This window comes from Coenobita brevimanus, unplaced genomic scaffold (assembly GCF_032717465.1).
Source record: "Coenobita brevimanus isolate Jiangsu-jjx unplaced genomic scaffold, ASM3271746v2 jjx.HiC_scaffold_2753, whole genome shotgun sequence".
Taxonomy (NCBI): Eukaryota; Metazoa; Arthropoda; class Malacostraca; order Decapoda; family Coenobitidae; genus Coenobita; species Coenobita brevimanus.
In genome coordinates, this window is record NW_027643712.1 from 20,293 (window position 1) to 92,381 (window position 72,089).

Genomic DNA, 72,089 nt, shown 5'->3' on the forward strand with positions numbered 1-72,089 from the left:
TTTGGGGATGGTTCCTCCTCCTCCTCCTTGTCCTTGGGGAGGGGTTCTGGGTTGGTTGGTCGTTTTCTTCATAGAGATAGGGAGAGAGAAAGGGAGTGCCCAAGCCTACCTATATCAGCGATCCTAGGCGCCGGGTTTTTACCTCCCCCGTCCGCTAAAGGACGTCGTGGGGAGGGACCCTTGCACCTACGCTGATTGCCCCCTGAGGGGAACCTAACCCTAACAGCGTTTTGCCTTCCTGCAACCCCCTGGCTCCCCAGCCAACCTAGTGGCCCCCCTTGTGGCGGCCCTAAACGGCCTTCCCGCGGGGTTCGGTTCGCCAGTGATGGGGTTGCAGGAAATCCTACGGCGATGTGGGCAAAGGATTGCAAAGGACGGGGAGATAGAGTGTGGTGTATTGGATGTGTGTGTGTGTATGTGTGTGGGGGAGACGGTGGGCGGAACGTTACAGAAAGGAGAGTGTTTGGAAGGCGGGAAAACCCGCCTGACTGTGATATACAGCTGTCAGTTGCCCAACAGTGTATAGTCACAGTCGTGTGGTGCTGCTGGTGGCAGGAAGTGAGGAATCGAGTTGACGAAAGTGAAACGTGGGATGTAAACTCCGTAGAGTTAAAGAGCTGGAGATGCTGCTCCTTCCAGCTGCTCAAACGAGAATGGGTGGTAAGAGTGGTTAGCCTGCCTATAGGGTTGGCTGGTCACACCTACGAGAGTGAATTAGTAGTGGTGAGGAACTTACCGTGTACTATTTCAGTGATTCTAGGTTCCGATTTTATTTTCGCTCGGAATATATGTATTACACCAGATCCGTTGTGCATAGAGATCGATGGGGAGAAGGTAGAATTACAGTCGGGAGAGGAGAATCTTCGCATAGATGGTGCTTCCTCCTTGCATGTAGTTGAAACCGGCTTATCAGATGACCAGGAGTATATCTCTGGGCGTTGTATGACGAGTGAGACAGTCGTGATTGATCCGTTCACAAGTGGAATGATCTCGTTAGAGACTGAAATTTCAGGATGGTCCTTTGGGTTATTCTCACCTAATCCTGGTAGTACTTTCGCTGCTATGCTGTGGCCAGGGATTGTACAGATGGTCCCGGGCGAGGCGGGAGGAAAGTCCAGGGTTTATGTTGCCTACACTAACGCCACCCCTGACCGGGTCAGTATATCTGGCAGGTACAGGGTGGGGACAATAGAACCGTTTGAGGAGATAATGTGGGACGAGAATCAGGAGGATGAGCAAGGGCAAATAACTGGTGTGACACAGGGAGAAGGGAGATTAACTAAGCTCTTTCTAAAAGTAGATGAGTTATGTCCACCGGAGACTAAGGAGAATGATGCTCTCAAACGTCTAGTGCGAAAGCATCCTCAAGTGTTTGCCTTGCCTGATGAACCACTGAATATTACACCTTATTTCCTCCATCACATCTGTGCAACAGGACCGGTTGTAAACCGTCGTCCTTATAAGGTACCGGTTAAGTATCACGAAACTCTTAGGCAACAGCTAAATGAACTAAGGGAGCAAAATATAATACGTCCTTCTAGATCACCATATTGTTCACCCTTGGTCCCGGTGGCCAAGAAGGATGGTGGACTAAGAATTTGTCTCGATTTTCGTCATTTGAATAAGCAGATAACATCAGACCCCTTCCCATTGCCAAACATTGCACAAATTCTTTCCCAGTTAGGAGAAAATACTGTATTCAGTAGCTTGGATTTGAGGCAAGGATACCATCAGATCCCTCTGGATGAGGCGTCACGACCGCTGACCGCATTTTCCTCACCAGACGGTCATTGGGAATATAATAGTCTACCGTTTGGCTTAAAAGATGCCCCTGCTGCGTTCCAAAGGATCGTTAACGAAGTCCTGATAGGACTGACAGGGCGTATCAGTCATACTTACCTGGATGACATAATTGTCTATGGTGAGGATTTTGATTCACATGTACAGAACCTAGATGAGGTCCTTGCCAGACTTAAGGAAGCTCAACTTACTCTTAAGTTAGAGAAGTGCAGTTTTTTCAAGGATGAAGTGTCTTACCTCGGACACATAATTTCTGCAGAAGGCTTGCGGCCCCAACCGGATAAAGTCCGAGCCATAAGGGAAATTGCTGTTCCTAAGACACTGAAGGAACTCCAATCTTTCTTAGGGTTAGTTAATTATTACCGTAGATTCATAAGTGACTATGCTAAGATTGCTCTGCCTCTCACAAAATTGACTCGTGGAAAGAAGGAAGTGAAAAACAGTAAACAAAAAATCGAGTGGAACGATGAGGCTGATCAAGCTTTTAGAAGTCTGAAAAGTAAGCTTACTGACGACATCGTACTCAAGTTTCCCTCCTTTGATAAACCATTCTATCTGACAACTGACGCGAGTGGTACTGCGATAGGTGGGGTATTACAACAGGAAGATGAGGATGGACACCTTAGACCGTTGACATATTTTAGTAGAGCATTAAATAAAGCTGAGCTTAATTATGCCACTATCGAGCAAGAAGCCTTAAGTATTGTGTACGGATTGCGGATAAATCGGCCTCTTGTCTTGGGATACAAAGTGATTGTGCAGACGGATCACCGACCCCTCACGTGGCTCTTTAATGTGAAGGAGCCTTCTGGCAGAATAGCTAGATGGCAGATACAGGTTGCCGAATACGACTTAGAGGTATCCTACCTGCCAGGACACCAGAACCGAGTGGCTGACGCCTTGTCACGTCTTCGCAGAGAGCAAGACGAAGATATAGAACTTATAGCTGTTACGAGGGGCGTGACCGATACAGACACTGTTAGCTGGAATCTTGACGAACTGCGGAAGCAGCAAGATGCGCATCCGGTTTGGGGATCATTGAAGCGGTATCTTCGCGGCATTGCGGAAATATTGAAATTGAAGCACGTCACTACGACTCCGTATCACCCTTCTGCGAATGGATTAGTAGAAAGAGTGAACGGAACTGTCATTCAAATCTTACGTACGATGATCGACAGTAATGCAAACCATTGGCACCGAATGATACATTTGGCATGCATGGCTTATAATTCAGGGTATAATAGGTCGATCAGGGACTCGCCCTATTTCCTGTTGTACCTGAGAGACCCACAAGTACCCTATGAAACGATACATGAGACTCAACCTCATTACAATGTAGATGATGCGAAACATATGCTAGCAGCCATGGCCACTAAAGTATTTCAAAGATGTCAATTGTACTTGGACCGGGCTAGTACCGAGAATGAGAATTACAGGGCTAAAAAGGCTGTAGTAAAACCGATCAAGGCAGGAGACAGAGTGTACGTACGCACGATTCCTAAACGGGGAGTTGCTAAGAAGTTACAGCCTCTCTATGCAGGACCATACAGAGTCACGGAGCGTGTTAGTGATGTTGTAATTAAAGTACGACGTGTGAAGGATGGAGCTGTCTCCACCCTTCATGTTGATCGTGTGCAAGTAATCCCCGAATCTTGCCTCACCACTAAGGATAATAAGAATGTACGTAGGGCATACCCAGTATATGAAACAGATGATGATGATGATGATGGTGATGGCGAGGACGGCTCAGATGATTTTACAGCCATTCTGGTATCTAGCCGCGGTACGACACAATCATCCAACACGCCAGTAAATCAAAGCTCTATGGGTGCTACCAACCCAGTTCAGCAGAGTGGGAATGAAAGTGATAATGAAAGTAGAAGCGAAAATGAGAGCGAGGATGGAGGCGAGATAGAAAACGGAGCGAGCAGTCACGAGGCGAGTGGAGAAGGGGAGTCCCCGAGTAAAGTGGTCGGCCCGGCGCCAGATCGTTTCTCCCTGGCTAGCAGCCTCAGCCCTGCGTCGGCCCCTAGATACAGCCTAAGATCACGCACAACAGTAGACGATTTACCTCTAGTTATGGATAGGCCAATAGAACACACTGACAGGAAGACAAGTAAAGAATAAGTTACTAGTCATGCTATTTTATTTTTGTTCCAGATTATGCTGCTTGCAGTCGTAGTATCAGGAAAGACTAGGCACATTGACCCCCACGTTGAGAAACCTGCTCCAACAGGCCTCATCTATTCTCCAGTCTCCAAACTTATATCAACTGGAAATCATTATGTTGTCCCTGTCTTGTTAATACAGGATGAGTTATACCGACCACTTACTGAGGCACAGGATCTGGTTGACTCTGTCCAGTGGAATATAGATCACATGGACAACTCATCCACCCTTGTGTCGTCATTAAGAGAGACTTTGAAATCATTTCAACATGAGTTTAGAATTAGATTTGATGACTTAAAGAACTCTGTTAATTATTTGTTGTCGGATAAACCACTGTCAGGTCGTAGAACTAGAGGCGCAATTGATCTTGTTGGCAATATTGCTAATGCTTTATTTGGCACTGCTACCCAGAATCAGGTGGACGAAATTCACACTAGATTGGGTCAAATTGAACAGATGTCCGAGAATGAGCGTCGAGTGTTAAATGTTCACTCCCAAATACTAAATACGACCATAAGAGACATGTCACATATGCATGCTGCAATTACTAAATTGCAGCGGGCAGCTAATATTTCACATGCTGTAATTCGGCTCTTCTCCATAAAAACTCTAGCGTTAGAAGGCGAAGCTCGCATATTTGAGGCTTTTCTTAATCTCCAGTTAGCTTTGTCGGATATCATTGCCGATCATGTGAGGATTAAGTTAGGCCTACAGAATATGATGCAAGCTCGTCTGAGTGTGGACATCGTGCCAAATACCTTATTGCTGGAACTTTTAAATAATATTTCTTTAATGAGACCAAGACTGCTTTTCCCTGCTCGACCCGAATACCTTGCGTTATATAGGGATCTCGTTAAGGTAGTGCCTCGCAAGACTCCCTCTTCAGTGTGCTTCTACTTACTATGGTCCGGTTCAGGGTGACCCGGCAGATACTTTTGATGTCTTCCGGATCACTTCCTTGCCTTATAAAGTCCCTGACACAGATGTCTATGTACAGACTGTCCCCTCTGCCAAATTCATTGCACTGAGTGAAAATCGCTTACATTATATGCTTATGGACGATTTCACTCAGTGCCGCACTCATCAGCAGTTGCTGGTGTGCGAGCCGCAGAGTCCAGTGCTGAGGTCAAGTACTAGCACATGTGAGAGTGCTACATTCCTCAACAAGGACTTTGCGCCTCAGCTTTGTAGGAAAAGAGTCATTAAAAACTTTGTTCCTGTATTTGTTAAGAATAACGATAAGTGGTGCTTTTCTACGAATAAGCCTATGCAATTTACTCTTAATTGTGCTGTTAATGAGATAAGTAAGACAATACAGATTGTTAAAGGTATAGGACATTTGGTCCTGGGTGACGGTTGCAGTGCTCATAGTGAAACACTCACACTTCCAGCTTATGCCACCCTCACCAAGGATACTAAACTGTCTCTACGTGTGAATCTGTATGGCTTTATGAAAGGTAAAGGGACAAAAGACGCCGTCATTAAGTGCCTTTCTAGCGATACTGACTACTGCAGGGTATTCATTGACCTCAAGGGTGATTTCGATAAGGCCAATGGAGAAGTAATTTTATATGAATTAGCTAGCTTGGGGGTAAGGGGAAGATTGCTGCACTGGGTGGGGGATTATCTCTTTGGGCGGCGGGCCCAGGTGTGGACCCAAGGGACACTCTCCCGGGAAAAGCATCTAGAGCTTGGATACAAAAACCCACACTGGCAGACGAAAAAAAGATGTATTCCAAACAGTTTCGGCGACAGCTGTCGCCCTCTTCAGTGGATCTACAGACCAAGAGTGGTACATACAAATGCTGAGAAGCTGCTTATATGCAGGGTGAGGACACGTTTTCCCAACCACACCTGATGTGACCTCACCTGACTCTCACTCTACTCTGTCCACGACCTGAGTGAGGGATTACGAGGGGCGGCAAGGACCTTGCCACTAATCATCTCATCACTGGATCTAGTTTATACATTCCTTCACCATGGTTAAAATTATTATATCTCTCTATACATACAGCTTCCACAATCCTACGTTTCTTATAGTTACTACATTTGTACAATATTTGGCTAGAATTCCAGTCGATTCTATGGTCGTTTTCCGAAGAGTGAACGTACACTGCGTTATTTATGTTGCCTATCTTACAAGCATACTTGTGTTCCTTAATGCGAGTGTCCAAATCCCTTCCCGTTTCACCAACATAAACCATATCACAGTCTCTACATGGAATTTTGTATACCCCTGCAGTTTTGTTACTAATTGGTTTATTCTTTACCAGCATTGATCTTAAGGTGGAAGTATATCTAAATGCAATGTTTACATCCAAATCATGACTCACAGGCTTCACCAAGCTAAGATTTGACACATACGGAACCGTGATGTATGGCTTATTATGCTGACTTTGTGATGTTGGTCTAGGTACAAAAAAGGCTTTTCTGGCTTTAAAATACGCTTGCCTTATAAACCAACTGGGATATTTTAGATCTAAAAATATTTTCCATATCTTGGCGTTTTCCGTATCCAGATGTTGGGGACTACTAATTCTGAGTGCTCTAAGGAACATAGAAGAAATAACTGACATTTTAGTGGAACTGTGGTGATATGAATAATAATGTATATACAAATTGCACTGGGTTGGTTTCCTGTATACAGAAAAGCTAAGTGTCCCAAGTTCATCCCTGTGCACAAATACATCTAAAAATGGAAGGGAACCATTATTTTCCCATTCAACTTTAAATTTAATTGAGGGAACCAGTGCATTTAATTTTGTAGGAAACTCGTCAAAGTTAGCGTATACGTCTGGCCAAAATGAAAACACATCATCAACATACCTATACCAAATTAAATTTTGAGGAGATATGGTGGTAAGAAGGTTGGATTCAAAATATTCCATGTACAGGTTACTAAGAATTGGAGACAGGGGCGAGCCCATACCCATACCAAACTTTTGCATGAAAAACTGATCACCAAAAGGAAATGCATTACACTGCACACAAAGGCTAATAAGTTGGAGAAAGACATCATGTGGCATGCCGAGATCAATGTTACAATTAGGTAATTTTTCTTCCAAGAAACTAATTACATCTTCAATAGGGACTTTAGTAAAAAGCGAGTCTACATCAAAACTGACCAACCTGCCACTGGAGAAACTGAGAGACTTAATCTTATCAATAAAATCAGTAGAGTTTTGGACGTGGGATTTAGAGAATGTGCCAACCAATGGTGCTAATTTGTTCGCTAGAAATTTTGAAAGTTTGTAAGTGAATGAGCCACACTGTGAGATGATAGGACGAAGGGGAATCTGTGGTTTATGGGTCTTTGGTAACCCATAAATGTAAGGTAATTTTGGATTAATTTGAGTGAACTTACTTGCATCAATGTTTGGCACATCCTTTAAAAGGCTTTTGACTTTCTTATTAAAGTCTGTGGCTAACCTCTTGAGAGGGGATGACACCAGTTTTTTCGTAAGTAGTGGCATCACTCAACAGGTGGTTCATCTTTTCCACATAATCAGGTTTGTCTAGAATGACCACACAATTACTTTTGTCCGCTTTTGTAATAAGAATAGAATCATTTTTCTTGAGACTTTCAAGGGCCAAACGAAAACGTCGTGGTATGGAGTCATTGGATTCAAAATTTCCTATGAAACTGCTAATTATTAAACCAGTAAGGCACGGGATATCCAGCTTGCTGTTAAAGGTAGAAGAAACAAAATCAAGTGCTACATCATTTCCTGGTTTCAAGGCAAAGGACAAACCTAAATTTAAAACTTGCTCCTCGACACGACTCAGTACATACGTAGAAAGATTTAAGATGGAATTCGGTAACATACACATACTCCACGGACTGTGGTTACACAAATCACTAAGTTTTTCTTGCAGTCGGATGCGTGTGAAATAAGTTTCTCTGTTACATTTATTATCAGCTGTTTCACATATTGCTTCAAATAAATCATTTGGCAGTTGTTGCTTGAGGAAACTCAACGTACGTCGTAGATGGTAGTATGTTTCGTCAATTTCTCTCTTCACGTTGCGTATACCGTCCTTCAGTAACATCCGTGCAGAATCAGGGAAGGGGTCGTGTTGCTGCCTGAAGAGAGAAGGTCGGAAAGATCTAGGCACCACTTGTTCATGGAGGCAATCGGTGAGGAAATGTTGCTGTAGTTTCTTGTGTTTGACGGAGATAAGCAGCTTCTCATAACGACGAAAGCAGGCCACAAGATGGGGGAAAGTGACCAAAAAGAAGTGGAAGAATGTGTGTCTTATCGTGGGATCTATGACGGCTGAAGAGTCACACTATCGTGACCATGAAATAGGATACAAAAACCCATACTGGCAGACGAAAATAGATGTATTCCAAACAGTTTCGGCGACAGCTGTCGCCCTCTTCAGTGGATCTACAGACCAAGAGTGGTACATACAAATGCTGAGAAGCTGCTTATATGCAGGGTGAGGACACGTTTTCCCAACCACACCTGATGTGACCTCACCTGACTCTCCTCTACTCTGTCCAGGTGAGGTCACATCAGGTGTGGTTGGGAAAAAGTGTCCTCACCCTGCATATAAGCAGCTTCTCAGCATTTGTATGTACCACTCTTGGTCTGTAGATCCACTGAAGAGGGCGACAGCTGTCGCCGAAACTGTTTGGAATACATCTTTTTTCGTCTGCCAGTGTGGGTTTTTGTATCCTATTTCATGGTCACGATAGTGTGACTCTTCAGCCATCTAGAGCTTGGTACACCACAGGGAGGAGTCCTAAGCCCATTACTTTTCAATCTTTTAATGAACAAAGTGGCGCGTGAAAACCTGGGTTTCGGGGTCAGTGCAGTAATCTATGCCGACGACATCATGATACAGTCCAAAACTTTTGATGTTATGCAAACTGCACTGAACAGGTTCGGCAACCTGATCAAAAGTCTGGGTCTTGTAATTAACGAGAGTAAGACAAAGTTCCAGTGCCGTGCGTTAGGGGAAAAACATTTAGTAATTAATGGCAAAACCATCGAGAGGGTGAGAATTTACAAGTACCTAGGTATGTATGTCGGCTACACAGCAGACTGTAAAGATGCCGAGATGACCCACGTAATAACGCAATGCAAGGCACGATTGCAGCCCTTGAGATCAATGGCCTATAGTGGTGCAGGGGTGGGTGTACCAGTACTAAAAATGATGTACCTCACTACTGTCAGATCGGTATTAGAGTACGCAAGCCCAGTCCTCTCTTGCCTTGGTGAAGGAAGGCTGGAAAAACTTGAAAAAATCCAGAATGCCGCAATGAGAATCATACTTAGCTGCCCAAGGAACACCATGATAGATGTCATGAGACTTGAGCTAAATTTGCAGTGTAAAAAATAGAATTCAGGAAGACAATGTGGCGGCTGCAATTAGACACATTCGGTCAGAAAGCGGACTGGGACTCCGTAACAACATCAAAGATGATGTTGTTAACGGAACCAGAACCTTCTGGAGGCAGGCAAGAATGGCTATGTGAAAGACCTTGCGAGGAACGTACTCAAATACGAGGTACAAAACTTCTGTGAGGAGATACCGCAGGCACCTAGGTCTCCACCCTGGGAAGAGGAAGAGGTAAAGGTGAGCATATCTCCACTACAGAAAAAGAAAGAATGTTATGCTGTAGGTGTGTTAAGGACACATGCACAAAACCAAATAAATAAACTCTACAATGAAAACACTGCTCACGTCTACTGCCATGGTTCGGTCAGAGAGGATGGCAGAGCAGGGTGTGGGATCGTAATATTAGATAAAGCAGACAGTGCATGTGTACAGAGCGAAATAAATTTTAGAATAAGCAACAACGTGTCTTCCACTCAGGCAGAGCTATATGCAATATTATACGGCCTCAGGGAGATCACAGGAGGTGAAGGAGACGTGTGCTTCTTCGTAGACAGCCGAGGAGCACTGGAGTCCCTTAAGAGCACAGCACCTGCACTGGCAGACGTAGTCTTCCAGTGTAGAGCTGTCCTGCATCAGCTCAAGCAATCGGGTAGATTCATATCATTCACATGGATACCATCCCATGTTGGAATACCAGGGAACGAAAGAGCTGATGAACTAGCCAAGAGTGCAGCAGAAAAAGAAGACATAGATGTAGTATGCCAACTAACCTTGAAACAGATTAAAACTATAATAAGAACACAACAAGGTCAAGAGGAAAATCAGAGAATGGAGCAACAACATTCTAGTAGTGAACCTATGCATCACTATACTAACGTTGCTCTGAGAACCCACTTCACATATGGAAAATATAGAAATAAGTGGAAAGATTCTGTATGCACTAGACTGAGGTTAGGCTATAAATATCTGTGGCAGCTTGGAGTGGATACGGATCGACGCCATGATTACGCATTACATCATTCTTCTCCCAGCACTTGCAGCGGTAACATCTCTCCCCCAGTAGTCAAACTTGGAATCACATCTCACAAGACTTTCGCGCTGCTATCTAGGCGAACTTGCAGTTAACTTCAGTGACTTTGTCTCCACGTTCCTTTTCTACTTTGTCAGCTGGCATTCCGGCCTGCCACTTAGAGTCCCTTGCCGTAGTACGAAGCCGAACCCTGAAGGGGTACCGTTAGGGTACTTCCACGAAGGGGGGCCTCAGAGGCCTGGTTATAGGAGGCGGCAAGGGTGGCATTCTGTTAGGGCTAGGTTAGGCAAGACCCTCACGGGGCAGTGACGGGGTCTCCCACGACGCCCTCTAGAGGGCGGGGAGTTAGGCCCCCCGTTACTGTAGGGAACTGCCGGACTGCTTGCTGACATTTGTTTGTCTACTTAGATTGTTTATTTATTCAGTCCCGTACATATATATGGACACATAGGCTTGCGGACATGTGTACATTTACTGGTGTACATGTGTATGTTTGTGTGTGTGTGTGTGTATATATGAGCTAAGGAAGGGATAAATAAATGTATAAATAGACAAAGTATGTATATATATATTGTATATTATTATACATATATATATATAGAGAGAGAGAGAGAGGGAGATTTTTTCCAAGCGTGAAGATGGCGAGAGTTAAAATTAAACACTCCCGCCCTAAACTCCGGAACACCCAGATTGGACTGCTACAGGTCCTGGCTAAATTTGAAGTAGCCACTTTGAAAGTGTTTCCCACCAATGATGCTTTAATCATACTGACGGCAGATGACTCGAATGCTGACAAGATCTTCTCAGAGGAATGCACTCGAGATCTCCTGGCCAATGACTATGAACCTGTCCTTCCCCCACAACTGCGCTCACGTAAATCCGTCATCCTAAGAAACGTAGACAACATCATCTACGACAACAATGAGGATGACATCATACAAGAAATAACCTGCAACAACACCTTCATTCGGGAGGGAGACGTGGAGAACATCTACAAGTTTCCACGCTCTCACAACATCAAAGTAACATTCAAACAGATTGCGCAGGCAAAGAAAGCAACTGAGGCAGGACTTAAACTGTTCTACCTCAGCATTCCTCACTACCAAATTGAACAAGAACAATTTATCCCGATCTTGACCTGCTACAAGTGCTATGCAGTCGATGGACACTCGGTAAAGGACTGCCCCAAACCTCGAGAGTACAAAGTATGCTCCCTCTGTGCCAGCACAGAGCACAAGTACACACAGTGCACCTCAAGCACAAAAAAATGTGTTAACTGTGATGGTGAACATGGAGCAACTGCCATGTCCTGCCCTATAAGGAAAAAAGCGGTGCAGGAGAAGAGAAAGTCTATTGCCCAGTTGCCTGAACAGCAAGCTGGACAATCAAGAACTTACAGTACAGCCGCTGCAACAACAATCAACAGCAACAGCACTACCACTAACTCACCCCTACCAAGCCTCACAGTCCCGCCCAGTACTATTCTGTACTGCATGTATGAAGCACATATGCTTAATGCAACATACCCTGGGACTTATGCTACTCACCTAAATAAACTGTTCCAAGACAATGGAATTCCACCTGTCAAGGCCCCAAGCAACCCACCCTCTAAAGCTATCCTAAACAAAACCAATGCAGTTACCACCACACCCCCTACTGCCTCCCCTCTACTCCCCGCCTTCCAGACTGAGTCTTCAACCCTCACCACGCCCTCAGAATCAGCAATCACCGACAATGAACTGATGGGGAATCCCCCCATCGCCACCCAATCGCACCCCCCACCCAGGTAACAGCTGAATCAATCAGTGATGAAAACCCGACCCCACCATCGCCCTCTAAGGCAGAAAACGCCACTTCTAACGCTACTCTACCGTCACAGAACACAGAGTATATAACCGATGCCTCCACTTCAGAGGAAGACGAAGAGACCGACGAAGAAGAAGTCAGTGCCAGTGAACTAGGAGGAGTAATAATCTACAGCCTCGAATCCCTCCAGGAAAATAAAACAAAACTAGATAGGCAACAAATAGCAGCGCTAACAATCGCATCACATGTAAAAATCGAATACGGCAATGACAACCTTTCAACAAAGTACGTGTACAGTCTGTTCATCCAGAAAAGGGTTGATATCAACTCGTGCCAGTTCAAGGTTGCGAAACCCGGCTTCTTCAACAAATGCCATAGTGTATTCCTCCGCACTGACAGACTTAGAAAAAACCCTACTCGTACTGTTAACAAATAAATGGAAACGATTAGAGTAATTCAACATAACGTCCTCCACTGGCCGACAAACAAACGAACTCTAACGACGATCTACCAAACTATAGCACCTGACGTCGTTCTCATCAACAGCCACGGAGTTGAAGACAGTGACAGTATAAAAATCTATGGCTACACTGTCCACAAACGTAACACCAGTGGTGAGAACGGCGATGGCTCAGCTATAGCCATCAGACACGGACTGACATACAGACTAGACGATGACTACATTACAGACATGCTCTCAATCACGCTGCAAACCACGACAGGACCACTTAAACTAGCAACGACGTACAGTCGCGAGCAGATGAAATGGAGACACCAGCACACACACCTCTGGGTCGCTTCTACCCGACGAGTTACGGGAGAGTGAGAGAGGGAGGGGGGGTGTATGGAGGGGCTGGTGGTGGGAAAAAGATCAAGAGAGGGAAGGGAAGGGAAGGGAGGAGAGGAGGGGCGGCAATAACCATGGCTGTCAAGGTCTTACTTTATCTTGATTATGGATTAATGTTTGATTTTGGGAGAGCTTAATTAATCATGATGTCAATCACATCACTGATAATGGGTTTTAATTTAAAACTGTTTTCACTTGAAGCGAGAGAGTAGTTTGTTGTGTCATAGATGAAGTTGGCACCTTTGCAGCTGAACTGTGGCTTCATAAGATTCTATACAACAGCCAAAGTGTTAACCTAATGGTTCATATTGGCTAAACCGAGATGAAGAGGAGTTCATCAGCACTATGGGTATCACACAAGGCTGCTGCTCACGATGGAGAGACGATTTGAGGTCATAGCAGACCGGGGTCGCATAATTGGACTCCGAGAGAGTGGAATGTCCATCCGTGATATAGCCAGGACCATGGGGTGCTCTACGGGGAAGGTTTCACGGTGGATCAGGAGGTGAGCCTAAAAGTTATACTCTCCATTTCAGTCCCTATGGCATATCGTTTTTTGCAAATATCTTCAACACAAACATTTGGATGAATGACATTTTGGCATCGCATTTTTGAGACCCTCCCCTAATTTGTGACACTACAGTGCATTCTCAAGTGTGTATAATAAAGGAGTGTACTTATGGTTATTAAGGCGAAGCTGGCAAGAGTCATGTAGACATTCGGACAGGGGAAGACCTCCCTCTCTCCTTGCCTTCCTCATCCGAACCCCAGCCATCACCATCACGTTCCGAATGTTTACACCTGGCAATGCACTCTAGTGTCATAAATTAGGGAAGGGTTGTTTGGAAGATATTATCGAAAAACGATATGTCATAGGGTCTGAAACGAATAGTAATCCACGGGTAATAATGGGATCAATTAAGGGGAAACTATCTTGTTAATACATTTAGGTCTACTGAATCCTCCAAACTATGTCACGAAACAGATCCCTTACTAGGAACAATGTGGTCGTCTGTTTCCTGGTGTAGATTGAACGAAACAATAGCCCAGCAATTTACCAGCAAGAGAGGCTCCTCTTAAATTGCTGTGGGAATCCAGTGCTAAGATATTTCTACAGCTCTTGATGCGAAAGTGCTAGAGTACAGAGCTCCATATCTTCTCGGAACTTGAACAGGATGTGTGGAATAACTGCAAATCAATATCTATTGTGATGTATATTTTTCATGTATTAATCTTCTTTCAATGCATTCATGCCGATATTTCCCGTATGATTTATAGTAAATGCTGGTAACACAGGTGGCACGAAAGTGGCAACTTGGCTAATTTGCCAAGGGGAAGACCACCACGCTGCACTACACCTGCCCAGGACCGTGATATTGCCGCTTCAGCAGAGGCACACCCGCACACTAACGCTGTGGCCATCCGTGACACCCAACACCTCGATGCCAGTGTGTGGACAGTGCGACGGCGACTTCACGAAGCAGGCCTGCATCACAGAGTTCCTGCACCGAAGGATCGTCTCACTCAGCAGCACCGAGATGGGAGGCTACAGTTTGCCAGAGAGCACATTAACAAAGACAATGATTTTTGGGAGCGTGTAATCTGGACTGATGAGAAAACATTCAGCTCTACAAATCATGGCCAGCTTCACTGTTGGAGGCGCAACAATACTCGGTGAGTATAGTTTTCGTCAAATTAAAGAATGCTTGAAGATTATTTAACCAAACATGCATTCTGTCATGATTGTTTAGCTGAGCAACTTGCATATATAAAAACTACCATAAAACTTTTCTTCCAGATACGACCGCCAGAATATCTATGAGGAACGCAGGAGTGGTCACCAAACTGTAAATGTTTGGGGTTGGATAAGCCACCATGGAATGGGTGATATGCATCATATACAGGGTAGATTTAATGCACAAAGGTATGTGGAAATCCTTACCCACGAATTCGTACCATCTTTTGCCAACAGGAATCACCCATTTCCAGAGGGCCGTGCACGACCGCTGCCCTATCCACCAAGCCAGGGTCGTACAGGAATGGTTCAATAATCATCTACAATTTCAACTGTTACCGTGGCCCAGTAAAGGGGCTGATTGCAACCCCATTGAAAACATCTGGGGCTCCATGGTGAAAACATGGATCCCTGGTGAGGAAAGGACGCCTGCTGAACTCCTAAATCACGCCAAGGAGGTGTGGGAGACATTCAGCGCACAGCCGGAGCTCGTGAAGCGCCACACAGGAAACATGCAGCGGAGACTTCAAGCTGTGATTGACAGAGAGGGTGGATGGACAGGATATTAATCACGTGAATATTTTACTTGCAGATTTTGTTGTTTGTATCTATCCGTCCATCTATAATAAGATCATGTTCCCTTACAAATACGCATTAATGCACACCAAAACGGTAATTGTTTTGGTTGGTGCAAGTCTATTAATTCTATTTCCCTACATCAGTCGTAACTATATAACTTTATTGTAACATGATGCATTTTTTTTCTCCACAGTCTGCTGTCAATGCATGTTTCCGTCTTGGCTCGTGGCAGAGTGCCGAGGCTCTGTCCTTTACCTCCCATGGTCGAGAGCGGCAAGTGGTTAGAGTCGTGGCTGCAGCGTGAGACCTGAGCTATGATGTCTATGATGTTTAGTGCTAGCTGGATTCATTACAGCATGGAATGTATTTACTAATTTAATAATCTTGTCGACAATTGTAAAAATATTGTATTTAACATAGCTGTGTAATGCTTTCCTTCATTTTCCATATAAGTAGTAGTTATAGTGTTACATTATTTTGGAACATATAAAATACTTTTCATACCGGTATGAATGTCTGACATCCTTCCACAATCTAAATAAAATGTTAGTTCCATTATAAGATATTGTGTGGTGTCTCCTCCTGATACGATTTCGTTATACAGGCAGCTCTCCTATTGTCTGATCTATTTACTTCTTGTCATGGGTTAAAGATTTTTTATAAATGAGTATCTACAAGTATAAGGCATCATACAGTATATTAGTATAATGAATGACCTACTCATGACAAACATCTTGTTTACACCATAGAGACCTGTTTGTTGCATGATCCTCTGCCCTAGTATAAACAGAAATTAACTTAAAGCAAAGTTTTAAGCATGGAAATCCCAGGCAATTTAGATGATGATGATGATCAGTCAAAGCAGGTGGAGGGAGCAGTGGACGCACACACACACACACAAATCAAGTATATTGCCAGAATGGGTTTATTGTCTAACAAAACTCACTCCTTATACAGATGTTATGCCTGGCAACCACCTTCTTACTCAGACAGCATAGAATGTTGGCGGCCCCTCGCCTCCCATTCCTCTTACCACCAGCCCCTACCCCCAGAGTCTCCCATCTCCTTTCTTTCTCTCTCCTCCCCTCCACCCGTGCCAAATTATAATAGGCTTTCCTGTCTCCAAAGTATCCCTCCCCAGGTGCGAGTTCCATTCGAGGGGTTCATTGGTGAGAGGTGAAACTGGAAGGGGTTCAAGAGGGAGGGGGTAACACCTGTTTGAGCGGTGTGGTGGAAAATATTGGGGAATGAGGAGAATAGTAATGTAGTCATAAGCCAAAGGTGAAGAAAATATGTGCACGTCGGGTTAACACTTGTCTGTGATGGTTCTGGTGCCCAACAATTAATGGATGAACATTTTAATAGGTTGATTGTGCTCGTCATTCAGGATGTCAGCATAAATATGTCTTGCTATATGTCATCAGACTCTAGCCATGATTATACACATTTTTTATCTTGGGAATGCTAGGGATCAAAAGCATATGAAACCGAATTAGATGGAGTTCACATTTACAAAGCTATGTATTGATTTTTAGTTAAGTCATCATACGTCAGTATTTGTTCGATATTACAACTGTAATGATTACAATTTCTTTAATGAATGGGCTATTTTCAGTGCTTAATGTGTTTTAGCAATAATTATTAATAATATAAAATACGAGAACCACAGGTATTCATGTTTTTTATGATAAAAGAAAATTGTGAGGAACGGAGTGAGACAAACCCTCTTGCAGAATATAAGCTCATTTCTGGTGAAGTGAGGGTTCCATTCATGTGAACCGCAGTTCCCTTCTCTCTCTCTCTCTCTCTCACACACACCCACACCCACACACACACCCCCCCACACACACACACACACACACACACACACCAGGAATGTTGCCAGAATGGGAATAATGACTAACAAACTCTTCAGTATCAAAATGTGATGCCTGGCAACCACCTTCATTCTCAGACAGCCAAGACTGTTTCTCCCTCCCCTTCCACTCACCAAAAGCTCTCCCCCTGCCCCCCTTCCTCCCCAGCCTACCATCTCCTTTCTTCCTCTCTCACTCCCTGTCCCTCTTCAACTCGGCGTAGCCATTGTGAAACTTTAGGTTAACGATTTAGCTCTTGCCTTGATTCTTATGAAGCCACAGTTGAGCTGCGAAGCTAGCCATATCTTCATGTGTAATACAATATATTGCTCTCTCGCTTAAATGGAAAACAACTTAAAGTTACAAACCCATTACCTTATCAGTGATATGTATGACATCATGATTAATTAAGCTCGGCCAAAGTCAATCCTACATCCTTAAGATAAAGTAATACCTGGACAGCCATGGTTACGCCTCTCGTACCCTCCCCTGCCCTTTCTCCCTCCACCAGCCCCTCCATTCCCTCCCCCCCTCCCTTCTTCCTCTCTCACTCCCCTCCCCCCCACACCTAGTAACTAGTCGGGTAGAAGCGACCCAGAGGTGTGTGTGCTGGTGTCTCCATTTCATCTGCTCGCGACTGTACATTCCCCCACGACGACCTTTCCTACCCTTCCCCGACTTTCACAAACTACTCTATGACAACGACCCTGTATACATACTGGGCGACCTAAATGCCAAACATCCAGCCTTGGGAGACAATTATGACAATACAGTAGGACGAAACCTAATGACATTCATTAACGCAGGCACAGCACTGCATACTGGCCCCAACTTCCCAACCTTAATCCGCCATAATAGTGCCACATCACCTGATATCATCATCACCAACAACCGTGCCCATCATCACACCTTCTCTCAACCCGGCCCTCTAACTTCATCAGATCACATACCCATCGTATTCACCATCTCCACCTCACCTATACATATCCCTGCCACACCCAGACTCAACTACAGACAAGCTGACTGGGACCTTTTCAGAAGGACCTCTGACGCCTTCCTCCCTGACGTCCCCTCCCTTGACAATCAGACTCTGGAACACATAGACACTGCACTTGAGCAGTGGCTTAAAGCAGTGGATAGTGGCATTAAAACTGCTATCCCTACAACAACATTTAAAATTATTAGAGCACAAAGACCTTCCCCAGAACTGCATGTACTCCAGACTCACTATACAAGACTGCACAACCTTGCTGAACGACAGGGACTGACATACGACCAATATCAAGAATATCGACAGCTTCAAAGAGACATACAGACACTGTGCAGACAGCTCTGCAATGACCAATGGAACCTTAAAATCACCCAGCTGACAGAGAAATATCCTGACCCAACCAAGTTCTGGCGAGAAGTACGTCTTCTCAAAGGAACAGACAAACGACCCACCCCTTATCTGATTGACCGCCAAGGACGTAAAATACATGATACCCAAGGACAACTGACTCTTTTTACCAACCTATGGCGTGACATTTTTCAAATATCTGACGACGAAAATGACGATTTTGACGAGGACAACGAACGAATGGTCCTTCACTTCCTCAATGACAACAGAGACAGAATCCTCCCCCATGACACAGCAGACTTCTCCAGACTAACGAACAACCTTCTCACCTGCCGACCTTGAACTGACCGCACCAGACCACCACTACTGTCAGGAGACAGTTGCACTGCACACTCATTCCCTGCCCACTCCTGAGTGAATGCACTCCGTCGTCCGTTGTGCTAGCTCCTGAAACCAAAATGTAAGGAGCTGTCACATCTGATGGCGGGGTCGTGAACGTGGAGTGGGTTGGGAATAGACATTGCCCATGCACAGCCTATGCCTCGTGCACCCTGGTGAGTGCCATGGGGAGGAAAGATAATTTCTATCCTTCCCCCCCATTTTCTCTAATACTAAAACTCCTCCTTTCCATGACTATAGAGCCTGTGAAACAGAGAGCAGCAACCCACCAAGACAGCAGAACCCACCAATGCCACAGAGACAGGCACCACCCTTAGTAGCGCCGGGGGTACAAACTATGGCTCTTCACCTTCATCGATATATCTACCCTTGTCTGCACATACACAGAGTGACCGCTGTATAGGACCAACAGGAACACAGCATACACAAAAAATAAAAACTAAGCCACAGCAATGGGGACGGCCTCCAATCTTTATACCTCCGACTGTCTTTCATATTTCCCCACTTAATCTCTTCCAATCTCTCTCTCTTCTTTCCCCCCACTTTTCTATGACGAAGTGAAGTGAAGTGCGGCCACTCGCAGCCCACCTCTCGCCGAGGCAACACCTCCACCGCTATTCCCGGCGGGACCAGCTCTTCACAGCAGCCGTTTCAGCTGAAGGACGGGTCTGTCCTCTCCACCTACGGGAGTGCCCTGGTCAGCCCACCAGGAGGTTGAGGCTCGTCCGCCCTTTCCATGGCCGACCACCCTCCCTCCACCACTACCTTGACCGGGGTTGTGCCCTTGTGTCCACCTGGACTGGGCCTTCCCTCTACGCTTCCACCTGCTGCTGTGGAGAGCTGGAGCGAGTGAATGGGGGTTGAGGGCAGAGTTCGGAACGCTTCTATCAGAGCTTCGGCGCCCTCACCATCGGCGCCGTTTAGTCTACCATGCTCTCGTCCCTCTCTGCCCTCTGTAAACATTGAGCAGCCGGCCGCCAACCACCGCCGAGTCGTTTGGGGATCCACCTGAGCATGCCGGCGCCCCTTCCATCGGCGCCGTGCAGTCTACCGCTCTCTCCCCCTCGCCTCGTCGATCATCGGGCTGTTGCCTCACCACCATCGCCTCGTTCCCTTCCTCTGCCGCCCTTGCCCTGTCTGCCAGTCTGCCGTCCGCGCTTTGCCCCTTCATTGGAGCTGTTTTCTGCATTTTCCCTGACGGGCTCTCATGTTTGCCCGTTCCCCACCACGTTGTGGGGAGAATATTTCAACAACAACAACAACGTCTGTGCGGCGACTGGACACAGTCCAACAACTCCCACTATCATACACACAGACTCGGCTTCGGCCATTCACACCCTTCGCCAAAACGCTCACAAAGACAACATTCACCTAATATACAACATTCTCACCACCACCCAAGCTATCCGCAATGCTGGGGGATCTTTTACCATAAATTGGATCCCTAGTCACGTAGGCATTGCAGGCAACGAAAAGGCAGATCACATAGCAAAACAAGCCCTAGAAAACCCCAGCATTGATTTTGTAATCTCCACGAGCCTGCGCCAAGTCAAGCATGCCATTAAGACCAGGGCAGCCAGATTAAATAAAGAAGACCACCGCCTATATGTTGAACTGGGTTCCCCCTCGGCTAGATGGTACTCACTTGCCACACGCTACAAACCACTGCCAATCACAACTAGATCCAACCTTACGATGCTCAATCGTCTGCGCCGCCTTCGCCTGGGCTATAAATGCTACGATGAAATGGTTCCAGATGACGAAACCCCGGAACCTGCATGTGAACACTGCCAGGAGGCTCCACTTTATCCCCTCCTGCACTATCTTCTCAGATGCCCAGCCACATCCCTCATCAGGAAACGACCTCTTCCTAACCCAGACACTCCCAGAACTCACGAAGCAGCCAGATCCATAAACTCTTTACGTAATGCTGCAGCCTACGTTGTAGCCACGGCCACACTCCGCACTGACTGAGGTGGTGCGCTCTGCACCTCCTCCCACCTAACGTGCATATCCACTGATATGCAGGGTATGTATGTGTGTGTGTGTCTGTGCGAGTGTGCGTGCGAGCATGTGTGCATATGCATATATATATACATGTGTGTATATATGTGCATATAGTTTTTAAAGTCAAGAGACTGCTCCTGCAGTCTTCATCACTTACTTGTCTCTGCTTAAATCACTGACTGGGCTAACATATGGCCCGGCCCCTTCCACTTCAACGAAGGGGAAATCTTCAACAAACAAACAAACATGTGCGGCGGTGCCCATGTCGATGTCATGTCATGTCATTCTGCCTCAAGCTCTCGCACCGTGCACATCTCCCAGAAGAGGCCTCCGATCTTCCACTAGCCAGTGGCTGACACCTCACTGCGCTCTGATTGGATGGCGCCGGATCTGCTTCCTGATTGGAGGGCACGCGATCCAGCAGAATACGACAGTTTTCCAACTGTCTCACAGGCAAATTAAATAGGAAAGCAGTACTGCAGTGTCAAATCCAACTCTCCCCTTACCAATTCACGCCGATGTTGAACATCCAAGCCCGTGGATCATTCCTCACCCCTGTTCTCTAGCTGAGACAGACTCAGAATTCCCAAGATAGACTTTGGTCCTTTTAGGCTCGCCCTCCTTCCACCACTATCAGGGACTCGTGATCTCGATGCTCGCACGGATGCGGACCTAGAAGAGCTACTCGATTGCCTCACGGATCCGATCAACGACTCTGATACACTGCCTCTCGTAACCATCAGGGTCCAGAGTGATGGAGAGGGCCTCACCACTGCTGCAGGAGAACGACCGTCCGCACCTGTCCCCGGACGGCCAGTAGACCGCTCTCTCAGGCTCCTCCAGTGGAATTGCTTGGGAGCACGGAGCAAGCTCCCCCTTTTGCAGGAAGCGGCCGCAAAGGACCGCCCTGATGTCATTCTCCTGCAGGAGACCCTGCTCCCGGGCAATTCCACTTTCCATCTCTCGGGATACACCACCCATCTCCTCCCGTATATTCGTGGTGTTACACGGGGATGTGCCGTTCTGGTCCGGGACCACATCGAGTGCACGGATTGTGAGCCCCCTCCTTTCTGTGGACCTGATGTGGAGGTTCAGGGCGTGGTTCTCCATCTGGCGACGTCGCCCCTAACGGTATACAATGTATACCGGAGCCAGAGGAGCACCCTGGAGTTGGGGGAACTTTTCTCCCAAGCTGCCAGGGGAGCTGTGTACATTGGGGGCGACTTCAATGCCCACCACGCCCTGCTCTCTTCGCCTCTTCGGCCCAACGACGCAGGACGACACATCTCTTTAATACTGGAGGAGGTGGGTGGTGTTGCCCTACTAAACGACACCACTGAGGCCACACATATTGACGGGGGGCGTCTGGACTTGGCGTTTGTGTCCTCCCCCCTTGCGGGCTCGGCAACATGGTCACTGCACCGACACCTCGCCAGTGATCATTTTGCCCTAGAGGTCACTCTGCCGACTGCTCCACTCCCACCGACGCCGCCCCCTCCTTTGCGGTGGGACTTCCGCAGGGCCGACTGGGTGGCGTTTGAACAGGCCTTAGCTGGGGCCTTTGCTGCATCTCCTCCCGCCTCAGACCTCGAGAGACGAGCAGAACAGGTGGCGAGTATTTTTTCACAGGCTGCCTCTCTTGCTATCCCCCTGCAGCGTCGGTCCGCGAGGTGCTATCGGGACGGCTGGATTTACTGCGACAGGGTCAAGGAATTGAACCGGCGGCTAAATGCGGCACGCAGGCAGTACCGTCGGCGTCGCACATCTCCACACCGTCGGTACCTGGTGGCTGTCACGCGACACGTCTCCACAGAGAAACGCCGCCTCAAGGAGGAGGCGTGGATTGGATGGTGTCGTATCTCCTTGATGCTCACTCCACACTCAGGGAGATGTGGAGGAGAATCAGGGTCCATCTCCCGATCCACGTCCCTCCTCGGGGCCGCCCCTCGCATCCCAAGATCCTGCCGCAGAGGCCAGCCGCCTCGCTCAAGCACTTCGGCGGATTCTGCTCGGCCTTCCTCAAAGCAACTTCTCCCGCAATCCGTCCAGGTTCTACAGGCTCAGCTATGCACTGCTCGTGCCACGAGCAGTTCAGGCTGCCTGTGATAGGCCAGACCCAGCTGATTGTCCCATCACCAGCGGGGAGGTTCAAAAAGCACTGCACCACAGGGTGGGGACTCTGCGCCTGGACTGGACGGAATCACGTATTCACTGCTGTCACATGCTGGGGATTGCGGCAGCGAGCGCCTTACTTGATCTGATCAACTCCTTCCTCGTGGTCTGGAGGGGCGTCTGCTGGCAAGGTCAGGAAGGCGGCTGTTATACACCCGATTCCTAAGCCTAGTGATCCTACCGCCATGCGCCCCATCTCCCTCCTTAGCTGTATTGGAAAAACGGCTGAGAGGATTGTGCGGGCTCGGTTCTCGCTTGGCGGTTGGGACCACTGCACCCAAGGATTTTCGCGTATCACCATGTGTAGGAAGTGCCACTCACTGCCTCCGCGTCTTTCCTTGGGAACTGAGAGGGGGAAGGGGGATGGCCGTCTTCCTCGACCTTGAAAAGGCGTTTGAACTAGCCAGCCCTACAGTTATTCTGGCTGCCCTTGCAGACAGGGGTGTGGGAGGCAGGCTTTTAGCCTGGATCAGGGACTTCTTTTACGGATCGCTCCGCAGGGGCCAGGTTCCAGGGGCACCTCTCACACTTTTGCAAACATTTAAATGGCACGCCACAGGGGGAGCTGTACTAAGCCCCTCCTGTTTAATATCCTCATGGAGGGGCTCTTAACTCTTGATTAAGTGGGCCTAAGGCGTCACCCCCTCCCTTCTGTTATGCAGACGATCTTGCCCTCGTATTTACAAGAAGGGATTGTTTCCCGAAGCAGGCAGACTTGGCCCTTTCTCGGCTCCATGCCAAGTGTGCTGAGTTGGGCTCTAAAAATTAACTTCCAGAAGACAAAGTGCCTGCCATTTGGACTCCGCCCCCAGACTTTCCACTGCTACTCGGGTGGCCATCAGCTCTCCATGGTCACTGCACATCGATACTTGGGGTCTGGCTTGACGCGGGTCTCAACTTTGCCTGCCATGTTCGGTACTTGAGGGAGCGTGCATCCACTCCTCGCATGGCTGCTCTCCGCGTTATCTGTCCAGGCGGGAGTTTGGGGGCATCATTTTCCGTCCTTACGGACCTTTTATACACACGCAGTCCTGATCCTTGGTGGACTACAGCGCCATCTGCTTGACGGGACTCGCTCCGCCAGTCACTAGATCTCTGGAGGTCATCCAGAATGATGCCCTCCGCATTATGCTGGGTGCTCCACGCTGGACCCGACTGGTCAATCTGCGTATGGAGGGTGGGCTGCCATCTCTGGCCCATCGCATTGTGTTGCGCAGCGGCAGTTGTCACCCTGAAGCTGGATCCAGTGCCTGCCTCACCTGCCTGTCTCAGCCCTCCTAAAACGCCTTCTCTGCCGCCCCCGAGCCGGCCTCTCAGCGTGGACTGGGCAACCGCACCACGGCCACGCTTTCGCCATCCATGGACATTGGGGAGCTGCTGCGAGCCTCTGTCAAGATCCCGGACTCTCTCCTTTCCTGGATACGCTTGATCCACCGCCATGGGATCCTCCTCTTTTAATATTATTGGTCCATCGGAGGCTAAACCCCGCTCCTCAATTCCAGCACTCTCTTCGCCAGGAGGGTCTCAGTAGGGTGGCAGCTCTGGCCTCACTCAGACTCAGCCATCTACTACACTGATGGCTCTGTTTCCCCTAATGGCGCAGCTGGAGCGGCCTTTGTCTCTGGGCAACTAGTGGAAGCCTTGGCGACTCTCTTTCAGGTGTATCCGCTTTCCAGGCGGGAACTTGGCGTGCCATCCTGGGTGTGCATTGCGCCCATGCTCACCACTGTTCATCGTCACAATCGAGTCGTAATCCACACAGACTCTCTTTCCTCCATTCAGAGATTACGATCCTTATCGCTGCATGACAACGTCTTTTCTCCTAACAGCGATTCATACATTTGCATCACTTCTTGTCCGTAGGGGCGCAACGATTAACCTTCACTGGCTCCCGGGACATGTGGGAATTAGTGGCAACGAGCGTGCTGGATGACGCCATGCGCGCTCAGCTTGCGATCTCCCCAGACATCACATTCCCACTACGCTCCTAGTCCCTCGCACCTTTATCCGCACTCTCACTGCCACCATAGGAAGACTGGACCCTAGGAGGACCATCGGCTCTGGGTCACGGAGGGCTCTTGCTCTGCAAAATGGTATGCTACTGCTTACGTCGTATTCCCCTCCTGTTGCCCCCCCAAGGACTTCCTAACTTTATTGTAGTCCGACTTCGAAGATTGCGTGGCTCCTGGGTTTCCTTGCTACAAGCAAATTGTGGGTATGGAGCCAGACCCGTGTGAACATTGCTTGGCCAGCTGTGAGGAGCCCCTTTCTTCATTATCTTCTGGACTGCCCAGCCACCACCAGGCTCAGGTCTGGGCTCGACTCGGCCCTAGCCCGATCTGGTGATGTCTTTCGGGACGCTGCTGGCATTGTTGCCCATGCTCCATTAAATATATTACTTAGTATGGTCAGGGATTACCCTCCACCTCGCTAAAGCAAGTTCGCGCAAGTAGTGCGCACCTCTGACGGGCTCTCTGTTTGCCCGTGTCCCAGGAAACTGGGACGAATATACCACAAACAAACAAACAAAGCCTCTCGTATATCAGAAGCTGTATCAGAAGATCCGTGAGGCATACATTTCCAACTCCCTCTCTCCATCTGAGGAAGCCGTCATCCGTGAGGGCATCGAGATAGATCCACCACGTGCTGCTCTCATCAACTACATCGCCACCAGACTGCTGTCCTAACTGCTAAGCCACGCCTGATCCTGTCCTGCCTTGCTGCTTCGACATGTTGCTGTCACCGCTATGCTCTCTTTGGAGAGCTTTTTTTTTCGCTTTTCTGCGACGGGCTCTTTGTTTGCCCGTGTCCTCACTACGTGAGGCGAATATTTCAACAACAACATTCTCTTCCCGGCAGCCGCAGCGGTAACATCTCTCCCGCTCGCTCCAGCTCTGCATAGACTCGGCGCTCATAGTGAAACGTGGATAGCGCAAGCTAAGACTTTCACTGCTGCTTTTCCCAGCACCTTACCGATTACGACTTTCCCATCATTCTGCAAGCCTGTCAGCCCGCTCACCTTGGCTGAAAATCTTTTTTACTACGTAAGACTACCTTTATTTCTTAGATTTTACTTTGGTCCTGTTAGGCTCGCCCAGTATAGGCTCTGGTGCGGTACGAAGCCGAACCCCGAGGCCAGTGGCACGAGGGGACCCCGTTCTGGGGTGGTTATAGGAAGCACTGGACTGGGTATTTTCTTTAATAGGGTTAGGGATCAGGGGTACTCCTTTGACCTTGCAAGTGGTCACTCCCTTTAGAGGGAGGGAGTTTAGGTTACAAGCTCCAGATCACAGGTAGATTGGACCAACTAGGCGGCCTGTTAGTGGCCTCTCAGGATTTTTTTTTTTTCCCCATGCTTGAAAAAAATTGGTAAACTTAAAATCACACACAGTAATCCCCAAGAAAATCAAGTTAAACTGAAATTGCTTGAAATAGTTGCTCCTCACAACATAAAAATAACAGGACTCCATGATTCAAGAGAATTCATCATCGCAACTACAGCCACAGAAGATGACACTAATAAGCTCCTGTCTCATCCTCTGAAAACATCTTTACAGGACAATGGCTTCCCACCTCCAATCCTCCCTCCCTGACCTAAAAAGCTAAAAAGGAGCATTATATACACCAAAGTAGATGACATCATCTACTGCCACAGTGAAGAGGAGATTGGAACCATGAAGTCATTAAAGAAAAACTCTTGGGCCAAAATCACCAAAATAACCAAATTTGGCAAACAGAAACACTGATGAAAAATAGAATTTGATGATATCAAGATGGCAGAAAAAGCAATAGAAGGGCTGAAATTGTTCCATCTGTGCATCAGCAAAAATCAGATCCAGGCTGAGAAATTTATACATATCATAATGTGTATGAAGTGCTATGAAATGGACACACACAACATCAACGAATGTCCTAAACCCAAAGATTTTAAAATCTGTTCTGAATGCTCCAGTCTTGATCACACTTGGAAGAAATGCAACTCCAACTTCAAAAAGTGTATTAACTGCGAAGGAGACCACCGCACTATGGCTATGAAATGCCCTAAAAGAAAAGAAATAGTAAAGGAAGCAATAAATACACCCCCCCCCCGCCACAGTACGACCAGGTCTAAGCTTTGCACAAGTAACAAAACCAAACCCTAACACCCCAACAGCTGCTATACAAAATGGATCTCCCAACGACAAGTTTGCAGACTACATGCTTCTTATCATGAATGCTCACATGCACAAGCTTGCAAACCCAGGCAGCTTTAATAAAATTCTGGGGGAAAGTTGCACACTTAATGGACTACCAATTGTCAAACTCCCTCCTAATCCCCCCTCTGAAAAAATTATACAAGCCATTCTGCCATCTACAACTAAACCTTCTTTCTCCCCCAGCCAATACAAATAAAAAACCTGCTGAGTCATCCCTTTACACACAAACCATCCCTATCTCTGAAGAGAAAAACGAAGAGGCTATGGCGCTTGACACACATGAAGATGAATCCATCCCACATGGAAGTAATGACATCTCAAAATACCAAACAGACAGCGAATCAGATGAACACCTAAGCTCCTCTGACGAAGACGAAACCGAAAATGACAAGGTAGAGGTCGTAGTCCTCCCCTCAATTTGGAAGTCAAACAAAGAGAACTAGCCAAAACTATAAAAGATAACAAAGCATTATTCATACAAAATCACAAACATACTGAATCCAGGATTTATCACCTCAACCAACTAAGAATCACCTGTGAAAAACTAGAAAACCTTCCAACATCTTATTCGGCCAGCTAACACCGAAGAAGAAAGACTTCTCCTTCGCCTAGGGGATCAGCACACAAAGGCTTCCCAACCCTCTCTAGTCCAGACCCCAAAGACATAGACAATGAAAATCATTCAACATAACGTCCTTAATTGGCATGGTCGAAGTCTAGGTCTTAGCAGTACCTACCGTAATTTAGATCCAAACCAGACATCATTCTTATAAATAGCCACGGCACTACCGCACCAAATTCACTCCGTATCCCTGGGTATAAAACACATAGTAAAAACTTTCTCAATCGCTCCTATGGACGGCACAGCCATTGCACTGAAAAAACAATTTACAATACAAAATCATAGACAATTTTATCTCAGATCTGATTGCCGTAGAGTTACAAAACACACACTGGAAAAAATCATTATTGCTACAGTATACCTCCCCCTAGCCGCTCCCTTACCTCCCAACCCCCGATTTTATTAACTTATTCAGAAGAACCATCCCTATATACCTCATTGGTGATCTTAACGCTAAACACCGCCTCCCTGGGCAACAGAAACTCAAACGTCGTAGGAAGACAACTTCCAAGACTCCATCCAAGACACCACTGGTGTAAGACACATTGGTCCCAACTTTCCTACATTCCTCTCACACAACTCCTGCTCTCCACCCCAGACATAGCTCTTTGCAACCTAACAGCTTACTCACAACACCCATTTCTCTCCCGGCCCTCTCACCACTAGTGATCACATCCCCATAATCGCCACTATCTCCACTGCCCCAATAACCGTCCCTATCTCCACCTCGACCTAACGGCCAACTGGAATGACTTTAAACAAGATATAACCACAACATTTACTAACTTTCATATCCCCGGTGATGGAACACTAGAGGAAATCGATCAATCTTCTTGAAAGATGGTACTCCAACATAAATATTGCAATCAACAACAACATCCCTACAACCACACATAGAACAATCACTACTCCTAAACACAACAGACACACAGATCCTCATCAATCAATACAATGCATTAAGAACTCACTCCCAAACACATGGTTGGACACACGAGATCCATTTAGACTATACAAACTACTTCAAACTCAACTACACACATCCCTTCTAACAGAACACAACACACATTGGGCAAACACTATTGCAAACACCGCCAATCGAAGTGGAGGAGCTCTCTTTCCACCTTCACCACCGCCTGCCGCCATCGCTCTCTCTTCTTCTCCCCCTCCACCTAAGGAGAAGAGGAAGAAACAAAAGAAGAAAGGGGGAAAGACCAAGAGCGACCCCTCCTCCGTTGCTCGCCGAATCGAGGCCCTCCTTCCACCACTCTCAGGGACTCGTGATCTCGATGCCCGCACGGATGCGGACCTAGAAGAGCTACTCTTCTGCCTCACGGATCCGATCAACGACGACGATACACTGCCTCTCGTCTACCAGACTCTGTATCAGAAGATCCTTGAGGCAAACATCTCCAACTCCTTCTCTCCATCTGAGGAAGCCGCCATCCGTGAGGGCATCGGGTTTGATCCACCACGTGTTGCCTTGGTCAACTATATAGCCACCAGAGTGCTCTCTCTTAACTGCATGAGCCACGCCTGATCCTGTCCTGCCTTGCTGCTTCGGCTTGCAGTTATTGTCACCGCTATAGCTCTCTTTTGCAGAGCTTTGTTTTTGCCATTCCTCTGACGGGCTCTCTGTTTGCCCGTGTCCTCACCTTATTGTAGAGGCAACATATCACAACAAACAACAACAAAAAAAAAAGCTGCCCCTCGTCAACTATATCGCCACCAGACTGCTCTCGTAACTGCTGAGCCACGCCTGATCTTGTCCTGCCTTGCTGCTTCGTCTTGCAGTTTTTGTCACCACTATGTTCTCGTTTGAGAGCTACTCTATGCCACTTTCTCTGGACGGGCTCTATGTTTGCTCCGTGTCCTCACCATATGTTGTGAGGTAAATATCACAACAACAACCGCCTAATCTTTATAATGATCCCTCCACATTTTGGCGTCAAATAAAAATCCTCTCAGGAATTCTTCAACCCCGACCCTCATTACGTATTAGATCATCTGGGGAAACAGACAAACACTCAGCCTCTTGAAAAAAGAAAAAGAACACATAGGCGACACTGGGAGTCCATCTTTCAAGAGATCGAAGAAGAACAGGACAACAACAGACACGACAATACGGTAAAAGAATTCCTTACCAACAACGTAGATAGATTAACACCGTACCACTCAGCTCACCCCGATAGATTAGACTCAAACACAATATTTACCACTCCTATCACGGCAGACGAAATTACCTCTATTATTTAGAACTTAAAAAAGACTTGCCCGGGAGAAAGTGGATATAATAAAACTATACTATCCAATCTCCCCAATATAGCCATTGAAAATTTAAAAAACATATTTCATGCAACCATCTCTGCAGGATATTTCCCCGACAAATTTAAAGAAGCCATCATAAAACTAATCCCAAAAAAGAACAAGAACCCACATCTCGTACAGAATTACAGACCCATCTCTCTTTTAGAAGTCCCTGGAAAGGTACTAGAGAGAATAATTAATAAAAGGCTCAGATTACACCTTGAATCTGAGAATCTATATAATAAGAATCAATACGGTTTTCGACTACTAAGGGACACCACTCAGGCAATTGCAATAGCATCAGAACATATAGCAATAAGTAAATCTAACAAAGGACAATGCCACATCATCCTTAGAGATGTAACAAAAGCCTCTGACAAGGTGTGGCATTTAGGCCTTAAATATAAACTACTGAATCTCAACCTCCCAACTATAACCGAAAAAATTCTCTGTGATTTTCTTGATGATAGGAAGGCTAAAATCAAAATAAATAATTGTACAGGTGCTAGCTTTGCTCTGGAAAGCGGGGCCCTCTAAGGGAGCGTACTCTCACCAACTCTTTACCATTTTCACCAGTGACTCCCCACAAGTTTCACTCATGGTATCAACATAAGCTACGCTGACGATATCTCCCAAATTGTTAACTATCCTGGACCATCTAGAAGGATCATGAATTCAAGAACTCAAAGCGAAGTCGAGAAAATTAATGAATATGAATCTAAATGGAGAATACAAACTAACATAAATAAATTTTCCGTCATTCAACTAGCCAACACCAAAAAAGACTCTTTAATAATTAATGAAGAAATAACAGACTTCAAAGAAGAGGGTAAAATACTTGGTTTTAAACTTAACTCAAGAGGCTATCTTCCTAGTGTACAGGATAGAAAACAAAAAGCCACCGGAGCATTATCCCGCTTACTCATCAGATTCAAGAACATGCCTATAAAAGTCAAATCCCACCTTGTCAAAGCACTGATCCTCCCCATTCTAGAATATCCCCCCATTCCCACACACACCTTCAGCTATACCCAACTTAAAAAACTACTAATCTTACAAAACAAAGCCCTCAGATTTGCAACTAATCAGCAGTACCCTTACACACTTAACACGGAACAAATACACGCCATATCCAAAACCAAACCATTAAACATAAGATTACATAACCAAGCCAAAAAAAAGTTTGGAGTAAAATCGAGGAAATTAACCCCGAAACATACAACGCACTAACTAACAACATCAATGAGGAGAATCGCTCTTTCCATAAATGGTTCCCTAGTAGTTTAAAAACCATAATAAACAACCATGACCCTATACCAATTTACTAAACTCAACCAAAACGATAAGTGACGCACTGACTTGTATCCAAACTACTCAATCTCACAATACAAAAACCCACCTAATTACGACATAAACCCAAACAACCCATCCAAACCCTCAAAAAGCTAGCTAGCTAGCTCAATTCAAACATACACAACATAATTATGAACGCACACGCACGCACACCCACGCACACGCACACACACGCTCACATCCACACGCACATACGCTCACACACGCACACACACAAACATACACAGTCAAAACCACTATATGTACTTACCAAACTAACACAATATACAAAACAAAGCACTTACCTAACTCAATAAACAAAATAAAAGCAGTTACCTAACTAATACTATAAACAAAACAGAAGCACGGTGGCCAGCCCACCAACTGTCTACTCCCCCTTCCTTCCTCTTTCTTACTATCCCTTCCCCTGTTCTCTCTTCTTTCCTCCACCTTCCTATAAAAAAATAAAAAAAATGCGGCGGTGCCCCTCAGTATCGCTCTTGCAAGAGAGGGGTGTACATGTAAGTCGGTTAGATCCGTGGCGCCCAACTGTCTACCTGGACGCATCATTGTCCCATACACAAGGCACCAGGTTCAGTTACCGCATGTCAGAGGGGGAAGGCAGACGTGTGATACCCAACTCCGCGGTGCCTGGCTGCATGGCCACAACATACCAGTGCCACATCAGCCTTGTTATGACAAGTGAGGAATTTACAGTGTGATCTCGCATCTAAGGAGTTCACATCTACCGACACCATTGGACCTCTACCCATATTCGTATCTAACGTGGAAGTTTCCGTCCAACGAAAAAAATCCCGCATGAGCGGGTTCAAATCTGTCGCCACCTTGGTCTAGTGCGTGGGCGGCAAAGATGTTACCCTTTGCTACAGAAACTAAACCAGGAGCTCAGTGAAACCTATGCCAAGAAAGTGAATGAAAGAACATACACAGTTACCGGTATCAACGAATATTTAAACAAACGCCATGAGCTTGGGGAAGTTGTGGTAAATCTCGATCGAAATGAAGGATAAGAGTGTGAGTGATGATGGAAACGAAGGATAAGACTGTGAGTGATGTCGATGAAAAACATAGGGAATCTTCATGGTGATATTCATGATGACTTTTCTGGATTTGTTGGGAAGGAAAAGAATGCAGACAAAAAGATAACAAAACTCGGGGAGGCATCGCGAGGAGGCAATGGAGAGCGAGAGGTGGGAGGAGGGTGGTTGTGCTGGTGGCGTAGGTGAGAAGGAGCGGCCCATTAGCCTTCCTTCCCGCCTCGGATACCACCTTAAGCACCTCATTTATCACTCACAGGTGAGTTATCGGATATTATTTCTTCTTTATTTTATATTTTATGTCACCATGTATGATTATATGACAAATTAACGACAATAACTTCATATAATGAGTGAAAATAGGGTCAAAAATAGGGGTTAGATCCAGTTTTTACCTATTATAATTTTCACCATATGTTTATGTATCGGCATCTAATGAAGTCGCATGTAACGAGTGGTTTTTGGTACCTATTGGCGCACGTTAGATGCGAGAACTTATTATTCAGGGAGTTTCCAAACGCTGCTATCTCTCATTAGGGCTGCTCCAACATCCACTGCCCTACCTTGTATCTCTTCTATAACCCCATCCATATATAGACTGAACAACCATGAGGACATGACACATCCCTATTTCAGTCCAACATTCAAATAGAAAAATTCATTCGGTTCACTATCCACACGCACCGCATCCTTAGCACCCTCATAAATACCCTTCACGGCCTTCAGCAACTTCCCATTTTCTCCATATATTCTTAATACTTTCCACAATCCTTGTCTGTCCAGTTGTTGTTGTTGTTGTTGTGATATTTGCCTCACAACATGGTGAGGACACGGGCAAACATAGAGCCCGTCAGGGATGTAGCAAAAAGTTGCTCTCAAAACGAGAGCATAGCGGTGACAAGACTGCAAGACGAGGCAGCAAAGGCAGGACAAGATCAAGCGTGGATCGGCAGTTACGAGAGCAGTCTGGTGGCTATATAGTTGACCAGGGCAGCATGTGGTGGGTCGAACCCGATGCCCTCACGGATGGCGGCTTCCTCAGATGGAGAGAGGGAGTTGGAGATGTATGCCTCACGGATCTTCTGATACAGAGTCTGGTAGACGAGAGGCAGTGTATCGTCGTCGTTGATCGGATCCGTGAGGCAGAAGAGTAGCTCTTCTAGGTCCGCATCCGTGTGGGCATCGAGATCAAAGTGCCTGAGAGTGGTGGAAGGAGGGCCTCGATCCGGCGAGCAACGGTGGAAGGGTCGCTCTTGGTTTTTCCCCCTTTCTTCTTTGGTTTCTTCTTCTTCTCCTTAGGTGGAGGAGGAGAGGCAGAGCGAGCTGATGGCGGTGCAGGCGGTGGTGAAGGTGGAAGAGGCTCCTCCACTTCGTCAGGAGCAGTTGGAGAAGGCAAGGAGGAGGGCTCTACTACGTCCAGATGTACTGAAGGGACGGGAGACGAGACACGCTCCCCCTCAGCTCCTGACGAAGGGAGGTGAACCTCCGCAACAGTCTCCCATGCTCGATGTCCATGGCCTGCATTTGGTTCCGGGTCGGTGATCGTAGTTTCTATGTTGGTTGCGCCAGTCGTCAGGTTGAGAGTGGCATCCAAACACAGCCGTTTTCCCCGGTGTCGTGCGAGGTGGTGGTGGTTGCCGTCGCCGGGGCCTGACGCTCCTGACGAGGGGGAGACGAGGATCGCGGCAGAAGCTTCGGGGAATGGCAAGGCGTGGAAGGCCGTTCTCCTCAAAGATTTGAGGAAGGAGAAACAGCCAGAACCGTCTTGCTACCCCCACTGGAAGCTTCAGCCGTCGCGATACACATCGCAACGAGTGTGCTCAGGAGCGCCAGAAACTTCCAAGATCCCTTGGCTGGCGTCTCTGGGCAGGGGGACGCTGCCGTGCATGGGCAGAGCCCTGCACAGCAACACCACCCGGCCCAGTGACGTCCTTAGCCATGGGACCCATGGAAGCCTGTACAACACGAAACTCCACCACCTCTCCCTCGTCAAGTGAGCGCTGGAAATGCCGTGGATTTGGTGCAACGATTTCAGAAACGTGTACGAAAACATCAGCGCCAGTGTCGCGGCGCTTGATGAAACCGTAACACGATCTCACGTTGAACCAATTCACGGTTCCCTGGATGGTAGTGGCTCCTGGCGGCACGGATCTGGCTGTTGGATGCCCCCTCAACGGGTCGCAGGCACGAGCAGAGTCGCCGGAAGTCTCACGGAGCTCGGGCATAGTGACGACTGGCCAGGCCAAGCTATGCGAGAGGAGTCGTTGTCTGTCCACCCCGTCATATGCTTTCTTCAAATCCACGAAGGCCGTATACAATTTCTTTCCCTCCTCTAGAAATTTTTCCACTAAAGACCTAAGAATATCTGATCTACACAAAACTCCTTTCCTTCCTAAAACCTCCCTGTTCTTATATCCCTAACTCTGTCAGTATCTTACCACATACTTTTCTTGTTACGCTGAGACAAATGCCTCGTGATTTCACTACACATCTTTTTCCCCCTTTTCCCCTGATCACAGAAGAATGTAGTACCGGAGCAGAATCAGAAATAAACCGGTAAGAAAGAGGTGTTGGTAAGCTTCATGACCGTACCAGAATACCGCCCCCATACTGTCTGCCAGCCTGCTCACGCTAAAGGTAATAGCATGTGTTTAGCCTAGAACTATATCACGTAATTCAGCTAAACAATTAATCACATCTGCTCGTGTGCCACGCTAAAATGTGGTGGTAGTAGTAGTACTACTACTAGTAGTAGTAGTTGTTGCCTAGGTAGTCTAGTTTGAACAGCCCCGAGTCCCTAAGGAAGGCCACGGCTGAGACCGGGCTTTCCCACAGAGCTCTCAAGGAGTGTACAGTATGTTGTGTTGTTGGCGTAGGTGATTGTTTGCAATGCAGTCTTGCATAGTCGTGCTTAATAGTATGGGGTGCTGTGTTGCAGATTGTGAGCAGTGCAGTCTTGCATAATGTGCTTAATAGTATGGGGTGCTGTAATTCAGATTGTGTGGTCGGTCAGGATCACTTGATGGTCGTGATCGTCAGCATTTTACCCTCCCGGAAGGGAGCTGAGAGCTCATATAGTCCGATCTAAGGGCAAGGCTGTGACCTTCACACACCCACACACCCGTCCCCTTGCTCCAGGGGGACAGTAACCACCCACTTCGTCAGTGAAACTTTTCGCAACCTGAGCGAGGCTCGAACTCCCGTCTACCAGATGGCAAGCGAGAACGTTACCACTGCGCCAGTGAGCGGTGTTGCAGATTGTGTGCAGTGCAGTCTTGCATAATGTGCTTAATGGTATGGGGTACTGTGTTGCAGATTGTGTGCAATGCAGTCTTGCATAATGTGCTTAATAGTATGGGGTGATGTGTTGCAGATTGTGTGCAGTGCAGTCTTGCATAATGTGCCTGCTTAATGGTATGGGGTGCTGCGTTGCATCCTGGACAGGTATCAACGACTGAGCCTATCCAGCCTTTTCTGGTGTAACTCAAGAGGGCTGGATGATGCCCATGATCTCAGCCTGGCCAGGTGGACTCTGTCCCCATGAGGGAAATAGGATTCAGATGGTGGGTGGATATCAGGAGGCCGTACATGCAGCTTTGTGTTGTCTTTAAGAAATAAGGCCCAAAAATAATCACAGGCTGCACAGCTACTACACTCCACAGACCACCTACTGCACATCAAGAAAACCAAAGTCTTCGAAGTCGAGGATCATCTAGACATGAGAGGCACACAAATTCTTGCCGCAGCCTCCACAAACCCACGCCATCCACTACACGATATGGCAGCACATCCACACACACATCAAGGAATATAAAAACAACACTCCAGCACACGATATCATACACAAATACTGTCATCTCTCCAGCTTCAGACCAGCTTCCAGAAGCTAAAATATGATAAATAGCCTTGCTGGTACACACGACGATAGATAGGTGGCACCCATAAATATAAAGCATTGTTACAAACGTTTGGTGCCAGTTTGCTGTGTTAGGAGCGTAATGCTGTATGGTAATGAGGCCTGGCAGTAAAGGCAGAGGATATTCGTAGACTCAGACTAACAGAAATGATAATGATTTGGTGGATGTGTAGTGTGTTCTTGAATGCCAGGCCTGAGGGGGCTAGGTTTATGAAGGAAGAGTTGAAAGGAAGGATTGGGAGTAGAGAGTAGGCCTATTGTTGCAATGAGGAGAGGTAGATGGAGATGGTTTGGGAGGAAGGATGGGGCTGGAGTGTATTGGTGTTGTGATGAGGAGTAGATTGAGATGGTTTGGGAGGAAGGATGGGGTTGGAGTGTATTGGTGCTGTGATGCAGAGAGGTAGTTTGAGATGGTTTGGGAGGAAGGATGGGTGAGGTATTGAAAGGATGAAGAGAGGTAGATTGAGATGGTTTGGGAGGAAGGATGGGGCTGGATGGGGGGGCTGGTGTTGTGATGGAGGAGTAGATTGAGATGGTTTGGGAGGAAGGATGGGGCTGGAGTATATTGTAGTGCTAGGATGAAGAGAGGTAGATTGAGATGGTTTGGGGAGGAAGGATGGGGCTGGAGGTACAATTGGAAAGGTGGGATGAGTGAGCGGTAGTTTGAGATGGTTTGGGAGGAAGGATGGGGGCTGGAGTGTATTGGTGCTGTGATGAAGAGAGGTAGATTGAGATGGTTTGGGAGGAAGGATGGGGCTGGAGTGTACTGGTGTTGTGATGAGGAGCGGTAGATTGAGATGGTTTGGGCATGTGGAGAGGCTGGAGGATGACAGCTGGGTGCGGAAAGTGAAAAGTGTAAAGGTCGGGGGCAGGCACACCGAAAAAGACCTGGGACGAGGTCATAGAGGCTGCCAGAGATAGAGCAATGTGAAGAGCGTGGGTGACCAAGGCCGACACATGCAAGCATACTGGAGCCTTTATAAACGATACGGTATGAACGAGCAATAAGAAATATCTCATGGAATTGATGGATTTAACCTAATTATATGTATAATTTGTGTGTTTTCATCTGACGGGACTGGGTAAACCGCCACACCTTTAATACTAAGTGGTGGAAGCAAGGATATACGATGAGTAGTGGTTATGAGGGACGGGTGACTGTCCTTGATTACTATAGTCTATTTGATTGACTTGCAGTAATTCTGAGATGTATGGGGCAAGTAGGGTGTTTTTGTTTCGCGACTGCAGATTGGCCGCAGATGATGTCGCCGAAGTAAATGCATTCATGTAGTGTAGTGCAACATGCGGACGTGGATGTACACCTTGGGTGGTTGTTGTTGTTGTTGTTGTTGTTGATATTTACCCACACTTGGTGGGGCACGGGCAAACTAAGAGCCCGTCAGAGAAAAGCCTTTAAAAAAAAAAAAAAAAAAAAAAAAAAAAAACAGGATCAATGCCTGAGAATTACCGAGGAGGAGGGTAGTCCCGCACAGTGCGCAAAATTCTCTGAAAAGATGCATTGCCAACAACCCTAGCTGCATCAAAGACATCATCCCCAGTACGAGGGAAGCCTCCGCCAGGACCTGCAAGAAGCAGTGCTGTGGCCGGACAGTCTAGTAAGTAATGGGATAAAGGATCGGCGGACCATGCATAGCAATGGGGGCACGGGTCAGGCTCCAAGCCGGCAACCTGGCGGTAGCACAGGAAACCTAAGCGGAGACGCCTAATCCTAACTAGAATAAAGTTGGGTAATCCAGTTGGTATCGGAAGAGGTGAATAAGATGTGGCCGCCGCATACCAGGCAGCCGAGCGTGATCCCTCGGCAATACAGAGTTCATGCTCATCCCTGGTACGCATGTAGATAGTGGCATACACCTCTGAGAGGACACGGGTGGCACAGGGGCGAAGCGGAAATGTGACAGCAGGGAGGGTGCTAGCCGCACGTGCAGTTGTATCTGCCAGTTCATTCCCCCAAACGCCAACATGTCCAGGGACCCAGTGAAATAACACTGAGCCACCACGCTGCTGAATGAAAGACGCAACAGTATATATAGCCGTTAGTAGGAAACGGTGGGATGTAAGCGCGAGAGACTCCAGACACTGAAGGGCAGAGAGTGAGTCAGTGTGCAGAACGACTCGCTGATGCTGATGCCGGTAGGCATGACGCAAGGCACCGAGAAGAGCCACCAGCTCCGCCTGGAAGGCTGAGACCCCCGTGGAGATGCGCCAGGATTCAGTGTATGGTCCAAAAGGAAAAGTCAAAGCAAAAGCCGCCCCCGCTGAGCCATCGGATGAGACTGAGCCGTCCGTATAATAGACTGCCGAAGCTGTTGAGTTAACAGTAGAGATGCTACAAAGACTGTCCTGCCGAAGAACTGCTGGAATGGAGTGGCGAGGCTTGGGCACTGAGGGATAGACAACAGTGAAAGGGGGGGGCGACCAGGGGGTAGGAGGCAAGTAACCTGGACAGTCTACCTCAGGATCACGGCACACCTCCGAAGCCACGCCCAAATCCTGTAGTAGGGCCGTAGTGGCACGAGCCCAGTCACGACGAGTAAGCGGGTCAGGGGGTCTGCCTGCTAAACGCCGCAGTAAGGCCGAGACCGGCAGGTGCGGATGGCGATGCACAAGCCGGAGTGTTTCAGCTGTTGCACGCAATGCAATTCTATGAGCCAGTGAAGGAAAACCACTCTCCAGACGTAGGTTAACCAACCTTGTCCAGCGTGGCGCATGTAGCATGGTGCGGGGTGCCTCATTTTGAAGGACCTCCAAGGACTGAGAGACATGTGGGGCAAGGCTGGTGAGACATATGGCACTATAGTCCACAAGAGAGCGGATAGCGTGGACAAAAAGGTGCGTAAGACGTTATAGGATGCCCCTAGACTGCGACGAGACAGATAACGCAGAGCAGAAGTTCGGGTGGCAGCCCGCTCCCGCAGGTACCTGACGTGCTTGGCGAAAGTGAGGCCAGCATCAAAATAGACGCCCAGGTAGCGGTGGAGCTTGACCAGCTCAATGCTGCAGCCATCAAGCAAGAGAGGACGGTCTGGAGGGCGGAGACCGAAAGGTAGGCACTTGGTCTTCCCGAGGTTGACCTTCAGCCCGAGTTCATTACACTTGGCGTGTAGCCGAGAAAGAGCAGCGGGTGCCTGGGTGAAACAGTCCCCCCTCGAAAAGACCAGTGCCAAATCGTCAGCATACACCAGCAGAGTCACGCCGGGACCATAATCCACCGTTAATAGCCCTTCAACAAGGACATTAAAAAGCAAGGGGCTGAGAACACTCCCCTGGGGCGTGCCGTTAAGATGGTGGTAAAACGGGGAGAGCTCCCCTTGAAACCTGACCCCTGCCGACCTGTGCAAAAAGAAATCCCCCACCCATGAGAGAAGTCTACCCCCAACTCCCCGGGCCGCAAGGGCTGCCTGCCTTGGGTGGATATTATAGTGTAACATGCGGACGTAGGTGTACCCCTTTGGTAGATATTATAGTGCTACATGCGGACGTGGATGTACACCTTGGGTGGATAGTATAGTGCAACGTGCGGACGTAGATGTACACCGTGGTTGGATGCAGTGCAACTTCGGACGTGGGTGTAGGCCGTGGGTAGATATTTTGATTCAAACATCACTCATCGTTTTATAAAACTTTATAATCAAGTTTAATTTTCTTTGACAACAGCAAATACGAATGTATGTGAGCGAGGTGGACGGGGAGACCAAGAATGAGATGGAGGGATTGAGTGGCGAGAATGGAGAGTGAGAGACTAACTAGGAGTGTATGTGAATGTGGTGGAGGGGGAGACCAGAGATGAGATTGTAAATATTTGCCCCACAACAGAGGTGGGGACACGGGCAAACATGAGAGCCCGTCAGAGAAATAGGCAGGAAAACTAAGCTCCCGAATGAGAGCAAAACACGGGCGACAGTGGCGGACGAGGAAGAGCGGTGAGGGCAGGAGAAAGATCGTAAGGCAGCTGCTGAATAAAGGGTGTAAGGGGCAACTAGCGCGAGGACATTGATTCATCATCGACAGTCTTCTCCCAGCACTTGTAGCAGTAACATCTCTTCCCCAGTCCCCTGGTAGTCAAACTTGGAATCACAACTCTCAAGACTTTCGCGCTGCTATCTAGGCGAACTTGCAGTTAACTTCAGTGACTTTTGTCTCCACGTTCCTTTCCTACTTTGTCAGCTGGCATTCCGGCCTGCCACTTAGAGTCCCTTGCCGTAGTACGAAGCCGAACCCTGAAGGGGTACCGTTAGGGTACTTCCACGAAGCCTCAGAGGCCTAGTTATAGGAGGCGGCAAGGGTGGCATTCTGTTAGGGCTAGGTTAGGCAAGATCCTCACGGGGCAGTGACGGGGTCTCCCACGACGCCCTCTAGAGGGCGGGGAGTTAGGCCCCTCGTTACTGTAGGGAACTGCCGGACTGCTTGCTGACATTTGTTTGTCTACTTAGATTGTTTATTTATTCCGTCCCGTACATATATATGGACACATAGGCTTGCGTACATGTGTACATTTACTGATGTACATGTGTATGTTTGTGTGTGTGTGTATATATAAGTAAGCTAAGGAAGGGGTGAATAAATATATAAATAGACAATATATATATATATATATATATATATATATATATATATATATAGGGAGATTTTCTGCTGACATTTGTTTGTCTTCTTAGATTATTTATTCCGTCCCGTACATATATATGGACACATAGGCTTGCGTACATGTGTACATTTACTGGTGTACATGTGTATGCATTACTTCCATCCTCTACGTTCAACAATTCCTTAAAGTGTTCTCTCCATCTGCTCACTTTTTCTCATTTCTCCACTAGTAATCTACCATTTTTATCTTTCACTCCCCTGCTAACTTCACTTCCATCCTGTCTTACTCTTTTCACCTCTCTCCAGAAAATTTTCTTACAGTCCCTCCACTTTACACTCAAATTCCTTCCAAATTCCTCATCCACTCTCTTCTTACTTTCTCTTACTAATCTTTTCACCTCTCTCTTTCTTTCTACATATAACTCTCTCTTCCGCCTCTCAACTTCTTCCACGCCCCTATTTCTCATCCATTCATTGTATGCTTTCTTCTTTTGTGCCACAGCCTGTTTTACCTCTTCAGTCCACCACGCTGTTCCTTGCACCCCCCTCCGTCTTCTCTTCCTTCCACACACCACATCACATGCTGCACATATTTCTTCTGTAAATATGCTACACACACCTTCCACGTCTCCCATCTGCTCCAATTCATATTTGCCCAATCGTTCCTCCACTTCTCTCTTATACTCTGCCTTTTTCTCATCCTCTTGTAACCTTTCCACTCTCCTTGCAACTACTCCTTCCTCTCGTCTTTCCCTTCTTCTATTCCTCCATCTTACTTGAATTCTAATTCTGGCCACCACCAGGTAGTGGTCAGAAAGTCCACTCCCCCAGCCTCTATACACTCTTGCATCCTTTACACATCTTCGCATCCTTTCATCCACACACACATAATCAATCATTGCCTTCCTTTCATTCAGTTCACCGCCCACCCTTCTCATCACTCGCCATGTATACCTGTGGATCATTTTATGCCTGAAGAGGGTATTGGCTATCACCAACCCCTCCCAGCACAAATGTCCACTAACGCACTCCCATTCTCATCTATCTCAGCAGGCACACCCCACTCACCAACTATTCCATCCACCTTCACATTCCCAACTTTACCATTCATATCACCAATCAAAAACACTCTCTCATTCCTTCCAAACTTTTCCATGCACATTTCTACATTTGTCCAGAACTCTTCTCTCACTCTTCTAGCACGATCTTGCGTTGGTGCATACACACACACAATCGCCCACATTTGTATTCCAACTTTCAACTTTACCCACACAATCCTTGACCCAACTGATCCATACTGTCTTATGCTCCTCTTCCATCTTTTACTCACAACTATACATACTCCTTCCTTTGCCCTCTCATTCTCACCTACTCCTGCACATATACCCCATCCATACTCCCATTCTCTCACACTTTCTCCTCTCCATTTTGTTTCAGTTATTTCACATACATCCACTTTCGCACCCTCAAGCACCTGGACAATCTCTCTCTCACCTCATCATTCGCTCCCCTTACATTCCAAGTTCCAATTACCATGTCCTTTGTCCGGTCCTTGGTCGTCATCGTTTGGTCAGTCCTTGTCCGAGGCTTATTGTTTGTTTTTTTAGTTAGTTGTTTTCCGGGGAGGGGCACTAACCCTCCGCCAACCCTTTTAATCACCTTTTACGACAAGCAGGGATACTGGGGGAGTATTCTTGAAAACCCCCCTACCCCCAGGGGGTATTTAGGAGAAATACACCTCAGTGTATTTCTCCTAATCTTCTCAACCACATCCACATCCATCCCACAACGTTCCTCCACTTCTTCATTCGTCAACCTGTCCCTCCATGTTACTCCACATGCTCCTGTCAAGTAACTCATTTCCACTGCTCTCACTCTTGACTTGTTCCCCTCTTGCAAGATCCACGCCTCGCTTCCATACCTCAGGGTAGGATCACAATACTATCATGCAGTGACTTCCTAACTTCCATACTCACCTCCCTATTTCTCATCACTGCTTTCAGTGAACCAACAACCTTCCTTCCCTGCTGTACCCTTTCACGTACTTCATCCCCCAAAGTTCCATCCTTACTCATCACACTACCCAAGTACTTGAATGCACTCACACTCTCCATAACCTCACCATCCAACCTCACTGTACATTCTGTGACTTCATTCCTCTCAAACACCATAACTTTACTTTTATTTACATTAACTTTCAGCGTCCTCCTCCTACACACTGTCCCAAATTCATTCACCAAACCTTGCAGCTCCCATGCATCTTCACTCAACAATACTGTATCATCAGCAAACAGCAACACAGGAATCTTCCAAATCTCACCCTCATTCATTAGAGCCACCCTCACATCCACTGCCCTACCCTGCACCTCCTTTACAACCCCGTCCATGTATATATTAAACAGCCATGGAGACATCACACAACCCTGTTTCAGTCCCACATTGAGATAAAATTGACTCAGCTCACCATCTACTCGCACCGTAGCCCTAGCTCCTTCGTACATACTCTTCACAACATTCAACAATTTCCTCTCCACCCCATATATTCTTAATACCTTCCACATACCTTGCCTATCTATTCTGTCATAAGCTATCTCCAAGTCCATGAAGGCAGCATACACTTTCTTTCCCTTCTCTAGATATTTCTCCACTAAACATCTTAGAACAATTATCTGATCTACACACCCTTTTCCCTTCCTAAATCCCCCTTGTTCTTCTCCAACTAGCTCCTCTGTCATATGCCTAACCCTGTCAATGAGTATTCTACCATATATTTTACCAGTCACACTAAGAAGGCAAATACCCCTATGGTTACCACATACTTCTCTCTCCCCTTTTCCTTTGTATAAAGGAACAATTATACCTGATTTCCAGTCCTCTGGAACCCTTCCCTCTTCCCAAGCCAATCTACACAACTTCCATATCCATTCCACAACAATCTCACCCCCATACCTCAGCATTTCACCACACACTTCATCAATCCCTGGGGCCTTTCCCATCTTGATCTTCTTCATTGCTTTCACTACTTCCGCCCTACTGAACTCTTCCTCCCTCCTCTCCTCTCTCCTTCTCCCAGCCATTCTCCAACCACTTATACTCGCACTGTTGTCACCCTCTACATTCAACAAATCCTCAAAGTGCTCCTTTCATCTCCTCACTGTAGTGGAAGGGTTAATGTAATGTGTGTGTGTGTGTGTGTGTGTGTGTGTGTGTGTGTGTGTGTGTGTGTGTGTGTGTGTATGTGTGTGGGAGAGAGAAAGAGAGAGGTGGGGGAGTTGATGAAATGATGTGGAAAAATACTACGTGTCTTGTAATCACTCACCTGCATTGCCAAAATTCTGGTGTGCATCTCCCCCTGCCTTCGACCTCCATTTTTCTAACGCTGTGTCCAGGTACAGCATGGTCTTGACGTTGGCTTGCTTGTTTGACTATCTTGCGTTTGTGTTCAGCCTTTGGTTCCTTCTCTCTGAAAAATGAAATAGTGTTAGTATATTGTATTGCTGGCACTTACTGTTAGGAATTTGGCGGAGAGGAACAAGCAGAGAACATCAGGAAAAAGGTAATGAAAATAAAAAAAAATAAAACTGTATAAATAAATGAGGGAAACCTGTCATAGAGGTATCCAGGAAAAATGGCCTTGGGTTCATTCTTCCTTGCATAAAAAAAAAATACACAGAAATAATACAGACTCCTTCAATACTTCGTCTTAATTTAGTCCTTAATCTTAAAACTATGAGACCAAAGGAGAATTAAAGACCTCAGTTTTTGACGGTCACTAATTTAAGACTAGCAGGGATCAGATTTATTAGCCTGCATGCCACATTTTGAGTTCCTAATTAAGATATCATACAGGTAAAATCAACACATCAGTACAGGTGCATAATATCAGTGATGGTTTTATGTGAAAATTCTTTACTTATTCAACATCATGACACCTTCTTATTATTATCATTGTTATTATTATTATTGTTATTATTTAACTGGTACAACCTGATGATTATAATTGGCTCAGGTGTGAACTATGCAGGTAACTGGGTTATCAACAGTCTCCTCTACTCCTGCCAGCGTCTAGAGATTTCTCCTAAGATGGGTGAAGCTCTACTGAAGGGAAGAGGCTGTGTGTGTGTGTGTGTGTGTGTGTGTGTGTGTGTGTGTGTGTGTGTGTGTGTGTGTGTGGAGGTGTACCTGTGTATGGAGGTGTGGCTGTGTGTCTCTGTAGGATATTACACAAACCATCTCCATAACGTGGTGTCTAAATATGTATATCAACATTTCTTAAAGCCTCTTATTTCCTAAGTACAGAATCACCCACTGTCTATCAATAAAGATAATATATACTTACATATATTCACACCATATTACTTCTACCAATGACATACACACACTCTGACGCATAAACATAACCAATACTTTACAATATTTCCACTTTCACAAACATCACACCCCCTACACACCCATCCCATTCCCAGATGTACTTTGCCAGCATGTGGTAGTTAATTCTGCCTCTCACTCTCCCTCATATTTCTCCACTTTCATATGCATCATCCCTCCTACGGACACCCATCTCCCACTGGCACCTCGTCAGCATGGAAGTTAATTCTGGCTATCACTCTTCCTCCGACTGTAAGGTCCGACCCTACACTGAACGAAGCATAGATTAATAAAGATAGCCTATATATTCAAGGAAAAACTCCAGGATTATGTTAAGCTGAGAGACCTTACAGAGCAACAGAAAAGAAAAATCAATTGACTCGCTACTATGGATGTATTTATATCTCGGTGCTCTTTCTTATATCTAAAACTAATCTCTGGAGGGGTGACCACAAACAAACCGCCTCCATGTTACCTTGTCATGCATCATCAGGCTGCCTCTCCTTCAACTCACACCAGCATCGTTCATATACCTCTCCACCGCATCCCTCCATCTCGTTATTCTCGGTCTCCCACTACTCGTCTCTCCACCTAACTCATATACACTCTCTTATACTCCTTTCACTCTAACTTGTCCTAATATTACTGTCTCTGTCTTCAGTTCTGAGCTGTAGCAATACGAATACCAGAATATGACGCGTAAAATAAATAAATAAATAACAAGCATCATGGTAAGAACGTACGTAGAACCGTAGTACTGTATTATATTTTCCTGCCACTGAGCTACATGAAATAAGCTACAAAGGGACGAAAACCTGGACCAAGTTAAGGTGAAAGAACTATAGGTAATCTCTCAGTCTTCATTCCACATGGCCAAACCATCTCAAGGTACCTCTCCCAACACCCTCCAACGCATCCACATCAACACCACAGCGCATCTTTACTTTTTCAGATTAATACAGACGATTTGGCGCAGCGGAGAGAACTCGTAGCTATCAAAGAACGAATGAACAGTATCCTCGCTTACCCTTCTGTACCTCAAGAAGACGGGGAAGCTGTTTACACACTATAATCCTATCACTGAGTTAATATACACACAGCACCTGCGTACTACGCCATTCTCGGTTAGAGGGTGACTGATGGGATTCAGAGCTTCAAGGGTTCACAGAGTTCCAGTTCGAGACAGAAGACTCATTTCAATCATGCTCGGTAACATTTGCTTTACTGTATATTTCATTTTAACTATACTCTTTTCACTTATGTGTTATATACTTAAACATTATCATTATCTTTACATTAACCACTTCACTCTGAGAACGTCTCTTTGCCTCTGTTCATATTACTGTCAGACGATTTTAATTATCTAGAGTAAAACCTGTCGAAAATGATCGCTTATAGCATCATCATCCATTAACCTCTACGTAAGATGCGCCTTTTTAATTATATCTGCCACCGAGTCTCAAGATATTAATATATATATATTTTTTTTATTATGACATGCATATTAACATCTGACTGCCAGAATATATCTCAGCTGAATGAAATAATTTTAGTATTTAGGTGCGTTTACACTACCCATAAGATCCTCTCAGTATCCACACATCATCTTGGCTCATCATCATCATCATAATCATCATCTTATCACCGTTATTATTAGATTACCCATCATATGACTACAACATGTGTGCCCATGCGTGTATTACTGCATGTGTATGCAGATATAAGATGTGTGAGTTAGAGAAAGAACAGAGGAATTAGTTGGAGAAGAACAGGGAGGCTTTAGGAAGGGAGTTGTAGATCAGGGCCGGTATTAATAAAAACTTCTAGGAGTACTCCTAAAATTATTACTAAATGTGGTTGTAGATGAGAGTTGCTTCTGAAAGTTCCTCCTAGAAGGACTCGTAGTAGTAATTTCGCTCCTACCATGAAGTGTTACCAACACAAAGAATCTATCAATCTATCTATTGCCAGACGCCTCAATCCCGTTTGGGGTGGCCACAAACAAATCGCTTCCAAGTAGCCCTGTCCCCCGCCATTTCACTGCCCTGCTCCCAACTCACACCCCCCTCTCTCATATACCTCTCCACCCCATCCCTCCATCTCATCCTCGGCCTCCCCCTCCCTCCATCTCATCCTCGGCCTCCCCCTCCCTCTTCCCCCATCCATCCCACTCACATACACTCTCTTCGTCAGTCTTTCACCCTCCATCCTCTCCACATGGCCAAACCACCTTAGTGTGTTCCTCATAACGCTTCCTATCACATCCACATCCACACCACAACGCTCCTTTATATCCTCATTCGTCAGCCTGTCTCTCCATGTGACTCCACAGGCTCCTCTTAAATAACTAATTTCCACTGCTCTCACTCTTGACTTGTGTCCTTCCAACAACGTCCAAGCTTCACTTCCGTACGTTAGAGTTGGTATCACAATACTGTCATGTAGTAACTTTTTCACTTCCATGCTCACTTCCCTGTTTCTTATCACTGCTTTCAAAGAACCAGCAACCTTTCTTCCCTGCTGTACCCTTTCAAGCACTTCACCCTCCAAACCTCCATCCTCACTCATCACACTACCCAAGTACTTAAACGTACTCACATTTTCCAATTCCTCTCCATCCAACCTCGCTGTACATTCACTAACTTCACCTCTCTCAAAGACCATCCCTTTACTCTTCCCTACATTCACCTTTAGATTCCGTTTCTTACACACTCTCCCAAACTCATCCACCAAGCCTTGCAGCTCCCCTTCGTCTTCACTCAACAACACAGAGGACCAGGTGACGCATCGTATTTTCGTCTCCGGTGGCGATGAGTGGATGAGTTTCTGGCTGAATGTTGGTGACAGGTGAGGTGACTTTTTTTTTTTTTTTTTTTTTTTTTTTTTTTTTTTGAGTTCCTAGGGCAGGTGCAAATTCTCTCCCTGGAGGATTGGATTGGTGGAAATTTCCTTTGTGCCTGGTGTATTCTCAGTGTGATGGGGGCTGTGTCGGGTGTGGTGGGGTTTGTTGGGGGTGGTTGTGGTGATGCTGGGGATGTGGGTGAGGGTGTGGCTGCATACCTGGCTGGTGGGCGGGAGAGGCGGCCGGATCTGGTTGTGTGGGTGGTGAGGACGGGCGTGGGTGGTGAGGTGGTGCGGCCACGTGGTGCAGTGGCTTGTCATGGGTGGATGGTTGAACATCCTGGTGTTGGAGTATGTGGGGTGGTGGTGGGTGCGGGGTTGGTGCGTGTAGTGTGCATGTGGGGAGATTGTGTGGGCATGGGGGTGGTGACAGGTGGTGATGTGGTGGGTTCACGTGGTGTTCCGGCAGGTGTGGGCGGTGGGTTGATTGTCTAGGTGGTGGAGTGTGAAGTTGTGGCAGCGATGAGCAAGGGGCTGGTGTGTGGTTTGGCATCGGAGGTGGCTGGGGAGTGGGTGTGCTTAGGGGAAAATTTGGTGGGTGTAGGGGTGGTGGCGGGTTATTTGAGGTGTCGGTGACGTGGTGGGGTGACGGGGGGTGGGTCGGGGTCTCCCAGGGGACCATCCTGCAAAACAGATAGCTCCAAAACAGACTCCATGCATGTCTAATGGAAACGAAAATAAAGAGGGCAAAGCTTCAATATCTCCAAGGCATTTTAAAGAGAAGAAATAATGCACTATTAATGGAAATTGTAGAAGAGCTGAGGGAACGCAAGAGTAAGTGGATGAGGGAATGTGAGAAGGCACTAAAAGATCTTGACCTAAATACGGAAGGGTTAAAAAATATAACAAAAGATGAACTAACCAGGAAAATATATGATGAGGACATAAAAAGGTGGAGAAAAGACATGGAAAATAAATCAAGCTTAGAAGTATATAAAAAATGGAAGAAAGAAATAGGTGGAGTAGATGAAATATATGATAATTCACCAGCCTCCATAATCCTGTTTAAATGCAGATCTAATACACTAAATTTACCAAATAGAAATAGATTCAAGGGAACTGAGACAAATTGTCCAATGTGTAATGTAGAGACAGAAGACGATACATTTTTTATTAGACTGCACAGGATATATGGAAGAAAGAACACAACTGGTAGAATTACAACAGCCATATATAGAAGAAATAGTATACTTGGGAACCTCCTATTTAATACAAGTGGTATTGAAAAAAAGAAATTAATAATATTTAAATGCTGGAAAAAAAGAGAAAGGAAAGTGAAGGGGCTCAGAAATTCAGGCGACTGATTATAGCGTACACGTAGTAAGAGAAGAGATGTGACCACAGAAAGACATATAAGAAAGAGAAAGAAGGAAATCGTTTAGAGGTGCCGTTGTAAAGGCAATACCTCAACAACACAACTCATCACAAACAGTAAACATCTAGTGAGTTAGACTTGTTGTGAGTGGGAGATCATAGAAACTTTGACCATTTTTATTTTATTAAGACCGGCTCATTTATCTGGTTGTGGCATCAGAATCAAGATACATTTTGTGGGACGTACAGACGTGTTACTCTGTTGGTAAGCCTAATGTTAAATTTCAGAACTGAGGGCTTATAGGAAAAACTGGTCAAAATAGAATCGTAGGAGAGCGTGGCATGTTTGTTACATACCTAATTCATGTATGTTCTTTGATTTCCTTTCTATATGAAGGATTTTTGGTGAATGTACGCTTTAAGCAGCAGAAAGACATTACCAATTAACATTCACATTCCTCAAGCTTGGTTTCAGTTTTTTCCTGGCTGCTTTCAGGGTGGTAAATGACCTTTTCCTGCTGAAAATTTTTTCCTGTTATTATCATCACATTCCTTAAGCAGTACCTGAGGTTGTTTGTTTCCGGCATAATGGAAGAAACCACATAAAGGTGGATTTTGTTTCCCATTTCCCACTAGCTCTTAATCCATGCAAAAAGATTTCCAGATATTCATATGGTTTGCTGGTTGTCCAACAGTATCTGATGATAAACCTCGTAGAAAGTCTCTTGGAAGTTAAACAGAATGAGGTCTATGGTTTCACCTTGATCATACTGTAGTGTGATATACAGTAATCCCTATACTATCTGGACGCCCACTTTCCGAACACCCCATTTACCGCACATTGTGGGCCTGGACCTTCAGAACCCAAAAATGGCCAAAAAACAAAAAAAATCCCCCCCCAATCCAATTTTTTTTCCCTCCTGTAATTTGAAATTGCCGCGCGGCACCGAACAGCTGTTTACACCATGGCTTCTTCCCCCCTTCCTTCCTCCCCCCTCCCCCCTCTCCTGTCAGTATTGCCATTTGATATTTTTAATTAACAAATGTTGGCCAATTTGGTAATGAAAAATTCATTTGGTAATGAATTAGAATAATGCAATACCATATGGATTTTTCACATGTATGAGGATACACAGGATGGAGATGGTGGATTGTCTGCTCTTTCTGATTAATCTACCAGCCTACATAACATGAAAATAATCAACATGCTGTTAATTATAAGAAGAGTGATTGCATGTACTGTATTTCCACTTGTATATATAATTAGTGAGGAATAAATGCTAGCTTTACGAATTTGGTAATGAAAAGTTAGATTTGGTACCGGTAATGAAAACTGAGGAGTTTGGTAATGTGGCCGTTGCGATCTGGCAACTCTGTTTCCCTGTCACCAACACTCCAACAGTTACTGCTTTACTTCGATCGCGAGTGGGTGTTTATTACAGTGGATGCCACACGTGCTCGTTTTTTGTGAATAAACAGTGAATAAACTACAATACCTCGCCAGTAGACCACATGAGAATTTACAGTGTTGTGCAATGTTAAGAAATTAGAATTGGAGTGCAAAGGATTAACAGTGGAGTGCAAACTGGCGATTGAAACTGGTGGTTGAAACTGGCCTGGTGCAATTAACAATGTGCAGTGTTAAACAGTTATAACTCACAGTGCAAGAAATTACTGTAAGTGCAGCACAACACTGGATTACTGTGTGTGCTTCATGAGCATTTTCACCACTGCCAAAGCCTTAGAGAAGGACAGACGTGCTGTAAGTACCCTGGCTGAGGTACAGACACTTCTAATTCCTCATTCTTTGGTTCCTTTTCATTTATTTCATGCTTTATGTTCATTATTGGTGTGAATAGGGTCTTAAATAGGTGCTATGCATGTCCGGTAGGGAGTTATTTAGGTGGCTTTCAAAGTTAGGCTGGGTTAGGGTCCTTAAGTACCAGTCCAGGAGCCAGGGGCCCACTTTCTGGACAGGACCACTTTCTGGACATACCTTTGGCTCTATTACATCAGATAGTGGAGGGATTACTGAAGTTGTATGTCAGGAGAAGTTGGTTGACAGCAGATCTGTTGGGCCTAAAGTGAAGCTAGTTGTAGTCAAACAGTTGGTTGTTGTCTATGAAATTTTATGTTTGAATTAGTGGCTGACTGTCCTATAGTCTTGTGCACTGCCAGTGTTAGACTGGGTGGGCAGTAGTTCAAGGGTTGGATTTAGTTCTTTTCTTAAAGAAAGGAGCATATAGAGGTTGGAGGAGTGGACTTTCTGACCACCGCTTGGTGGTGGTAAGAATCAAGGTCCAAATGAAATGGAGGAATAGAAGAAGGGAAGTACAGGAGGGAGTAGTTCATGCAAGGAAGGTGGAAAGTTACAAGAGGATGGAAAAAGGGCAGAATATAAGAGAGAGGTGGAGGAGTGATTGGGTAAATATGGATTGGAGCAGATGAGGGATGTGGAAGGTGTGTGCAAGATATTCACAGAAGAAATCTGTGCAGCTTGTGAGGTGGTGTGTGGGATGAAGACGAAAGGGGATGCAAGGAACAGCATGGTGGAATGAAGAGGTGAGACAGGCTGTAGCACAAAAGAAAGCATACAGTGAGTGGATGAGAAACAGGGATGTGGAAGAAGTTGAGAGACAGAAATAGAGAATCATATGTAGAGAGGAAGAGAGAGCTGAAAAGATTAGTAGGAGAGAGTAAGAAGAGTGGATGAGGAATTTGGAAGGAATTTGAGTGTAAAGTGGAGGGACTGTAAGAAAATGTTCTGGAAAGAGGTACCAAAGAGAGTTACAGGGTGTTAAAGAAGTGAGTCGGGGAGTGAAAGATAAAAATGGTATATTACTAGTTGATCTATCTGTCTATTGCCAGACGCCATAATTCCGTAAGGGGTAGCCATTTGATTCTGAGTTATTTGTTTTACAGGGAGAGGCACTAACCCTCCACCAACCCACTTGTGCACACATAGGGAGCACGTATGGTTTGGTTATATGGTTACCACCCAGCGTTGTAAATGGTTTCTTGGCTTACAGGAAACCATTTGGCTTGCCACTCAATGTAAAGCCACCTGTAATGGAAAGAAAAGCAATAAGAAGTGACAGGAAAGATGCGAGAAATAGGAAGAGAGGAGGGCAGACACAGAAAAAGAATGATAAAGGCTAAGGAAGAAGTAGGCAGCACTGCATCATGTGAGTGGATGATGGTCGCCAAGAAGGGAGAAAAAGTGAGCAGATGGAGAGAACACTTTAAGGAATTGTTGAACATAGAGAATGAGAGTAATGTGAGTATAAGTGGCTGGGGAATGGCTGGGAGAAGGAGGGATGTGAGAAGAGAGGAAGAAATCAGTAGGATGGAAATTGTGGCAGCAATGAAGAAAGTCAAAATGGGGATAGCCCCAGGAATTGATGGAGTGTGTGGTGAAATGCTGAAGCATGAGGGAGAGGTAGTAGGAGAATGGATGTGGAAGATGTGCAGATTGGCCTGGGAGGAAGGTAGAGTCCCGGAGGATTGGAAGTCAGGTATAATTATTCCCCAGTACAAAGGATAAAGGGAAAAAGAAGTGTGTGGTAATCACAGGGACATTTGTCTTCTTAGTGTAATAGGAAAAGTATATGGTAGGATACTTATTGATAGTTAGGGAAATAACAGAGGAATTAGTTGGAGGAGAACAGGGAGGCTTTAGGAAGGGAAGAGGTTTTGTAGATCAGATATTCATTCATAGATCCTTAGTGGAAAAGTTTCTAGAGAAGGGAAAGAAGTTGTTTGCAGCTCTCATGGATTTGGAGAAAGCATATGACGGGTGAGGTGTGTAAGATTCCGATGTTGCTGTTTGTTGATGATACAGTATTGTTAAGTGAAGATGAATGGGAGTTGCAAGGTTTGGCAAATGAATCTGGGACATGTAAACAAGAGTAGAGTTATGGTGTTTGAGATATGAAGTTACAGAATGCACACTGAGGTTGGATGGTGAGGATATGGAGAATGTGAGTACATTCAAGTACTTGGGTAGTGTAATGAGTAAGGATGGAACTTTGGGGGATGAAGTACGTGAAAGGGTACAGCAGGGAAGGAAGGTTGTTGGCACACTGAAAGCAGTGATGAGAAATAGGGAGGTGAGTATGGAAGTTAAGAAGTACTGCATGATGGTATTGTGATCCCTACCCTGACGTATGGAAGCGAGGCGTGGACCTTGCAAGAGGGGAACAAGTCAAGAGTGAGAGCAGTGGAAATGAGTTACTTGAGAGGAGCATGTTGAGTGACATGGAGGGACAGGTTGACGAATGAAGAAGTGAAGGAACGTTGTGGGGTAGATGTGGATGTGGTTGAAAAGATTAGGAGAAATACACTGAGGTGGTTTGGACATGTGGAGAGGATGGAGAATGAAAGACTGACTAAGAGGGTGTATGTAGGTGAGGTGGAGGGAGGGAGAGGGAGGGGTAGACCGAGGATGAGGTGGAGGGATGGAGTTGAGAGGTATATGAGGGAGGGGGGGGTGAGTTGGGGGGAGGGGAGTCAAATGGTGGGTGACAGAGTGACTTGGAGGCGTTTTGTCTGCGGCCACCCTTTGCGGGATTAGGGCGTCGGGCTATAGATAGATAGATACTATTCGTAAAACCTTTTTTATGTGAGCTCATTTGCTCAGTTCACAATATACTCTATAAGCAGTGTAATAGTGACTTTAGTGTTAGTCAGTTTATGTATACACAGTAAAAAAAGTATCGTTCAGGAGGGGTATGATGCCATCTGAAAGGATCAGTATAGCTTGTGTAGTACTTGGTAAACTAATTGATTTTCATCTGAATATGCCTCCAATAACAATATCAACCATAGATTGTCATATGAAACCTATCTGTGACATAATTATGTAAGCATGTTTGACAGCAAGGGGGGAAAATCATCAGACATTTCTAGAGTCCATTGTCCATGGCATCAAATTGTTTTGGGCCAAATGTGCACCAATACTCTTTTTATCGTGTGTACATTATCATGCTTCATACCAAAGAAAGTTTCCAGAGTTATTAAAAGAAAAACTTCTGGCAATTGATAGATAGATAGATTATACACATGTAGTGTGTAAAAATATTGCATATCATATGTAATATTAGTTGGCGTAAGAACAACTGGTAGTATCATCTTCATACAGTATCATCTATTTTTCTCTTTATAGCGACCAATTCATGATTATAGCGTGAGTAAAATGATACAGTATGTTTTTGTTTACCACGTCTGCTTCACCTTGCCTTGCACCAAGCATTAGCTTTGTCTGTTGTACTGAACAGTACTGTAAAAACTTAAGTTAGATTCAGTAGCTCCAGTTTATAACCTAATACTTTCAATTCATTAATTTTTTTTATTTTTTTTATTATACAGTAAACTTACTACACCATTAATAATTTTGTTCAACTGAGGAGAAACCATATACAGTGACCCCTTCAGTTACACAGTTAATTTATCATCTACTTTGTCCGTGGAAATGAAATTGTGCAAAGTGTACCATAGAATCCCATGTTAAAGGGGTAAATTGGTAGGGAATGAGTTATTTGAGAGGAGCATGTGGAGTTACATGGAGGGACAGACTGACAAATGAGGAAGTGAAGGAGTGTCGTGGTGTGGATGTGAATGTGATAGAAAGTGTTTGGAGAAATACATTAAGGTGGTTTGGCCATGTGGAGAGGATGGAGAGTGAGAGACTGACAAGGAGAGCGTATGTGAGTGAGGTAGAGGGGGAAAGAAGGAGGAGAGACCGAGGATAAGATGGAGGGATGGAGTGGAGTGGTATGTGAGAGAGAGGGGTGTGACCTGGGAGGAGGGCAACAAAATTACCGAGGACAGGGCAACATGGAGGCGACTCCTCTGTGGCCACCCTTTATGAGATTAAGGTGTTTGGCAGTGGATGGTGGTGGTGGATAGCTATGACAGATCTCCACTGCACTGACTAAAATTTCTCAGTAGCAGGATTTTTTTTTTTAACAGAACAAAGGAAGGAAAAACAAATGAATAAAAAAATCCATGCACCAGATTACTGGTGTCCTCAGTTCATAAAATATCTGTAACAGTTAGACTTGAACAGCAGTAGGTTGAAGTTTGGAGGGAAACAACTCTGGGGAAACGAGTTCCAGAGAGATGCAGTTCGGGGAATGAAAGAATGCGAAGTTCTGCAATATGGCTGAGTGACATTCCAGTCATGAATGCAGCCAGTTGCCTGTGTAACGCAAGGGAAGGCATGGAGAGGTGGCACCATGGATGCAACTTCGTCTGAGCAAATAGAAATTTGTCAGTTTTACAAGAAGGTTCAGGTGGTTAAAGAGAACCCTATTAACCCATTGGCATAATAGTATTGTTTATAATTTATTTTTGCTGCCACCAAATTCTTAAACTGATGACTGATGCCACTACTGAAGAGGTTATAAAACTGAAGCATTTACCAGTAAATTGCATTTTAAATGTAGCTTTATTTTGTCATTTTCTTCTGTGTATGCATGACAGAACCTCTGAAGATTTGCTTGTGTCAGGTACTGCACTGTTTGCCATTGTGCAGTGTTACATATTTTCCTCTTTTCATCATCCAGTAGCCATAATTACGTTATAATGGACCTTGCCATATCAGACGTTTGATTCTAGTAGACACTTTCATTTTGCTGGACTTTCATTTCTTACATCAAATTCAGTTTTATTTAGCTTAAAAAAAAAAGGTAAGTAAAAGTCTGGAGAAGCCAGTGCTTTGTGATTTTTTTTTTAAACTTTATTAACAGACATACATGTGGTAAATTGTTCTGCAGTGTTGACTGTGTGATAACTGTGTCTAGCACCACATTTGTATATTGCACATATTCAACCCTTGCCAGGCTGCAGACCTCATATGATGCACAATGAAGGTCTGCACAGCTCCAGTGCAAGCCTCATATGAGGTACAATTTAAATTGGCTATAAAACAGTGACTGAAGGAAGGTAAACTGCTTACAAAGAATCAGCCCAGCAGGGTTTAACTTGGGGTGATATGGTGCCCCTGTTAACTGGGTGGGGAGGACAAATGCAACGTTCATCCAGGAACCAAACCTCCACACTCTTTCTCATGCCTCACTACTATGGTGAGATGCTGTCTACCGCAAGGGAAAATTGGTTCATTGCGTGAGACAGTCCTGCAGGGGTGGTTGCTTGCCTGTGTATGATGGGTCTTCCCAGCTAGGCAGACTGGGGCTACTGAACAACAGTAAAAACAGCAGAGTATTTAACTCCACAATGTCTTTGACCCACATACTTGCTCTGGACTTTCTCCAAAAATATGAGACTGTAGCATGAGAAATCTTGATTATATTAGACTTTGCTTTTATAACAGTCATTCTTCCCCAGATTAGTCAGATGAAATGAGGTTATACTCTTAATAATGAACCTTGTTTCCAGTTAGATGACTTTGCATGTTTGTTGTTATCTGTTATCATATCTGCACCAGTTCAAGTTGATTGTGACTCACTGGAACACATCATTGCACTGTTTGATACTAGGGAAAGTAATAACAGAACACCTTTCCACTGGCATAACATGAATTAAAGCTGTCACTCCATCTTTAAGTGAGAAGTTGAGATTTGGATGATGATTATACATGCAGAAGATACAGCTGTTACAGCAAATTATACAAGTCATTATTTGATATGATTATACACGTTTGTGAATATATACTTAATTTGAAGCTAGGGAATCAGCAGGGGACTGTGTGTGAATTTATACAGAGGAGCAGGTGAAAAGGTCTTGGCTTTTCCATTTTTTATCTTCATAATTGATACCTTTTGTTAACTATCTGGCAGGTGTATGGGAAGCACATCTGTTAAGAAAATAAACATATATTCATGGTTAAACTTTCGAGTTGGAGTCAGGATTCCAGGGACTTGAATGTTGTGTGAATGAGTGTTTGGCCTGTTTCACTGAGCATGCTGTTGGTACCTGCAGGTCTCCCACTTTTGTACATTTTCCTTCCTTGTTCTCAGGGTCCTGCCACATCTTATCCATAGGTTGGAGTAAAAGGTCAGGAGTTTGGTGATGATGATGATAGTGATGATTCATTGTTTTGTTATTAAGTTGTTGATTTTGCACTAATTTTAAAGATGCTCATGTTTTATTATAAAGTTGTTGAGAAGTCAGCACTAAGTTTCAGTGCTTTGATCCCTTTTGTCTTGAGGTAAAAGCACTTAGTCTTTTTAGGAGTTTCACATAATATAGTAATTTCCCAGTATACATAATTGACTCAAGAATGCTTTTATTTGTTGTTTTAATTGGTGTGGCAGGTTTTAAACACTTCCTTATTCAGCTTCATTAATGCTCCAGTACACTAGAGATAATTAAGTAGTTCATATAAATGTTCATTTTTTCACACTTGTTCCTGTGGTTCATTCTCGTTAGCCCCAGCTTGCCTTTATGTGCATCATTATATAGATCTTGTACATTGTTATCAGCCTGTAGAATGTTTACTACCTGTTTCCTGCATAGAGAAAATACCAAAATAAAAGTGTTTGTCATCATCTCCAATGCATGTTCCCTTGTGGGACTCTTGGACCCTTGTGGGACTCTTGGACAGGAGATGCCTGTGACAGAATCATCTCCAGGCTACTTTATCCTCATAGGGCTATGTCTGTCTATCTATCTGTATCTATCTGTCTATAAATAGATAGATGGATAGATAGATACACCTGTAACATAGAGTTTCTGGTATCAAAGCAATTTTTGTGTCAGAACACTGTGGCATGATGTTAACTTTGTTCAGCTTTCAGTTGATCTGTTGTCGTACAGCATTTTGCTGATCTTCGTTTACTCTCATTCACTGTGTTCAGTTTCAGCAGTTAAGTCCATCATTGCAGTGGTGTACAGTATTTTATTATTTCTCTTTATCTTAAAGGATGGTTGTATTCAGTTCTGGAGAGACATCAAAGGCAAGGGGTTAGATATATCCTTCAGTAAGCCATTCTCTAGGATGCTGTCATCAGCTGAATATGCTGTAGTAATAGGAAGGGGTTAATGATATGCTGGTACTGTGGCCTGTTTACTGTAGGTGTTTTGAAAGACTTCGTAGTACCACTTCTCCAGTGATTTATTTTGCATATTGCACCATAGCATTCTCATGCATGTTTATATATAATGTTATTATTGACATGCAAGAGGATATTGAAATGTAATGTGAAAAAAAAAGAAAGAAAATGCTCAGGAGGAGGCGGTACAAACTCTCCGAAGCCACATAAGGTATTATTGTCAGGTAGGTTTTGTGGTTCGTCTGCCATACAAGTTTTTTTTTTTCTAATGCGATATGTTTATATATTCTTGTATGTTATTTTTGCATTGTATGTTAAAGTGCAAGAAATATAAGCATCTTACAAGATAATTTTTTAAAAACTGTAATAGGCTGGCATGCAAAATATTGATAATGGTGTAGGAGAAAGACAAACACACAAATACAGTACACAATTTATTATTATAAAAAACAACCATTACTAACATTTACATGAAAGGTGAATGTACCATAAAAACATAAAAAAACACACATTCTGTGTCTCGTGCATCGGTGTATGCAATTACACAAACAATAATCTGGTATTGAATGAAAACACGCGACATGAATAGTAACAATGACGTATATGAGGTATATGAGGGGGGGGTGAGTTGGGGGGAGGGTAGTCAAATGGTGGGTGACAGAGTGACTTGGAGGCGTTTTGTCTGCGGCCACCCTTTGCGGGATTAGGGCGTCGGGCTATAGATAGATAGATAGATAGATAGACGTATAATACTCTAGGTGGGGGGGAGGGGAGATGTAAGCTGACGGCATACTACAGGGGGTGGGGGTGGGGCTGGGGAGAGGCCTGGAGGGGTGGTACGAGGGTATAGAGGTGGGAAACAGACACCACAAGACAAAGAGGAAAGGCAGAGAGGGAGTACAGGGGTGTGGAGGGTGAGTAGGGAGGATATAACCCTTCCCAGGGAGGGCAGAAAATGGGGGGGGGGGGAACCACGGTGGCATGATGGAGGATGGTGGGGGAGGGGGAGGGAGGGAACAAGAGGTGGTCAGAGGAGAGGGAGGGGGAAAGGGAACAAAGGTATTGGGGTAGAGGAAGGTGGCAAGAGGGTGGTGGGGGAATCACCCCCCCCACCATGGGTAGGGGCCCAAATCCTCCCCCCTCCCTACTCAGGACTTAGTTCTCATTGGTTTGCATCGATATAAGTCACAATCAGGCCGAAGCCTAGTGTCCACAGTTTTTTACGAAGGGTCTTTAATATATTCTATTAGGCATCAATCGAAATTCTGGTAAAGGATCGATCGATCCTGTTAGTACTTCAGGGGTTAAGAGAGTTAGAGAGGGTACAGAGGGAGTGATTGGTGATGAGCAGTGTGGCTTTAGGGGAGGGAGGGGATGCATGGATCATGTGCTTGCTGTGAGACAGGTGTGTGAAAAGTATGTAGCAAAAGATAAGGGTGTGTTTTGGGTGCTCATGGATTTAGAGAAAGCATATGATAGAATTGATAGAGAGGTCTTGTGGACTGTTTTAAGATTGTATGACTTGATGGTAGGTTGCTAAAAGGAATGAAAAGTTTTTATGTAAATAGTAGAGCGTGTGTAAGAGTGGGAAATAATGTGAGTGATTGGTTTCCCGTCAGAGTGAGGCTGCAGCAGGGATGTGTGATGTCACCTTGGTTGTTTAATATGTATATGGATGGCATTGTAAGGGAGGTGAATGCAAGAGTGTTAGGTGGAGGACTGAGTCTGGTGAATGCTGATGGTAGAGAGTGGAATCTGAATCAGCTGCTGTTTGTGAATGCTACTACACAGGTGGCTGATTCTGAGGAGAGATTGAGGCAGTTGGTAGAGGAGTTTGGAAGGGTGTGTGAAAGGAAACTGAAAGTAAATGAGAATAAGAGTAAAGTGATGAAGTGTACGAGGTTGGTAGATGGTAGGAGGATGAATATAGTTGTGAGTGGTGAGTTGCTTGAGGAGGTAGAGTGTTTTAAGTATTTAGAGTCACATGTTGCTGTGGAAGGAAGAATAGATGCAGAAGTGAAGTTTAGAATGAATGAAGTAGGAAAGGTGCTGGAAGGAATGAAAAAAATGTTTAGATGTCATTTGCTTAGAATGGATGTAAAAAGAAGGCTGTATGAGGGTGTTGTGGTACTGACTGCATTATATGGGGCTGAAACATGGAATATGGGTGTAGCAGAGAGGAAAAGTTTAAATGTAATGGAGATGAGGTGTCTGAGGAGTATGTGTGGAGTGACGCATATGGATCGAGTGAGAAATGATGAAGTGCGAAGGAGAACTGGAGTTGTGTGGGAGATGGCTGATCTAGTTGAGCAGAGGGTGATGTAATGGTTTGGGCATATGGAGAGATTGGATGATGAATGATTGGTGAAAAAGATAACTGGATCTGATGTGAGAGGTGTAAGGCTGAGAGGAAGACCACGAATAGGATGGATGGACGGTGTGAAGAGAGCGTTGGATGCGAGAGGGATGTCTGTTGAGCAAGGAACAGTGGCTGTGTGTGACAGAAATAAATAGAGAGAAATTGTGAATGAATAAATGATGATGCAGCCCTGAGGGGATATTCTCCTTCATTTGGTCTGATCAACTGATCAGGTCAGGTGTGGGTAAGGGGATGGGTCTATTATGATGTGGCAGGGGTAAATCAACTCAGCTGTCGGGCCCTGCTGCGGATGTCACTGATTGCACTGCGCAGTTGATCCTCATGAGGTGTGGTGTGGTGAGGATCTGTCCCTTCTCCCCTTTGGGGCTAAGATTGGAATGAATATGTTTGAGTGCAAGAGTAAATAGGGAGTGTGTCGTCCTGTCTCGGCTACCTCCTTTTCCTTGGGGGAAGCAGCCTGGGTATATAGATAGTACTGTAATAGGCAATATCAGTCACTAAGAAAGAGGTGTTTGGGAGAGCCTCCTGTGGTGACAAGGACACCTCATGGAATACAACCCTAGTAGTAGTAGTGGTAGTAGTAGCAGTAGTTGTAGTTGTAGCTAAGGCTCATCTGTCTTAAATTCAGTGGAGTGCAGGCTGAAGTTGCCCTTCTCCAACAGTCCACCATCCTCCATCTGGGTGATAGGGAAGCATTTGAAGGATGGTTGTATAAGACAGTTGAGCCGACCGCTCTTATCAATGCCACCACCTGAAGGCATCCTTTCCAGCACCAGAATACAACCCTTTGTTGAACTAATCTTTGTTGTTGTACCATCAGTCCACTGTCTACAATGGTGATGAGTGCTGAGGACCTGTATAGTTGCAAGGACCACGGCTGCCCCATCCTGCACAGCACCACGGTAGAGCTGCGCCTCAAACATGAACAGGCTGCATATCTCCTGGCAGACCATGAGTCTGGACTGTGTTACCTACCCTCAGACTTCTTTGTGGACATTCACCCCACTACCTCCAGGGATTCTGTCCAGGTACATGGAAAGGGGTGGAGTATTATGTGGTAATAACGTTGAGATGGAAGGATGGGATGTAGAGGTGTATGAATGAGAGTGGTTTGAAGTGGAGGGAGAGCAGCCAGATGGTAGAAGGACAAAGCAATAGGAAGGCAGTGTGTTTGTGCCCACTTCCTCAGAGATTGCGGCATCATAATACAGATAAATTAAATAGAATGACAGTTTATGATAAAATATCCTACATTTCCCTCATTGATGTGAAATAGGCCTTGTTGCTGTAGACACTTCCTGGGTTACACAAGCAGTGGATTGTGAAAGGTATTGTTCAAGTGGAAATTTTCATGTCCTGTATCCCTGTGGTCACACTCTATGACTTCATCCCAGGTCTGTTGGGGGTTGCAAGAGTCAGACCAAAAAAGATGTGGGATGAGGGATAGGGGACTGAATAGGGAGGTTGCCAGAGATCAAACAGCATGGAGAGCTGCCATTAGGCGACCAGGGCTGATGCATGCAAGCATGCTGGAGCCGTTGTAAATGATACAGTTGAATATGTAATCCATCAATATGTATGCCTAAGCAGTGAATTCATAGTGTATTTTCTGTCATCTAAATACTGCCAGGGATATAATGTGGTCTCTTATAACTTAACCCATAGACATACCAATGACGACCTGCGTCGTTGTGCATTTATCAACCTTTAACCTCAGTATGACGACTTTGCCCATCATCCGATGTAATCTCAAAAGAAATGTTTAGGGCGTCTTCATTCTTGTTGGATGACGGGTAAAAGTGGGCGGAGCTAAGCCTGCCACAGCTGGTGTGTGCGTGTTCACTTGGTTTGCTCGGCTCACTGGGTGTGAGGTTCCTCACAGGTAGGATGTACACCTCTTGACCTCCTGCCGAACACTTATGTTCCTTTTTCTCGTGTATGTATGCGGCGTTATTATTTAAGAAAATACAACAAATAATGCATTATTGGAAAGGAAATTTATTCTGCTACGTATTGAAGCAAAAAATATTATTACTTCTTGATTTTTTTTTTTTTTTTTTTTTTTTTTTTTTTTCCAAATATTTTTTTAAAGGACAGAGTAAAACTTTAGCATGTCAGCTAACTTCTACTCACTTTTTTTGCATTTTATTTTGTATATATTGCCTTTCTGGACAATGTATGACAGAGCAAAAGTCGTCATCTTCAAAATGAGACCGAAGTGGCCTTTCTTTGATGAACAGTAACTTTCCTACAAGCGTTAGAAGTAAAATACCGTATCTCTACGCGACAGTTCTGAAAGCTCTCTAGCAAGAGTTACGTGCACAGCCGGAATTTACGCTCCTTCCTTGATGTGAAAGGGTTAATTGATCTGGATGATGGTCTTGGGCCCTTAGAGGTCCCCTAGGGAATAAATGATTGACTGTTACCATTTCTATTATCATCGAAAGAAGTGAAATTATGACGATGATGATGATGTTGGAGATGATGTTGATGATTATCAGGGTGATAATCCTGATGTTGAAGATGATGGTAGAGGTGTTAACGATGATGATACTGTTGTTGATGATATAGAAGAAGAACAGTAACAAAACCAATCCATTATTATTGTACTCCATGGAGGGTCTGAGGAAAGACTAATGTAATCCAGAGTGTAAGGTGTAAGCCACCATACTTCCTTGGCAATGTTTAGGTGACTGATTGAGCTCCGGTTACCTCTTGCTTCAAAAAGTGGTAAGTTGGCACATGCTCTTCTCCAACCCCAAACCTCTGTCAGACACACGGTAATCATTAATAAACTGTACACATTGCAGTAATATAATTGAACATACTGAACACACTGCAAGATGTTTTTGTAAAGATTGTGTGAAGTCAAGATTTACATAACGTGGGGAGATTCTGTGTAGTCCAGTACTGTACATACAAAAGCAGATGATGGTTTATTCCCCTTTTGGTAGTGCATTTAGGTTTATGTATCATGTAATGCCATTAGAAGAAGGAGGCTGGTCATATTCACTTAAATATACAGACTTATAGTAACAGCCTTAAGCCCCTGTACCTCAGAGGCTGTTACATTAGATGAAAAAATCTTCCTTCTCATCTTGGAGGTTCACAGTTGTTATATACATGTCTTTTTAGAAATTTGTTGCTTCCATACACTTTCACCTCAGTTTTAGGAGTGTATGTTATGTAGTTGGTTTGTTTTTATCAGACAGAACTTAACTACATGTACAATTTGATTACTGGTAGCTACTGAGCAGTGTTTGCATTATATTTGAGAAGCCCTACTTACAAGGTAGGAATGAGTCATTGTGGTTAGTGGTCAAATAGAAAGCTCCAGTCTGACCACACGACCATGAACGGAGTTGAAAGGGATTAAGGATGTTTGTCTGGTGAGATGAGTCAGTCTGTAGTCATTTTTATATTTCAGGTTGAGGGTGGTATGGTGACCCCATTGAAGATCAGTGTGTCAAGGCAGCAGTACCAGCAAGTGACCAAAACATTGTCAAGTCTTTCAGTACCCACCGCTGATATCACCACACACCACCCACCATCACTGGGTTAGTACTGCTTTCTTGTGTATATGTGGATCAGTGGGCCAAATTTCAAGCACTTGGAGATTTAATAGCACCTCTTACCCAGGGACGTATTCTGTATATTACTATCTATCTATCTACCTATAGCCCGACCCCTAATCCCGCAATGGGTGGCCGCAGACAAAACGCCTCTAAGTCGCTCTGTCACCCACCATTTGACTACCCTCCCCCCGACTCACTCCCCCCTCCCTCATATACCTCTCAATTTCATCCCTCCACCTATCCTCGGTCTTCCCCTCCCTCTCCCTCTCTCCCCTCCTCACGCTCCCTCTGCCTCACTCTGCCTGTGTGCCTCACCCAGTGCTGTACATAGTGAAGGCATTTTGTAAATATTTTCATGTAAGTGTGAGTTGTAAATATTTTCTTGCAAGTGTAAGGACTGTATAGTGAAGTCAAGCTGTAAATACCTTCTTGTAAGTGCCAGGACTTTACGTAATGAAGTCAGGTTGTACCTATCTTCAAGTAAGTGTAAGATAATGCATTCACAGTGAGGAAGACATGCAAATTGTGATAGATGCCGAAGTATTAAGTAATCAGAAAAGTGTACTGAACATTGCTATACCTTCCCAGCATAAATACCTGAGTATACCTTACATAGAAAACGGCTTTCTCTCACGTACGTGGTGAGCGTGAGAGAGCGGCTATACCTGTACACAAGTATGCAGGACTCAATAAAACTCATTTCCGAGCCTCGGTGAGCATTTTAATGGCAAAATTCATTGTTTCCACACGAAAATCTATCATTTTAACCAAAAAAAAGTTGAAAAATGGCCGGCACTGGGGTGACCCACAAGGCTAAAAATAGCTGGCACGCAGCAGGTTAACCTACCTCTGTACAAGGTAGGCTGATTTTGAAGCAAATCAAGATCTGGGACAAGTTTCCAGATGATGCTAGAACTACTTATTTTGCCTACGGTTTTTAAGTTTGATGGAGTTTGGTTGAATTTAAACAATACCACAATTATGGATATCAAGAAGAATGACGAAGTGCTTTCCATCAGGATATTATATAGGCTTACCTCCCAATGCGGATGTGGGCCAAATACTGTACTGTACATGACACTTGCCTAGCTAAGCTGATGACACTCACTCATAGACCAGCTTGCTCTCTTCACCTTAATATCCTGTAATTTCCTTTTTGGTGGATCACAAGGGAGTCAGGATAGTCACATAGAAGATCCATCAGTGTTACTGCACCCAAATGCGGCACAATCAGATCATTAATAAGGGGAAAAAGCACCAGTAAACTAACACAGCACCTCCCCCATTTTGCAGCTACCAACAGTTTGGTTTGGCAACATTACATTATTCAGCACTTATCTTGGTGTTTACATATGTAGAGATGAGGATTAAAACAGAAATCTTCAGTAGCTCAAATTAACAGAATCTACTACAATTACATACATACATACATACATCAATTAATCCTGTGTCACCCCATGAGGAGTGTAGGAGCCCAGGGCTAGGCAAGTTGGTCCTGACATTTAAGATGAGAGTGACCAGCCTCACTCATCCCTGAGTGGCATTATGAGTGCAATAAACCCCAACCATCCCTTGGATATGAACCTTCACCGGCTCAACATGTCCCCCAAATAACAAAACTCTTCCACATACTCAAGAGACTCCCCAGCAAGATCAATCTTTTCATGCCTGACGATCTCCACATGCTCTCCCTGACACACCGCACACGTGAAATCAACATTAACTCGCAGTCTAACTAATACCACTTAATCTCTTATGCACCCACTTATCACTGATGCTGCACAAGATGGAATTACTTCCCATGCCCTTGTGGCAAATTGCACATAGCCACTCTTCTTTGACAGTGCTGCCATCAACCATCACCTTTATTTTATTTGCATTTACTCTTAAGCTCTTATGCTTCATAGCATTTCTCCACTTCCTAAAGCTTTGCTGAACATATATTTAATTTTTTCATTCCGCTATACAGATCCATTGCCAGAGGAAGGAGGAAGTAATGGAGGGCTGGATGCATCTCAAGGTCGTCGTGATAGTGTGTCAGCAGCATCATACACTGATTCACCCACCATTGCTGTCAAGGGTAAGAGAGGAAGAGCGCTCATCAAAGTTAAGACTGGTTCACACTAGCAGTTTCAAGGCTTGTTGGGAGAAAATACAATACCTTGAATACTTATTGTGTAAATTGGCAGATTGAACCACCATCCCTGCTTGAGTGAGAGGATCAGCACACTAACCATTTTGTCATGGCTGCCATCCACACACTGACATGCACACACACGTACTTCATGATTCCACTCAGATTATGCAGTACCAATCTTTAAGTAGACTTATTAACTAAATTCAGCCCTCCAAATTGCATGATCTCTTGCTACCTCTTCATCAGAAGGCTTAATCTAAGATCACCTCTCGGCACTTCATCACATTTTTCGTGGATGGCATAGCGGATGTCATCCAGATTCATGCTCGTATATCTCTCAAACAACAGTTCATCATAGTTCACATGGCTGAACCACCTATTTCTGTCATTATATTAGACCTTGCACATACTTAACCTACTACCTTTTATCTATGTATTAGGCAACCTGTCCCTCAGTAACAGTACATTTCAGTGTATCTGTTCTTATTTCATTGCATTTATACTCTTGTTGAGCTGCCATCTTCATTGCCCATTTTTTGCAGTCATACAGCATCGCAGTTGCTCAGGTAATGCAAGTTGTGTCTGTTCAGCTTGCCATTTAAGTACAGGAAGAGCCCTTTAGTTGTCCAAAAGGGCAGTAACTGCCTAAACTTTTTCCAACCACATCTGAGTCCTGCTGTGATGAGTTCCAGTGTTTGTACCAGTACTAATCATGTGACTAGGTTTACAAAATTTATCATCAGCTCTAAATATTAGGTCACCAGCATGTTGAAGTGCCCCAGGTAGTCTGAACTGTCCCTGAATTTCCATGATGAATCCTTAGAAACCATAATACCTGTGTATAAAAAGTGACTTCAGAACAACCATAGATGTGCATCTACTTTTACTTCAGAATCATCAGTTTGTACATGACACTGTCCACCGTATCTGCTTCTCCAGCCTACTTACATTAATAATAATAATAATAATAATCTGGCCTTTTGTTTCTCAAAAGCGCCAGTTTATCCTTTGGGAATTCACTATCCCTCGACACACATACATTATTTTTACAATTACAAGAATTGTGATATTTCTCATTTCTCATACAAGCTACATCATATGTACACAAAAGTGGCAATAATTAAACCTATAAAAATCATCCATCATAGTACCTCTCTCCAGGTCATAGCATTTTGAAAAAAGAAAGGCTTTCAGCTGTCTCTTAAAGGATTCAGCAGTAGAGAGTTGTCTTATGGACAGTGGCAATCTGTTATATACTCTAGGGGCTCTATACACAAAAGAACGATCAGTACAATACTACCTGGGATAAACCCGGGTAGTGCCACCTCCGTTTGTGTCACCCTAATGTAGGAGAAAAGAAAGAAAGGAAAAAAAAAAACACAAAGAACAGAAATGGAGAAAAACAGGGTGTCTGCGAGGTCACCACGAGCAGGTGGGGTACAATTTGGTTACCCTTCTAGGAAAGGTAACCCAAACTGAGGTGCCGCAAAAGTGCTGAGATGGTATTGACAACTTTTCCCAATTCAAGCTTTATAGCACCAGCAAATACGTCACTTAGGCAAGACCTCATTGGTTATGATACTGCCATTGCGCAATACTTGAGCAGCTATATGAACCAAAGAAAATCTGGTGCATATAGTTGTTGAAATATTTGTTGTTGTTGCCCCAGGTTCATCTGAACATAACCCAGTGAAATGCAGGTTGAAATTGCCTTTCTCCTGTAGTCCATCGTCCTCATTTTGGGGAATAGGAGGTTAGTTGGGAGTGTTCATACAGCTTTGTTGATGCCACTGCATGAAGGTATCCATCTCCAGTCCCAATTGTTGTATTAATGTTGGCTATTAATATGCATACTCTCAGATATCAACCTCGGCATTTATAATATGCATACCTCTTAGTTATCAGCCTTGGTACTTATAATATACATACCTCTTAGTTATCAGCCTTGGTACTTATAATATGCAACCTCTTAATTATCAGCTTCGGTACTTATAATGTGCATACGGTACCTCTCAGTTATTGACCTCGGTACTTATAATATGTTTACCTCTCATTTATCAACCTCGGTACATATCATGTGCATATCTTTTGGTTATCAACCTTTGTACCTCTCAGTTATCAATCTCAGTACTTACAGTCTTTGTTATTCTTTTACATGAAAGAGCATATTTTTAATTCCGTCTGTTCTAGGATGTAATATACATTTTGTTCTTCCTCATACCAGGCAATATTATTCAGCTAAAAACAGTATCCTGGTAATGAGGACATTACATTAACCCCTCCAGTAAGAAAAGAAAAAAAAAGGTAGGGGGGATCTATCCTAAACTGAATAAAATATCTGGAGATAGCAAGAATAATGTAAGAATGATGCCTTAAAGCTGAAGTGGTTGAAGAATTTGTATTATCCATACAGTCATGAAAGAACCATTGTTATTAAAGCCTGTGTCTCTTTACCCCTGGCCAGGTTCCTTCTCTATACCAAGCATGTGCATTGAGCTGCGAGGTGATGTGGGTGAAAGGGATAAGCCTCTTGTTAACCTGCTATTAGAGGACATCAGGGCAGCTTATGAGTCCTCCGAGCCCTTCAAGACTCGTACACAGGTGGGGATACAAGCTGCCATGATCTTAGTTTAAGTTCTCGGTAGATTAGTAGTTGCCAGTACCATATTAAACTTCTTAATTATTTTTATTGTTAAAGTATTATAACTTTTTTAATTTGTGTTATCCATCTGTGGATCTATTTTTCTGTAATTGTTTTAGTAATGAAAGGCAAATAGAAAACCTGAAATTTTATCACAAGTTGTTAAGGGTTATTGCTTGTATCTTTGTTTTTCCTTTTAGGTTTTATAACATTCAGTGCTCTTATGCATATAGATACAACTTTATGTATGTAGACGCAACTTTATTTATGTAGATGTGACTTTATTTGTGTGCAGGCAGGAGGAGAATAGTCAGAAGTACAGTATATGGAAGATGAGTGTTGTTTGTTTGTTTGTTTTCTGTCTAGGATGGTGAAGAAATGGAAAATCTATCTATCTATCTATCTATTGCCAGACGCCTCAATCCCGTTTGGGGTGGCCACAAACAAATCGCCTCCAAGTCGCCCTGTCCCCTGCCATTTCACTGCCATGCTCCCAACTCACACCCCCCTCTCTCATATACCTCTCCACCCCATCCCTCCATCTCATCCTCGGCCTCCCCTCCCTCTTCCCCCCTCCACCTCACTCACATACACTCTCTTCGTCAGTCTTTCACCCTCCATGGAAAATGTGAGTGCAATTAGGTATATGGGTACTGTGATGAGTAAGGATGAAAGTTTGGAGGATGAAATGCTTGAAAGGGTACAACAGGGAAGAAAGCTTGTTGGTTCTTTGAAAGCAGTGATAAGAAATAAGGAAGTAAGCTTGGAAGTAAAAAAGTCACTGCATGATAATATTGTGATTCCAACTCTGTTGGACCTTGTTGGAAGGACACAAGTCAAGAGAGTGAGTAGTGGAAATGAGTTATTTGAGAGAAGCATGTGGAATTACATGGAGAGACAGTCTGGCAAATGAAGAAGTGAAGGAACATGTGAATGTGGATGTGATAGAAAGCATTAGGAGAAATACATTGAGATAGTGTGGCCATGTGGAGAGGATGGAGAGTGAGAGACTAATGAGGAGAGTGTGTGTGGGGGTGAGATGGAGGTGGGAGAGGGAGAGGGAGACTGAGGATGAGATGGAGGGATGGAGTGGAGTGGTATATGACAGAGGGGATGTGTGAGTTGGGGGGAGGGTATCATCATGGCAGGGGACAGGGCAACATGGAGTTGATTTGTTTATGGCCATCCCCTTCAGGATTAAGGCATGTGTCTGTAGATAGATAGATTGTCTTTTACTTTAGCTGGACCTTGCACTTAACAGATTCAGCGTTCTTTGTGGAATGAAATACGGGCAGGAGGAGGAAAATTTAACCGTTTCACAGTAATATTGTCTTTTGTACTGTGCTTTATTCTCCAGATGGTTTTATTGAGCTCAGGAGATACTGTTAGTATATTAGAGGTTAGCTGTGGCTTTTGTCAATCTTCAAGTATGAGAGGTCTTCATAGGTTGACTAAAATCATCTGGATGTAGCAGCAATAAACCAAAAAAACAAGAGCAGTCCGAGATTGCACACCTCCTCCAAGGAGGAGATGTTATCTTGTAATTTTTGTGCAAGCATTGCAGGTATTATTTATCAAGTTAGAATTTAAATTGTTGAAATTGCCACTATCCCACCATCATAAAGAACACATTAAGAAGTTCACAGATCCGGATGATGACCTGGATCACCACCAAAATCTAATGGATTGTTCCTTGGGCCATGCCCTACCCTTCCAAAATGAATTCAGCATAATCCATTCATAACTTTTTGAGTAATCTTGCTAACAGACAAACAAACCAACATTGGCAAAAACATAACCTCCATGATGGAGGTAAAAAAAAAAAATCACAAGAATGAAGGGGTTAAAAGTATGCACTGTTCCCCCAAACAGGTGACATTACGATCATTGATTATGGAGGACAAGCAGCAGTCTGACCCCCAACACAGGTACCTGATGAAGTCAGAGTCATTTGTACCTGAGACAGCATCATCAGGTCAGCATCATCCCCATAAGGATCGGCTCCATCCATCAACAGCAGAGCATCATCCATCATCAACTTATTTCCTCTCAGATGGGCATCAGATGCCACAATTTATCTCATCATCCTGCCCTGAGCTCAACCAGGCACCCCCCACATCATTCATCTCCTCCTCCCTCCCCAGTCAGCTCAAACTGGAAAAACCTTTCTTCAAGGCACAGCAGCAGCCATCAGCACCTCTTTGTGGCTTTATTAGAGGTAAGTTTGTGGGCTCCTGGGCTTTGGTTCGTTCTTCCTTGCATTAAAAAAAAAAAAAAGTTGACATATTGGTTGTTATATCATGTAGCTGCCCTGGTTTGCAGTCTACTTTTTAGAGAGAGTTAAGTCCCTCACACATATACATAATTATTAATCAGTCATAGGGCTTGTCAACATCAGCAGAGTTCTTAGGTTAGTGCCGATAAACTTTGTCTGAATACCATTATTGTTTATCACTCTTGTAATATATAAACGAAGAAAAGGATCATTGATGCTCGTTCAGAGTTGGAGTGAAAATTATTACGCACTTGATTATTGTATAGGCCTTGTCACTTTCCTGCTACTTGAGATGATAATGAAACAGATTAGTAAGAAACTTGCAGCTGTTCTGGTTCTAGGCTTATCTAAATGTGAACC